This window comes from Microcaecilia unicolor, unplaced genomic scaffold, assembly GCF_901765095.1.
Source record: "Microcaecilia unicolor unplaced genomic scaffold, aMicUni1.1, whole genome shotgun sequence".
NCBI classification, from domain to species: Eukaryota; Metazoa; Chordata; class Amphibia; order Gymnophiona; family Siphonopidae; genus Microcaecilia; species Microcaecilia unicolor.
In genome coordinates this window covers 349,561-421,649 of record NW_021963668.1, presented here as the reverse complement: position 1 = coordinate 421,649, position 72,089 = coordinate 349,561, and the positions used below count along the sequence as shown (strand labels likewise).

At 44.2% G+C, this 72,089-nt stretch overlaps 1 protein-coding gene and 1 long non-coding RNA gene across 2 annotated transcripts; both read left to right on the top strand.

The window, feature by feature from the left end:
• The first annotated feature begins 23,739 nt into the window (after nucleotides 1-23,739).
• Nucleotides 23,740-49,055, top strand: LOC115459554 (insulin-induced gene 2 protein-like). The gene is made up of 5 exons (XM_030189368.1): nucleotides 23,740-24,398; nucleotides 35,043-35,167; nucleotides 36,658-36,824; nucleotides 38,516-38,615; nucleotides 48,296-49,055. Exons 1-5 carry the CDS (start codon nucleotides 24,143-24,145, stop codon nucleotides 48,335-48,337), a joined length of 690 nt encoding a protein of 229 aa, XP_030045228.1. The 5' UTR covers nucleotides 23,740-24,142; the 3' UTR covers nucleotides 48,338-49,055.
• Nucleotides 49,056-49,490: 435 nt separating this feature from the next.
• On the top strand, nucleotides 49,491-70,119 carry LOC115459556. The gene is made up of 3 exons (XR_003940301.1): nucleotides 49,491-49,767; nucleotides 58,124-58,128; nucleotides 70,109-70,119. It is a non-coding gene; the product is annotated as an uncharacterized LOC115459556 (long non-coding RNA).
• Nucleotides 70,120-72,089: the final 1,970 nt, after the last annotated feature.

The window sequence follows — 72,089 nt, the reverse complement described above, 5'->3', positions numbered from 1 at the left end:
GAGGGGGCCTTGGAGCTGCGAGGGAGGGGAGGGACGGAGGGCCTTGGAGCTGGGAGGGGAGGGAATGGGGCCTTGGAGCTAGGGAGGGAGGGAAAGACTGGGGGCCTTGAAGCTGGCAGGGAAGGAGGGAGGATGCTGGACATAGGAGGTCAGAAGTAGGGGGGCCTTGGAGCTGGGAGGGATGTACAGAGGGGGGCCTTGCAGCTGGCTGGGAGGGACGGAGGGGGGGCCCATGGAGCTGGGAGGGAATCGGGCCTTGGAGCTGGGAGGGAGGGAAGGAGGAAGGGCGGGGAGCCGAGGGGAGGGAGGGAGGGAGTTATACATCAAAATAGAGCATACCAATACTTGCCCGTTTTAACGGGCTTAACGGCTAGTTTATAATATACAGTAAAAAGATGACTGTATAAATACTTACCTTAGTGCTTTGTTAGTGTGATTCTGTAATCTAGGTGCCTGCATTCATGCACCTCATGCACACATCATGTACAAAATACTAGCACTTCTGTGCATAAGTGCACATTTATCTGTGAAAGTGCCAGCAGGGTGGCTAAAGGCTATTCTGTAAGAGTGTGTGCAAGTGGCATTGGAAAAGGTGCAGCGAAGGGCGACTAAAATGATAGCGGGGATGGGGCGACTTCCCTATGAAGAAAGACTAAGGAGGCCAGGGCTATACAGCTTGGAGAAGAGACGGTGAGGGGAGACATGATAGAGGTATATAAAATAATGAGTGGAGTGGAACAGCTGGATGTGAAGCGTCTGTTCACGCTTTCCAAAAATACTAGGATTAGGGGGCATGCGATGAAACTACAGTGTAGTAAATTTAAAACAAATCGGAGAAACTTTTTCTTCACCCAACGCGTAATTAAACTCTGAAATTCGTTGCCGGAGAACGTGGTGAAGGCGGTTAGCTTGGCAGAGTTTAAAAAGGGGTTAGACGGTTTCCTAAAGGACAAGTCCATAAATAAACCACTACTAAATGGACTTGGGAAAAATCCACAATTCCAGGAATAACATGTATAGAATGTTTGTACGTTTGGGAAGCTCGCCAGGTGCCCTTGGCCTGGATTGGCCGCTGTCATGGACAGGATGCTGGGCTCGATGGACCCTTGGTCTTTTCCCAGTGTGGCATTACTTATGTACTTATAAATGCAAGGGGATATACAGGGTGAGACAAAAAAAGAAGAGCGACCAAAATGATAAAGGGGATGGACCTCCTCTCATATGAGGAAAGGTTAAAGATGTTAAAGCTAGATGGTCCATTGGTCTGACTCAGTATGGCTATTCTTATGTTCTTAACCTCCTTGGGGTCCTTTTACTAAGGTGCGCCAAGAGGTGGCCTGTGCTGGTGTAGACGCATGTATTGGACACACCTTTAAATCTAGACTGAAAGCCCACCTCTTTAACATTGCTTTTGACTCGTAACCACTTGTAACCACTTGCATCCACCTACCCTCCTCTCTTCCTTCCCGTTCACATTAATTGATTTGATTACTTTATTTATTTTTTGTCTATTAGATTGTAAGCTCTTTGAGCAGGGACTGTCTTTCTTCTATGTTTGTGCAGCGCTGCGTATGCCTTGTAGCGCTATAGAAATGCTAAATAGTAGTAGTAGTAGGTCCATTTTTCAGTGCACCTGCAAAAAAAGTCTTTTTTTTTTGCTGAAAATGGACGTGCGGCAAAATGAAAATTTGCGCACGTCCATTTTGAGCCTGAGACCTTACCGCCACCCATTCACTTAGTGGTAAGGTCTCATGCATTAACTGAGCGTAATCGTCAGCACGCGCACAATGCCGATTACCGCCCGGTTAACGCTGCGTGCCGGAAAATAAAATATATTTTCCAGCGCACATAGTGGGTGCACGTAAACAATGAAAATTACCGCCTAGGCCACGCAGTAGCTGGGCAGTAGTTCCGAGTTGGCGCGCGTTGGGCGCAGGTAGGTGCCCACGCGGCTTAGTAAAAGGGCCCCAAAGTGTTTCAATGTGAAATTTGTCAGCTTTATTTGTTGTTACTATGTGCTGAGTGGAATGAGATTATCTTTAAACACGGCGAAGTTACAGACTTTTTAGCATGACCACCCAGCGATTTTTGCACATACAAAAATGTTTGCACTGTAAAACTACCATTATTTGGAAAACAAAAACCCAGGGTACCAGCTTACTGTTAATGATGTCACAGTGACAGAGGCTGTTGTAAGCAATTTGAGTAATTTGTATTTGATAATATGAAAATGTACAGATAATTCTTTTAAAAGCATTTTGGATCGGAATGACAATCATGGGCAAGGTGTTGGTAGCGGACAAAATGAGAATCCAGACAATGCATGAATAAAGTTTTGGAATAAAGGCAAGAGTGGCTGTGCATCATCTCAACTGGAAGCTTAGTACTGTGAAGAAATTGGTTGGTGTGACTGCACAATTCTGACACATTGTTAATTGTATCATTTGAATGAAGTTATTTTACTGTGTTTTAGCTTGAACATTTTTAACATGCAAAAATCGCTAGGTAGTAAAGCTAAAATGCCAGTAACATCAATGCAGCTTAAGATAAATAAGTACATATTTCTCACTGAAAGTCAAAGCAGGTGCTGAGAAAACTGCAAAACAAAAAGTGTAGGGGGTTCCTTTTTTTGCCTCACCCTGTACACATGGGTGGAGTTCCCAGTTTGCATGTACCTGCAGCATATAGGTTCTCAGTCTTACAACAGATTTATCTATGCCTAGTGTAACTGCAGGCATATAAATGTTAGGAGTACCAGTATATAAGTACATAAGTATTGCCACACTGGGACAGACCAAAGGTCCATCAAGCTCAGCATCCTGTTTCCAACAGTGGCCAATCCAGGTCACAAATACCTGGCAAAATCCCCCCAAAGTACAAAACATTTTATGCTGCTTATCCCAGAAATAAGCAGTGGATTTTCCCCAAGTCCATTTTAATCATGGTCTATGGACTTTTCCTTTAGGAAGCCATCCAGACCCTTTTTAAACCCCGCTAAGCTAACCGCCTTTACCACATTCTCTGGCAATGAATTCCAGAGTTTAATTACACGCTGAATACCAGGTTTATACTCTTATTCTATAATAGAACCTGGGCCCTCAGGTGCTGTCATAGAGCAGGCTCCTATCAGAAGTCCTCAGGGCATAACCCACATATAGAATTACCCCACTATGCAGACCACAAAGAGGACCAAGAATTCATTTCCAAAGAAAACTGGTCTAGGCCGTGCATGGACAAGTGAATCTGAATTCCTTGAATATTTTTCACATAAATCCTCTGGGATGACTTTAGGAAAGTAGACGTAACATATTTTTCTCATGACCATCTATTTTCACATCACAGCAGAATGAACAACATTATCCTTACATGATGGAGTATCTGTTTCCGCTGCTTGGAAATGAGACTCTCTTTAATGCTGTAATGACAGGTGTAAGATTAACTTTGTTAGGTGTCTAGCCATTCATGCAAACTAAATTAAATTAATGGAACAAATTTCTCTCGTAATTAAGATAAAAATTCATGTCAGCTGTAACCTTGCTGTACACTAATTATATACAAATGATTTATCATCTGTTTCGCCCAGAATATTAATCCTCACCTCATTGATAACTGCAGGCAGTGTTAAGAGATGAGGGTTGATTAACTATGACAGATTGGGCAACCACAGTACTAAGTGCCTTAAAAACCAGTGAAACCAATAATGTTCACTAGCATTTCTTGTTTAAAAATGCATTCCTGCAGAAACAGATGCAGGTTTAATGAAGGAGACCAAGCTTGTTTCAATAATGGCTGATACTGGAACAGTGGGCCAATCTAATCAATAATAATTTGCCAGTTCTATTGCTGAAGACATGGTTGTGTGAAAGAGATTCTCATGAGAGAGATTCTCATTGAGAAGCTGCTGTATGTTATATATATATATATTTGCTTTACTTTGCTTTCCTTACTCATGCTATTTCAGTCATGTTGTGAATAATGAATTACTTATGAGGTTCTACCCTCCCAAATGCCTACATCTTGAGAAGATGGGAGAACTTATCCAAAGCCAATGCCATCTTCAAGGTATGTTTAAGATCTATAATCCCCATTTCCATGCAAGAAAATCTAAAACCAAGCTGGACCTATTTGAGCATTTTCACAAGCAGAATATTGAAGTGCAACATAGCTACTTCCGATAAAGTGAAAGTAGCTATTGCAGCTCTCCAAATTCAGGGTGCTATCCAACAAAGCAACTGGTCCTATACTTTATCACACATAAAATGAGAGGGATTGTTTAATTTTACACCAGGTTTGCCCAAGTTCAGCCCTTGACAACCACAAGCAAGCCAGATTTTCAAGATAATCCAGAATGCATATTCATGAAGGAGATTTGAATGCAGTTGAAGTAATCGGCATGCAAATCTATCTCATGCATATGTGCTAGGGATAGCCTGGTTTGTTTCTGGCCCATGAAGACTGAACGTGCACAAGCCTGTTCTTCAGTCACTCATAAATCCAATCTATCTCTAGGAAGGGTTGGGCTGAATTTCACCATATCCCAGTTTTCAGTGAGTCATGATCTACTTCCTGTATACTCTCCAAACAAAATGGACGCATATTTTCAAAGCACTTAGACTTACAAAGTTACATAGAGGTCCTTTTACAAAGGTGCACCAGTGTTTTTAGCATGCACTAAAAATAAGCATGCACTAAATATTAGAGATGCCCATATATTTCTAATCATTAGTGCATGCTAAAAATGCTATCACACCTTTGTAAAAGATAGAGTTACCATATGTCTGGGCGGGTTTTGCCAATCTGCTGGTTTGTCCAGAAATCCGGACAAACGGTCAGATTGCTAGCCTCCCTTCCCCTTAGCTACTACTGCCCTGGTGGTCTAGTGACCTCTTCCGCCTTTGGGGCAGGAAAGAGCCCCCTCTTTCCTGCCCGGAGCGCTGCCCTGCATGCATCCTTCCTGTTGGTGATCTCGGCGCCGATTCAAAATGGCCGCTGAGAGTTGAAGTCTCGCGAGGTCACTTCAACTCTCGGCAGCCATTTTGAATCGGCGCCAAGATCACCAACAGGAAGGATGCATGCAGGGCAGTGCTCCGGGCAGGAAAGAGGGGGCTCTTTCCTGCCCCGAAGAGGTCACTAGACCATCAGGGCAGTAGTAAGGGGAGGGGGTGACGGGGAGGGGGGTGATGGGGTGTGTAACAGGGGGGAGGGGAAAATGTGACAGGGGGCGAGGTGGGTGTGAAAGGGGGCGGGGTGTGTGGCGGGGCGGGGCATGTGTCCTCCTTTTTGGGGGACAAAATATGGTAACCCTAGTAAAAGACCCCCCATAGTGAGCTATGGACCTTTGTAAGTCTAAGTGCTTTGAAAATGAACCCCGTCGTATCAATAACAGACAAAGCTAGATCGTGACCTTCTGGCCAAGACTTCTTCAACTTCCAGGTAAGCTCTAGAGGAGGGCAGGAAGAATTACTGCACATTTACTATCCACTGATTCCCTTTCACGTTTTAGTCTTTCCAAATGCAGGAGTTTCATTTAGGGGCCCTTTTACTAAGCCACATAGGTGCCTACGTGCGCCAATTTGCAGTTACCGCCCAGCTACCGTGTGGCCTACTGTGTGGCCCAGGTGGTAATTTCATTTTTCACGTGCGTGCGCTATGCACACCAAAAAAATTTTTTATTTTGCGGCGCACAGTGGAAACCGGTCGGTAATCATCATTATATGTGTGTAGATGATTACCGCCCGGTTAACGCGCGAGACCTTACCGCTAAGTGAATGGATGGCGGTAAGGTCTCAAACCCAAAATGGACAAATGCTAATCTTGATTTTGTCGCACGTTCATCTTCGGTAAAACTTTTTAAAAAAGGGCTTTTTTTACAGGTGCACTGAAAAATGGATCAGCACGCGCCCAAAACATACGCCTATACTAGAGCAGTCCATTTTTCAGGGCACCTTAGTAATAGGACCCATAGTATAATCTATACTTTGCTTGTGTTAGTTTTAGTGGAGGAGTAGCCTAGTGGTTAGTGCAGTGGACTTTGATCCTGGGGAACTGAGTTCGATTCCCACTGCAGTTCCTTGTGACTCTGGCCAAGTCACTTAACCCTCCATTGCCCCTGGTACAAAATAAGTACCTGAACATATGTAAACCGCTTTGAATGTAGTTGCAAAAACCTCAGAAAGGCAGTATATCAAGTCCCATTTCCCTTTCCCTATTGGAGATTCTACATGGAATGTTGCTACTATTGGAGATTCTAGATGGAATGTTGCTACTATTGAGATTCTACATGGAATGTTGCTATTCCACTAGCAACATTCTATGTAGAAGCCTGCTCTTGCAGATCAGCAACGCGGCCGCGCAGGCTTCTGTTTCTGCGAGTCTGACATCCCGCACATACATGCAGGACGTCAGACTCACAGAAACAGAAGCCTGCGCGGCTGATCTGCAAGGGCAGGCTTCTACGTGGAATGTTGCTAGTGGAGGAGTAGCCTAGTGGTTAGTGCAGTGGAACATGGAATGTTGCTACTATTTGAGATTCTACATGGACTGTTGCTAGTGGAGGAGTAGCCTAGTGGTTAGTGCAGCGGGGAACTGAGTTCAATTCCCACTGCAGCTCCTTGTGACTCTGGGCAAGTCACTTAACCCTCCATTGCCCCTGGTACAAAATAAGTACCTGAACATATGTAAACCGCTTTGAATGTAGTTGCAAAAACCTCAGAAAGGCGGTATATCAAGTCCCATTCCCCCCCCCCCCCTTTACTACTGAACAGTGATCATTAACGTTTGCCACAAATGTGCTTGAAACCCGTTTTAAATGCATTAGTTAACTACACATTCATTTGTTTTGTCTCTTCTACCTAACATTCCCTGTATGTAGGTGGGTACAATATTAAAAATTAAATACAATAATGTAAAATTGTTCATAGTATTACATTCAATAAAATTAAACCTATTTAAAAGTCAAGGGTTTACATTCCAACTAATGCTGTTCCATTTTCGGTTCCAATGGCAATGTATTCCATAGAACGGACCCATAACAAAAGGCAGGCTTCATGGTACCTGGGTGTTTTACCTCAGAAAATGGTGGAAGTTTCAACAAAAATTGTTCAGCAGACCTCAAAAGACTGGACTTCTTCATGTAAATATCTTTATTGAAACGGAGTGTAACACAATCAAGCAAAATGAAAGAACATGGAAGTTTGAATCTTGATAGATAAAAGTCCTCTCCCATCTGTATCATAACTGACCACCCGCAGTCCCCAGCTGTTCGTATTGATAGATATGATGACATACCTGTTGACACAGTGACTGGCAAATCCAAGAAGAGACAGGAGAAGCCTCCACGGAAAGTCAAAGCAAAACAGCAAAAGTAGAGGCTGACAAATGCACAAACATGGTGTTTGCTGATCGGTTGGCTGTTCTTTTGTTCTCTCTGTGGATTAACTTGCATACATAAAGGAATTATTCAAGCCTATCAGCTTCTTCTCAGAGAAAGTTGATTGTGACCCCTGAGGCAGGCGCTTTGGCGCCGAAACACGAACCGTGTCGGGTCCTTGATATGAATATTCTGAATAAACTGGTTTTTGATATTATCTCCCTATTGGTTTGCGCAATTGACACAGTGACTAGCCCATTTGTCATTTAATCAAGGTTCTGTTTATTTGAAAACCCGCTTAAGCAAAAACTGTCAAAGTGGTATATGCAATTACAGTAATAAAAACTAAACACAAAGGGAAATACAAAATTGATAGGAAAGCCAAGGAGTCAAAATCTGCTGTCTGCTGTGTCGTCCATACTGCAGCAACCAATTGCTGCCCAGCAATGCCAGCCTACAGCGCTCTACGCATGAAACCCTTTTTGAAATAAATGTGTTTTCAATAAGACTTTAACCAGTGAGAGTGAGGGCTCCATCTGTAAAACCACAGGAAATGCATTCCATAGGATGGGCCCTACAACACTAAACATAGAGATACAAAAGGGTACTTAAAAGTCCATTTTTAAAAGGAGGAACAGTCAACAAATGTTGTGGAGTGGAACGCAAGGCTTGAGTATGACAGTAGATGCAGAGCCAAAAATTGAGGACAACCCTGTCAGCAGGCCACCACCTTCAGGCCTCCCTGCAGCTATGAACTCAGCTGACCCTGGAAGGGCCCTTCCCTGGACACAGCACTCCCAGAAGCAGATTCCAAAAATATGCTTAAAACCGCTTTATTCCATCAGCAAGGCCAAGACATTTCCTCTTCCAGACACAGTCCTTGGTTACAGCACATATCACCCCTTGTTCCTCCCCCCCCCACCCCCACCCCCACACCGCCGGCCACAGTTTCTGGATACAGTTTCAAGTCATTCACTGCTTCCCCAGCATGGCATGACTTCTGGACACAGTTTAAATCACTCACTGCTTCCCCCGCATGGCACGACTTCTGGACACAGTTTAAATCACTCACTGCTTCCCCCGCATGGCACGACTTCTGGACACAGTTTAAATCACTCACTGCTTCCCCCGCATGGCATGACTTCTGGACACAGTTTTAAATCACTCTCTGCTTCCTCAGCATGGCATGACTTCTGGACACAGTTCAAATCACTCACTGCTTGCCCAGCATGGCATGACTTCTGGACACAGCTTAAATCACTCACTGCCTCCCCAGCATGGCACGACTTCTGGACACAGTTCAAATCACTCACTGCTTGCCCAGCATGGCATGACTTCTGGACACAGCTTAAATCACTCACTGCCTCCCCAGCATGGCACGACTTCTGGACACAGTTCAAATCACTCACTGCTTCCCCAGCATGGCCAGGTTCTGGACACAGTTCAAGTCACTACCTGTTTCTCCAGCCGGGTCTGACTTCTGGCCACAGCTGAAATCATTCACTGCTTTACAGCACGGCACCTCTCTCCCCCTTGAGTGGAACAGCTGCTTAACTTTTCCTCCAAGCTTTCCCCAGCCTTGAAGAAGGTTTGTTATGAAGCCTTTCAACTTCTTCCCTTGTACCTGAGCTAGAGCAGCAATCTCCATGGGCACACTTCCCCAGTCATCTTGGATCTCCTCTCTGACCTCTTTCTCTCCCTCCCATTTTATGGGCTCCGCTCCCTTTATGGTCCCCAGCTGGTCCTCTCCCTCCTGATTATTCCTCCTCAGCCAATCCCCCTCCTCTCCCTTAGGATCCTGGGACTTGTAGTTCCCTTGCTGCTCCCTTTGCTTGCCCCCGGGGCTTTGCAGGGGTTCTTGGGAACTGTAGTCCTTCTCCCTTCTCCGGCTCTTGGGAAACTTATGCATTCATGGGGGCGTGGCTTCCCAGCCCCTGGGATTCTGGGACTTGTAGTTGAAATCCCGGGTATGAAAGCTACCCATCTTGCTCCTCTCCTGGATCCCCTGACCTTCAAGGGTTCCTCACAACCCATACAAAAAATCTTATGGACCAATAATAAAATTTTGTATAATATACGGTATTCTACTGGAAACCAATGTTCGACTTGCAAATGTGGAGTCACATGGTTATATTTCAGAGCTTTAAAAATCAGTTTGACTGCAACATCTGAAACCTCTGATCTCTCTCTCTGACAGATGCTCTTAAAAAGCATATTACAATAGTCCAATCATGTATTTTCAAGAGCATGAATGATGATAGGAACTGCCCTTAGGTCAAATAGATGCTAGATGTAAGAGATGTAAGATGTCCCCCAGAGGTCAGATGTTAGCCTGTGGCTTTGTCTGGTTCTGAGTTTCTTTCCTTGGTCCCGGATTCACTTCTTGTGGGCAGGAGGTTTGTAGCACAATAATATAACAAACACACGTCTGGCTTGGCAAAAGGTATTTTATCTAGAAGTCAGCTTACAGCGCTTAGGGTAGAAAGAGAATGCAGCAGTGCTTCAGTGAGTCTCAGGATCTGCCTGATGCCTTTCAGTGAATGAGAGTCTGTGTGGATGTGGCAGGTGGGAGGGGGAGTCCGTGTGGGGAAATGTGAACTCCTGCCTACTAGCACAGTGGTATATTTCTTTTGTTTTCCTGTGTAGATTCTGGTCTGTTTTATTGCTCGAAAGCACAGGTGTTTGGAGACATCCTATCTTTCACTAACATTCCCAGGGATCAGACTATGATGGGAGGAGGGAATGTCAGAGCCAGAGGTCTTAGGCTGATAGTAGGCCCTGAAGCCTCAGACTACCTCTTAGGGCCTTCTACAGAATAAGGTAATGCTGCCAATGGACAGATCTTATTAGGCGCAATTAAAAAAAAAAAAAAACAAGTGCAGACAAGCAGTGGCGTTCCTAGGTCGGCTGCCATCTGGGGCGGATCGCCGCTGCGCACCCCCCCAGGTGCAGCATGACACCCCCCCCCCCCCCGCAGCATCAACACCCCCCCCCTCACCCGGCGCATCAACAAACCCTGCATCAATACATGCTGCTGGAGGGGTGTTGGGAGCAGCCACACGGCTGTTGACTCCGCTGGCTCCCTCTGCCCCGGAACAGGAAGTAACCTGTTCCGGGCAGAGGGAGCAGGGAACCAGCGGAGCCAACAGGCGCGCGGCTGCTCTCTGCACCCCTCCAGCAGCGTGGACCCGGGGCGGACTGCCCCCACCGCCCCGCCCTTGGTACGCCACTGCAGACAAGAGAGGAAACATGGTCCCGAAAAGAGAGATTTGAGTCAATAAGCACACTCAATATTCTGATTGCATCACTCGCCTGGAATATCACATCACCAAATTTGAGGAATTGCAACAGTGGAGGCAGTGGACCCTTCTGCGGAAGTCTCGTGAGGGCGCCGCTTGAACTCTCGGCAGCCATTTTGAAGCGGTGCCAGGAGCAAGACAGGTCAGCAGCTGCACTGGGCAGGAAAGAGGGGCTCTTTCCCGTCCTGAAGAGGCCACTAGACCATCTTTATTAAAGATAAAGGAGGGGAGGATAGGACACCTTGAGGCACACCTGCCCATCCGCCCGCCAGCCTGCCCATTCCTCCGCAAACCCGGACAAAGAGGCAGGCTGGCAAAATCCACCCAGATGCCCCACAGTGTCCTCAAAAAGAGGACATGTTTGGGTAAAACCGTACATATGGTAACCCTAGGCAATACGCTCTATAAAATACATACACACACACGTTCAGAACCCTCCAAGCAGAGGGTGCTACAGTTCTACTCTGTGAAGTTTGTATTTTCATTTATCTGCATAAGGAGAGCACTACATTTTAAAGAGCTGGACTACATGTTTGACGCTGCCCTCTCCCCAACATTGCAGTATTTAAAATTGGGCATGGGCATTCGTTTGCAATGATAAGGGAAATGTCTATGATATGTCCCATATTATTGCATGTCATTATCAATGAAAACGAGTAGAAAAATATGAACATTTATCATTTGTCAATAATGGCATAAGCTCTTTCGACCAACTGCACCCATTGTGCATGTGCCAAACCATCGCACACGCTCAAACCACTACACATGCATGCATAGTGCACAATCTTTCAAAAGACTGTGCACTCAATATCAGATTTTGAACATTTGCATGAATAGTGTAAGAAAAGATAATCATATGAAGCTCTGAAAATACTATGACTAGAATCTAACATAGTAGATGACGGCAGAAAAAGACCTGCACGGTTCATCCAGTCTGCCCAACAAGATAACTCATATTTGCTACTTTTTGTGTATACCCTACTTTGATTTGTACCTGTGCTCTTCAGGGCACAGACCGTATAAGTCTGCCCAGCACTATCCCCGCCTCCCAACCACCAGCCCCGCCTCCCACCACCAGTTCTGGTACAGACCGTATAAGTCTGCCCAGCACTATCCCCGCCTCCCAACCACCAGTCCCGCCTCCCACCACCGGCTCTGGCACAGACCGTATAAGTCTGCCCAGCACCATCCCCGCCTCCCGCTACCGGCTCTGCCACCCAATCTCTGCTAAGCTCCTTAGGATCCATTCCTTCTGAACAGGATTCCTTTATGTTTATCCATGCATGTTTGAATTCCGTTAGATTTATGTTAAGGACAAATAAAAATAAAATCCCCATTCAAAGGTACAAGTCACTTTGCTGGTGCTATTTTTTTCTAGGAATACGTGTACGTTTTTTCTTGCTAAAGTTGCAGACTGAAATACTTTGGCAAAAGATTCACTATTTTGCAAGGATATGTGCAAGCAAAAAGAAACAAGGACGTTCCATTTTTATTTATTCCCCAAATCTTCCTAATTTTCAGGTGTCTTTTATGGTTTTTTCATACGATTGTTTTAATAAAAAAAACTATAGTGTGTTCCACAAAATTTCTAACATACACTAATTCGTAGGTTAGGGTGCGTTAAGTCAATGTAGTGCGCAAAAGCCGCGCTAGCGATTCCCACACAACAAATGAGAGGAAGCCTATAGGAACTGAACAGACTTCCTCTCATTTACCGCACAGGAATCACTAGCATGCAGGGCCGGTCAAACCCGGTAAGCGGGGTAAGCGCCGCAGGGGGGCGGCACCTGCCTTCAAGGGTGGCGCTGCGCCACCATACCGCTCCAAACTTGCTGCTTTAAATCTTTAATTTACCTCTGTTCCAGCAGCCACATCATTTGAAAGCCCTGCCCCGTCTCTAGCCTTCCCTCCCTTCATGAGTTCGTTCCGCAGTCCCGCCTTCTGACATCATTTCCTCGAGGGCGGGACTGCAGAACAAACTCACGAAGGGAGGGAAGGCTAGAGACGGGGCAGGGCTTTCAAATGACGCGGCTGCTGGAACGGAGGTAAATTAAAGACTTAAAGCACCAATGGCGGCGGGGGATGGGGGTGAAGGAGAATCGCTGGACAGGGGCAGGGTGGGAGAAGAGAGAAAGGAGATGCCGGGGGGGGGGGGGGGGGCGGGGGCACGCGAGTGCCGGAGGGGGGGCGCGGGCACTAACTCATAGTCTGCAGGGGGGCGCCAGAGACCCTAGGACCAGCCCTGCTAGCATGGCTTTGTAAAAGCGGCCCTAAATTTAGATTCTCTAAAGAACCGAATGCACACTAACAAATGCATATCCTCAGTGTTTCAATACTGTACAAGTAAACTAGTCTTACAGGCTTTTCCATATGTAAATCTTGCCCCAGTATTTTAAAACCTAATCGATACTGTTGGAGATCTCGCTCCCATTCTATTTAGGGTTTGCAAGAATAATGTGAAAGGAACGATTATTATATGAGATAAATGCAGTGTGTCACCTGCGAGTGCCGTGCACCAGATCTAACCACCAGCTCGAAGTCTTTCAACCTGTGCGCTTTGGGTCAAAGGTTAATTAAAGACATCCAAAGGTCGTTCTGTGATTATGTGAAAGCATGGGTTTAATAGGGCACCAGCACGATAGACACTGACAGAAGATTTATATGCGAGGCGATGATACCGCTAGGCAGGGAGCTGATAAAAAGAGCTTCAATATTGGAGTGAACAGAATGATGAATGGCAAGTGCGTCTCCTCAAACTCTCATTATAAGCTCTTTCATTCCTGGTGGCACTTAATACCTATTATTTACTGTGACTTGAAGGAGCAGGGCAGCAGCCCGGCATATCCAATGTCATTAGAGGCAGACCTGTGATATAGAAGAAAAAAAAAAAAAAAAAAGGAGATAGCATTAGGCCGCTGAATAATTACAGTGCTTGTCGACAGAGATTGTGGTGCAGAACACTAACATGATATTTCTTTCCCCCGATGCTCCTGCAATGGACTAGCTCAGGAAAAATTGCTCTAAGGGTGAGAGGCTAAGGATGAATAAGTGATAATCATGGGGACAACGACTGGAAAACTCGACTGCTTATTTCTGACTTTTCATGGAAAATGAGATGTACGGAAATGATTGAAAACGTTTTCCCCTTGCCTTGCACTGTCTTTGGTGTTGCTGATCTTCTGATTTTTTGGATATTTATAAAGGAAGGGAGCAGGGGTAAAAAAATAAAGAGCTACCGTATGTAATGTAACTCACCTTGAGCTACCACTGAAAAGGCATGAGCTACATCCTGATCAATAAAGGACCAAAGCTCAAAACTACCTCTGCGATTAATGTGGGTTTGCGCGCTTGTTATACAGCACAGAATATTGAGAGGGCTCGAGCACCAATGTTAACGTGTGTGCTAAAAAGGCCACAAATTGTATTTAAATGATGTTAATGAGGTCAGTAAGAATTCCTTCCCAAAGCACCAATGAAAGCAGAGCAATGCACAGAAGGAAATGATGGATCTGAAGCTGAAAATGTAGGGCCCTGTTTACTAAGCTGCGCTAGAGGCGTGCTAGTGTTTTTAGCATGCGCTAACCGTGTAGATGCCCATAGGAATGGGCGTCTACATGGTTAGCGCGCGTTAAGAATGCTAGCGCACCTTAGTAAACAGGGCCCTTAAAGAAAGGTCAGGGGCAGCATAGAAGGTTTTCAGAAGACGATTTCTTGTCAACTTCTCACGTTAAACCTAATCGATACTGTTGGAGATCTCTCTCCCATTCTATTTAGGAAGCCTGTGCAACAAACGTGTGCGAGTCCAAGCTAAACCAAAAGTGAAAGCAATGGCGTACCGAGGGCGGGGCGGTGGGGGGTGGTCCGCCCCGGGTGCATGCTGCTGGAGGGTGCAGAGAGCAGCCGCGCGCCTGTCGGCTCTGCTGGTTCCCTGCTCCCTCTGCCGCAGAGCAGGTTACTTCCTGTTCCGGGGCAGAGGGAGCCAGTGGAGCCGACAGCCGCGCGGCTGCTCCCAGCAGCTAAGAATGCACCCGGGGGGGGGGGGGGGGGGACTGATGCGCCGGGGGGGTGTCATTGCACCAGGGGGGTGTCATGCTGCACCCTGGGGGGACGGATGCCGCTGCACCCGGGGGGGGGGGGGGAGGAGTGACAGCCGACCTAGATCGCCACTGAGTGAAAGCACATATTGACACCTGTTTTTCTGTGCTTAATTACGAGCTTATCAAAAATTTTAATTGCAAACAATTTTTGAAAGGCTCATATTTAAAAGCACAGAAGAACAGGGCTGATGTTTGCTTGCGAACTTGCATATCCAGGTTTGGCTGTACATATGCACAAGATACTGCAATACTGCACTTATTGGCAGATCTGCACTTATTGCCAGGAATGGTCCTCCCTTTACTTTTCGTTTGCTAGGCCAAATTAAGTGTACATATCATTTGCATATGATTTCTTCTGAGCATCACTTCAGTATGTTTCTGCGCGCTGTTGTTGTGCTATGGAGTTTTGCATTGTGGGCTTTAGCGCCCAGCTTTGAGCATCAGCCCCTAAATAAGGAAGGGATGTTCCAAAAAAATGTAAACAAAAATCCCCAGATCAGCACTAACACAGTAATTTTATAAGGAGTCGTAAAGTTTTAAGTGGCACATAAATGCATATTAACGCCTTATAGAACATCTAATAGTGGAAGAGTGAGCTCCATGTTTTGACGGCATGTACTTTGTCGGTGGACATGTGCATGGGCAGAGGTTGAGCGGAGTGTGCAAATACACATGATAGTATGCCATAATTTATGTGCGTTCTGGCTAACATCTAGATGCAAGCATTCACACCAGTCACAGGGTAGGTGTAAATGATTGCGCCTTACATGTAGGCATGTTTTCTGTCACAAGCAATTGTATTCTAGAAAGAATAGTAAGTGCCTACTTTTCTTTATAAAGTAGACGAGTGCTTACCCTCTTATTTCAAATCTATTTTAAGCACCCTGTTATAGAATTACCCTCCAGATGTCAAAATTTGACCTCTCCATGGGCACATTTTTTTTTATTTTTTATTACATTTGTACCCCGCGCTTTCCCACTCATGGCAGGCTCAATGCGGTGGGCAATGGAGGGTTAAGTGACTTGCCCAGAGTCACAAGGAGCTGCCTGTGCCAGGAATCAAACTCAGTTCCCCAGGAACCAAAGTCCACCACCCTAACCACTAGGCCACTCCTCCACTTCCATTTGTGGGAAGAAGAGTAAGCAAATAATTTTAAATAAACTGATAACTCTCTCCACTATATATATATATATATATACAGTGGTGGAAATAAGTATTTGATCCCTTGCTGATTTTGTAAGTTTGCCCACTGACAAAGACATGAGCAGCCCATAATTGAAGGGTAGGTTATTGGTAACAGTGAGAGATAGCACATCACAAATTAAATCCGGAAAATCACATTGTGGAAAGTATATGAATTTATTTGCATTCTGCAGAGGGAAATAAGTATTTAATCCCTCTGGCAAACAAGACCTAATACTTGGTGGCAAAACCCTTGTTGGCAAGCACAGCGGTCAGACGTCTTCTGTAGTTGATGATGAGGTTTGCACACATGTCAGGAGGAATTTTGGTCCACTCCTCTTTGCAGATCATCTCTAAATCATTAAGAGTTCTGGGCTGTCGCTTGGCAACTCGCAGCTTCAGCTCCCTCCATAAGTTTTCAATGGGATTAAGGTCTGGTGACTGGCTAGGCCACTCCATGACCCTAATGTGCTTCTTCCTGAGCCACTCCTTTGTTGCCTTGGCTGTATGTTTTGGGTCATTGTCGTGCTGGAAGACCCAGCCACGACCCATTTTTAAGGCCCTGGCGGAGGGAAGGAGGTTGTCACTCAGAATTGTACGGTACATGGCCCCATCCATTCTCCCATTGATGCGGTGAAGTAGTCCTGTGCCCTTAGCAGAGAAACACCCCCAAAACATAACATTTCCACCTCCATGCTTGACAGTGGGGACGGTGTTCTTTGGGTCATAGGCAGCATTTCTCTTCCTCCAAACACGGCGAGTTGAGTTCATGCCAAAGAGCTCAATTTTTGTCTCATCTGACCACAGCACCTTCTCCCAATCACTCTCGGCATCATCCAGGTGTTCACTGGCAAACTTCAGACGGGCCGTCACATGTGCCTTCCGGAGCAGGGGGACCTTGCGGGCACTGCAGGATTGCAATCCGTTATGTCGTAATGTGTTACCAATGGTTTTCGTGGTGACAGTGGTCCCAGCTGCCTTGAGATCATTGACAAGTTCCCCCCTTGTAGTTGTAGGCTGATTTCTAACCTTCCTCATGATCAAGGATACCCCACGAGATGAGATTTTGCGTGGAGCCCCAGATCTTTGTCGATTGACAGTCATTTTGTACTTCTTCCATTTTCTTACTATGGCACCAACAGTTGTCTCCTTCTCGCCCAGCGTCTTACTGATGGTTTTGTAGCCCATTCCAGCCTTGTGCAGGTGTATGATCTTGTCCCTGACATCCTTAGACAGCTCCTTGCTCTTGGCCATTTTGTAGAGGTTAGAGTCTGACTGATTCACTGAGTCTGTGGACAGGTGTCTTTCATACAGGTGACCATTGCCGACAGCTGTCTGTCATGCAGGTAACGAGTTGATTTGGAGCATCTACCTGGTCTGTAGGGGCCAGATCTCTTACTGGTTGGTGGGGGATCAAATACTTATTTCCCTCTGCAGAATGCAAATAAATTCATATACTTTCCACAATGTGATTTTCCGGATTTAATTTGTGATGTGCTATCTCTCACTGTTACCAATAACCTACCCTTCAATTATGGGCTGCTCATGTCTTTGTCAGTGGGCAAACTTACAAAATCAGCAAGGGATCAAATACTTATTTCCACCACTGTATATATATATATATAATTAGTATGATGAAACTCATTGGTTGTTTTCTGCTAGGAGAATCCGCCTGAGGCGGAGAACTCGAACGCCCCACAGAAAATCACAGAAGTGTGAAGAGAAAAAGTGGGAGGTTGACCACGGATGCCAAAGACTGGAGAGATGAAACTTCTAATCAACCGTTTATTGATATGTATGTATATTCTTTTTGTAGACTCCTGATGCAGGCCTAGCGGCCGAAACACAACGTTTGTGTCGAGTCTTTTTTATCAATAAATGGTTGAATAGAAGTTTCATCTCTCCAGGCTTTGGTATCTGTGGTCAACCTCCCACTTTTTCTCTTCACACTTCTTGTTTTCTGCTAGGCCATGCTAGGTCGCTGACCCAGAACCTTTTATCACCGTTTGTAATTTGCTCCCTTTTCTACATTACAGCTGGCGTGGAAGCAAAAACCCTCTACTGCCTCCACCCTGCTATCTTTTAATTAATTAATTCATATTGATTGATTGATTGAAAATTGCCATTTATCAAACTACCGGAGTGTAAATTCTATGAATGGATCCTATCAAGTGTGATGCAATACACCAATTATTGCATATAGATAAAGGCCAGAGCGGGGGCTCATGCGGAAGACCAGGGTTCAGTTCCCTACCTACCTTTCAATCCCTGGACCAGCCCTTGGGATGCTACAGAGATTGTGTTCACATCCTCTGTGGGGACAAAATCTCAGCTGTTGTTTAATGGTGACACCTACTGGCCAGACTTATGATGTAAGCAAACTGGACTCTAAAGGAAATTGTGATTGGTGGTTAACAACTGGTGTTGAGATAGTTAGGTCAGGGATGGTAATAAAAATATGAGAAATGCCCCGGCAAGCTGCGAATGAAGGCTTTTGGCACCACTGCTTAATAGTTTCCAGTTCCAATTGAGATGGAAATGCAAAAACAAAAACAAAAAAAGCAGAAAAAAACCCCTTCCAGGTCAAAGATATCCTATATAATAAAACATACCTCCAACATTCTGAAGCTAACTGCATGGCTGCGGCATTCCTGCTCTCTGTATGCATCTCCTGAATTGACATCACGTACTTCCGGGTTCGTTTCTCGGCTTCAGAATGTTGGAGGTGCATTCTATTAAATAGGATTGGTCAGTTCCTTGAAGCACAGCCAGAGCTCAGCGTCCTGCACCGTAATGCTCAGACACCAGAGAGAGGGGGGGGGGGGGGGGGCTTACACCAGAGAGGGAGGGAGGGGGGCCTGACACCAGAGAGGGGGGGGGGGAGTTATCTCTGTCACACACACTCTCTCTCTCACACACTCTCTCTCACAGTCAATGTCTTTCTCTCTCTCACTCTCACACACTGTCTATACACTCTATGTCTCACACTGTATCACATTCACTCTCTATGTGTCACACAGTCACTCACACACTCTCTTGATCTCATACACTCAGTCTCACAGAGAGTCTGTGTCTCACACACACTCTCTCTCTCTCTCACACACGGTATCTGTGTGAAACACACTCTCTCTCTCAAGTTGTGTCTCACATATGCACTTGCACACACTCTCATTCTCACAGACACATTCGCACCCAGACTCACTCTCTCTCACACACACACACTCGCACATTCACTCTCTCTCTCTCACACAGTCACTCTCACATACACTCTCTCAAACATACACACTCTGATGAAAACCTTGCTAGCGCCCGTTTCATTTGTGTCAGAAACGGGCCTTTTTAGTAATAAATATGAAACAGAATGAAGCAGCTGAAAATTATGGAAGGTGATCTGTATAAACGCTGCAACAGATCACTATTCAAGACCAGACCTACCCACCTAAAAATAACAAAATGCATAAATAACCCAGCAATATTAATCACTCACATAACATAAACTATGTCCCTTAATCATTCATATCTCTCAAGAAAATGTTTTCAGCGATCCTCAGAATAACTGGCATACTTATTTGTGCTAGAGTTACCCTTCCTTACTGGTCCCGACTTTTATGTGAAAACTCATCTTTCTTTTGAAAAACTTGAAGTGAAATACAATTGCATAAACATGCTTTCAAATTACTTATCTTGCAACTGTTGATCAAAACGCTGCTCAAAACTGTCAGCAATGAAGCAGGGCAACTCTAGCCCTAAGAAATTTGTGCTTTGAGTATGCCAATTATTCTGAGGATCTCTAAAAAAAAGATTTTCATGAGAGATATGAATGGTTAAGCGACATGGTTTACGTTATATGTCATTAATATTGCTGGGTTATTTATGCGCTTTGAATGAAGAAACCCTGCTGATTGAAGACCTGCCCTGTAGCTTGTGGATCCATCTAAAAATAACTGCACAGCCAGGCAAATCTTGCAGATAAAGTGCTTTTTATTCACTTCCCAAGTGCATTACTTCACAATTGTAGTGTAGCTCACTTTATGTGATTCTAAGGTAATCCGCTCATGCACAACAGGTGCCTACATCCAGGCTGACTCCAAATTCAAGGCCATAAGCCAAACTACATTCTAGGTTGCAAATGGACATGTAGCTAAGCCACTAGCATTGGGTTCTCCAGTCCACCCTTCCTCAGCTGAAGAGGCAGCATTTAAGCTTTCCATGGTCTTGTTCTGACTGGCCTCTTCTTTGGCCTTTTTTTCCTCAAAACTTATGGGTCTTCTGGTCAGACCCCTGCCTCCACGGTAGCCTACTTACAGTCCTCCTTACCCAGATAGTTACCCGGAAACTAGTACTCTATCACTGGTACCCAGATAACTTCTGGATCCGCCTTAACTTTGCCCCCAAATCACCCTGACATTGTCTGGATAATGCCACGGCAGTCTGCCTGGATATTCAATGGCACTATCTGGGTAAGTGCTGCTGAATATTTGGTCACAACTTGGTCAGCGGGACTTATCTAGGTAGGAGCCTCTCCTACCTGGGTAAGTCCTGATGAATATCAGGCCCTACATTTACAGTCAGTATGTCTGTTTGTGCTGAGCAAGTACTTCCCCCTCCCCCCCCCCCCCCCCCATCTCTGTGCTAGATTAGTTACAGTTTTGGCAGCAAGGCCAGAACACAAGGGGATATCTTCTTGTCTGGAGTAGGAAAAATGCTATCAGAGTCCAGCCCAAGTGGTTTATTTATTTATTTAAAAACTTTTATTCTGCTTGATCCATAGTTCTCAGTGGATTACAGTTTCTCCCTTATATGGTGTGTAGCCCTGTCTAGCGCATCCTAGGATACACTGGGCAGGGCTGGGCGCCGCCATTTTGTGGCATCGAAGGAAGAGGGAGGGAGGCAGGCTACCTCCCTCCTCCGACCCACAAGGTAGGGGGGTAGGGAGAGGGGGGTGGGTAGGCAGGGAGAGGGGGGGGCGGATTGATCACTGGACCACCAGGGACCCTTTGCTGGGGGGTTGGGGGGGGGGGCTGGAGACCCACCGGATCTCCAGCCCTCCCTGAACCTAAGGGGGGGAATGGCGGTCCAGCGGACCTCCAGCCCCCCCGTCGCTGGAGGGGGGGGGGGGTTAGTCGCTCACTGGGCCACCAGGGACTGGTGCACATGTTGATGGGAGTTAGGGGGGGCTGGAGACCCACCGGATCTCCAGCCCTCCCTGAACCTGGGGGGGGGGGGATCATCGGGGGGACCAGAGGTCCGCCGGACCTCCAGCCCCCTGTCGCTGGCAGGTTTGCCTTGTTGGGGGGAATGGAGACCTGCCAGCATGCAAATGCATGCTGGACAGGGCTCACCATTCCTCCCCAATGATCTGCAAACCCTTACGCCAGCTCGGAGTTGGCGAAGGGTTTGCTGCGGCCAGCAACCCAGTCTTTGGCGCACTGGTCGCTGGTCATTGGGGATGAATATGTTTAGCCCTGTTTAGCATGCATTTGCTTGCTAGTTGTGTTCAGAGCCCTTGAGCGCGTTGTTTCAAAACTATAACTAGCTAACTTGTCTTGGCAGCTCTGCCCTGGATACTATTCCTCATATTTCAAAGGGGAAATTCCAGTGCATATTTTCTAGTAAAATAGGTCCAGGTACTCCAAACACCAGGGGGGTGCTTTAACTAAGACATGGTAAAAAGTGGCCTGTGGAGCACTGGGTCATTTTTTACTGCATCTAGGAAAAGGGGTCTTTTTTTAAGGGCCAGAAAATGGACGTGCACTCAAATTGAAACCAGCGCACGCCATTTTCGGCTTGAGACCTTACTGTCACTCACTGACCTAGCAGTACGCATGCAGCATGCACCAATTGCTCTTTACTGCTAGGTAAACGGCCCACGGTAGAAAATATAAAAATATTTTCTACCGCAGGATTTGGCGCATGTCATATTCGGAATTACCGCCCGGCTCATGCGCTAGCCGGGAGGTAGTGCCGATTTGGCGCACCCTGTACGTGCGTGGTGCCTTACGCAGCTTAGTAAAAGGGTCCCTTGGCCATTGTTCAAGGATGGAGTAATCACTGAGGGACCTGCACCATGATGATCAGGCCCCCTGCTGCAACTAGCCACAGAAACTATGAGAACTAGTGTAGAGCCCAGTCAATGGAAAAAAAAGGCCTGGGAAATTCAATTCAAACACGACCTCAGCTGACGCTGGATCAGTAACATATGTTTCAAAAGGACAAAACAGGGTTAACTAATGTTTTGGCACAAGTGTGTGTTACTGGAGGAAAAAGCCTTGAGAAAACTCCTATTACATCCACTCTCTATCTCTGTTGATAACACCCTCATCCTCCCCGTCCCGTCCCATCTGCCCGCAACCTTGGAGTCATCTTCGACTCCTCCCTCTCCTTCTCTGCGCATATCCAACAGACTGCCAAGACCTGTTGCTTCTTCCTCTTCAACATCAGCAAAATTCGCCCTTTCCTCTCTGAGCACACCACACGAACCCTCGTCCACGCTCTCATTTCCTCTCGCCTTGATTACTGCAACTTACTCCTCACCGGCCTCTCACTCGGCCATCTATCCCCCCTTCAATCCGTTCAGAACGCTGCTGCACGTCTTATATTCCGCCAGAACCGATATACTCATATCACCCCTCTCCTCAAATCACTTCATTGGCTTCCGATCAGATATCGCATACAATTCAAGCTCCTCCTCCTTACCTACAAATGCACTCAGTCTGCGGCTCCTCACTACCTCTCCACCCTCATCTCCCACTATGTTCCCGCCCGTAACCTCCGCTCACAGGACAAAGCCCTTCTCTCAGTACCCTTCTCCACCACTGCCAACTCCAGGCTCCGCTCATTCTGCCTTGCCTCATCCTATGCCTGGAACAATCTTCCTCAACCCCTACGCCATGCCCCCCTCCCTACCCATCTTCAAATCTCTGCTTAAAACTCACCTCTTCAATGCTGCCTTCGGCGCCTAACCGCTTGAGAAATATAGAGGCATATTTTCAAAGCACTTTGGGAGGCTAAGTTCCATAGGTTTCTATGGAACTTTGGGAGGCTAAGTGCTTTGAAAATGAGCCTAATAGGATGCCCCAATCTATCCACCCTATCAGATTAACTGTTCACTCGTCCTCTAGATTGTTCACTTGTCTTTAGATTGTTCTCTTGTCTTTTAGATTGTAAGCTCTTTCAGCAGGGACTGTCCTTCTACGTTTAAATTGTACAGCGCTGCGTAACCCTAGTAGCGCTTTAGAAATGTTAGTTAGTAGTTAGTTACATGCAAACAAATGCTTTAAACGGAGTTGGACTTCCTCATCATCGGCTGAAAAAACCTCCAGATGTTATAAATAGAACTATAAAGCTTTTCATGTCCATCAACGGTCTTGAAATTCGCATCTAGGCTCCAGGCATTGGCTGTGATCTACGGCGGCCAACGTTTCAAGTCCTATCTGCATCAGGATCACACGCCAAGTTATCTCCGCTCAGTGCAGCCGGCAGTCGCGAAAAAAGACCGTTGATGGACATAAAAAGCTAAGTAGAAAAGCGCCAACTGATAGTCTGCAAGGGGGCACCAGAGACCCTAGGCACGACCCTGCCAATAACACACACTTGTGCCACAACATTAGTTAACCCTGTTTTGTCCTTTTGAATCATTTGAATTTGTACAGTGGTTGAACCCTGAGTTTACTGTTGAATCTTGATTGTCAGTAACATATGTTGCCAGATAACCTCCTTGTACTTCACTAATCATTTGCCCCGCCCCCACGGAGGGGTTACTTACTGTCAGACTTCAGCTCTGCTGGTCCCGTCGTCAGGCATAACTGTAGCAGGAAGGAGCGTCGAGTAAGCCGATCATTGTTTGCTTTTGCTTCAGTGCGTAATCGCGCCTTTGCATAGGCGGTTTACGTGGGCGCCTGCGAGGCTCTAGAGCGAGTACCGGTCGGAGGATGAATCAGTTGCTATTGGTGGCTAAGGCGCGTTGCGTGCTCTCGGCGCTCCGGGCATAGTACTCACGCCTGGCCGGCTCCCAGTAACGCCGTCGCGGCGGACAAGCTCGTCGGTACCGGTGAATTTCCTCGCGTTTGTTTGGACCCGTTTCGCTTCTTTTCCGTGCGCGCGATATACCGCCTCGGAGATGCGGCTGGCCATGCGGAGCTCGGGAGCGCCGGCCGTCTAGTGTCGGTGGGGCTCCCCCAAGCCCCCTCCCCCCATGGCAGAGGAAAGCCGGGCGTCCCCGCCGTGCTCCAGGGTCCTGAGGCCCAGCCTTTCCCTCCTGACTGGCAGCAGCAGCCGCAGACTGAGCCTGGTCATCCGAGGGGTGCTGCTCTTCCTCATCGGGGTCTTCCTGGCCCTGGTCTTGAACCTGCTGCAGATCCAGAGGAACGTGACCCTGTTCCCTCCCGACGTGCTCAGCAGCATCTTCTCTTCGGCGTGGTGGGTACCACCGTGCTGCGGCACAGCTTCAGGTACGGCGCAGTGAATTAATGTTTAAAAGAAATACGTAGGCCGCTGATAACGCTGTTCTTATATAACAGGGATTTTTATTGATTTATTTATTGCATTTGTAGCCCACGTTTTCCCCACCTCTTTGCAGGCTCAATGTGGCTTACAGAGTTTTGTTATGACATTTGTCATTCCAGGATATCACATACAATTAGTAATATACAGAGAAAAAAAGGAAAGTGTTAGGTGGGTAAGTATAGAAGGTGGACTTGTGCAGCCGTCGCTGGACTTTTTTTTTTTTCTTTCTTGTATTAGATTTCCCAGTAAGGAGAACTCGATTTATAATCCGGTCTGATATCTTGGATCGCAACGTCTGCAATATATGAGTTTCCAATGTACGTAGGGGTAATGTCTGGCCTTTCTTTGGTTTTCAGAGCTGCGCTGGATATTCTTGTTTTTTTGCAATCGCCCTGCTTGTTGCTAGAGATTCGGAGGTGGAAAGGAGGCTGTCAGTGCTGCCTGTTCTTAGGAAATGTGTGATGTGACTTTCTCAGCAAAGCTTTTGTGAGACTGTCGCTCACACAGAGGAAGTTTTGTTCAATCCACCGTAGTTCTTCTGTCGTGGGATGTAAGGCTTGCCACTGGAACTTTGTGATTTAATTTATTAAAGGTGCTCTCCTATTCTTAAGAGATGCTTGATGACTTGGATCTGTATATTTTTAAAAAATATTATTTATCTGGTTGTGTGTGCGTTTTCTTTTTCTAGATAATTTGTCCAGTGGACCTTCTTTTAGGGTCCACATTTTTGTACTCTGAATTATCTAAGAGGTAGGTTGGAGACGTGCTATTTTCCCTATGCTTGAATTTAGGGCTGGAAAACCTCCATATGGTAGGTGACCTGGGTGCCCCAGTCTTGAAGTGTGACTCCTGGTGCTTCCCAAATTTGCCAGCTGCCAGGATTTATTTTAAAGAAAAAAAGCACTGGGATGAGAAAGGGGGAGAGTAAGAGAGCACAAAGGTAAAAAGTGAAAAACGGGCAGAAAAGGAATAAACAAAATAGTGTGTACTTTTGGAGGGGGAAGGCAGAGGGGTTTTTTTTTTCCCTGACTCTTAAAAGATTTTGCTGGTGGCAGTGATGTATCTATTCAAGGTGCATGTGTTGTGTATGCACCCTCTGTCAGTCCCTCCTTTCTCCCACTGAATCTCTCCCTTTTTTTCCTGACCCTGCAAGGCTCTTCCCGCTCCCACCCCATCCCTTAAAATCACTTCTAGTCTTTGCCTGGGCAGCAGCAGTGGCACTTATAGGCTGCCTGCACCAGGGATTTCTCTATGAACCATCCCACTCCTTCAGACACAACTTCCTGTTTCTGAAGGGTGGAACGGTTCAGACAGCCCCAGTGCAGGCCACAGGCAGTGTATAAGTGTTGCTGGTGCTGGCCGGGCATAGACTGGAGGTTACATAAGTACATAAGTAGTGCCATACTGGGAAAGACCAAAGGTCCATCTAGCCCAGCATCCTGTCACCGACAGTGGCCAATCCAGGTCAAGGGCACCTGGCACGCTCCCCAAACGTAAAAACATTCCAGACAAGTTATACCTAAAAATGCGGAATTTTTCCAAGTCCATTTAATAGCGGTCTATGGACTTGTCCTTTAGGAATCTATCTAACCCCTTTTTAAACTCCGTCAAGCTAACCGCCCGTACCACGTTCTCCGGCAACGAATTCCAGAGTCTAATTACACGTTGGGTGAAGAAAAATTTTCTCCGATTCGTTTTAAATTTACCACACTGTAGCTTCAACTCATGCCCTCTAGTCCTAGTATTTTTGGATAGCGTGAACAGTCGCTTCACATCCATTAAGGTGCAGGAGGAGGGAGATATGGCATGGGATGCACCCCCCCCCCCCCCCCCCCCCCCATATGTTTAAAATTTCTGGCAGAGTGAAGGTGTGCAGCCTTTTATTTTTATTTTTGTTACATTTGTACCCTGCGCTTTCCCACTCATGGCAGGCTCAATGCGGCAGGTAGTGGAGGGTTAAGTGACTTGCCCAGAGTCACAAGGAGCTGCCTGTGCCGGGAATCGAACTCAGTTCCCCAGGACCAAAGTCCACCACCCTAACCACTAGGCCACTCCTCCTTTTGTTGACTAACCTCCATATTCTGAGTTTACAAGGAGTTTAGGAGAGTCTAGTTTGTTGAAAGAATCATCACTGGCACTGCCCTGTTTGTCATACACAAGTCATATAAAATTAGTCCTTTAGGGAGGAGGCAAAGTCTGGACATGGATAGCACTGATATAAGAGCTAGGAGACTGCTTGAGATACAACTGGTGCCCACTGTTGGGAATAATGGCCGAGCTAGGTGCACACCATTTTCAACTGAACAGGTGAAAAAAAGTAAGATAATCTTGCTAAATAAAAAGTGAAAATACAGATCTATTGGTACTGGTCTCCTATTTTCGTGCACTAAGTCCTTAGTTTTTGCATGCCCCCTCGCTTTAACTAACCATCCACTCTCCGTGGTCTCGACAACCAAAGTTCTGGGCGTCATTTTTGTTGACAGTTTAACCTTCCATCTGCCTATATCTAAGACTCTTTGGGGTCCTTTTACTAAGCTTCGTAGGCACCTACGTGCGCCCAACGTGCGTCAATTCAGAGTTACCGCCTAGCTACCATGTGGCCCAGCCGGTAATTATTTCGTTTTTTATGTGTGACGCACGTCCAATTTAGGCAAAAATTTTAAAAAGGCCTTTTTTTTTTACAGGCGCTGAAAAATGGAGCTGCGCGCACCCAAAACCCGTGCCTACACTAGCGCTGCCCATTTTTCAGTGCACCTTAGTAAAAGGACTCCTTTGTCTTTGTTAGGATGCTATATTCAGTTCGTCATTTCTTTACCCCAGCAGCCCTTCAGGTCCTTCTCCATTCCTTAGTTCTGTCGGGACTTGATTATCGCAGTGCTCTATTACAAGACCTCCAGTGAAAGGACATTCTACTACTACTACTACTATTTAGCATTTCTATAGCGCTACAAAGCATACGCAGCGCTGCACAAACATAGAAGAAAGACAGTCCCTGCTCAAAGAGCTTATAACATTCAGCGCTTACAGGTTGCTCCGAACTCAGCTATACGCTGACTCACTAGTGCTGCACGACACAATCGTATCGCTCCTTTCCTCTGTGAGGAGCATTGGCTGCTGATCTACTACTGCTATTTGCAATACCTTATACCATTCTGCCTCCACAGGACAGTCAGCTTCAAATTCCCTCCCTTTGCGCTATTTACCTCTCCTCTATACACAAATGAATATTTTGCATTATGGGCCCCCAGATGTAGAATGCTGCTTCTTTGGTTCTCCGGTTCGAAACCTCCCTAGATACCTTCAAAGCCCAACGTAAGACGTATTTGTTTGCTTTAGCATTTGACTCTACCCGTACGTTGCGGACCGCTTGTCTTCTCCTGCCTATATTTATCCCTTAGCAATCACCCTAATGCTTCTTACTCTTCTGTTCTGTACCTCATTTCTTTTCTATTTTGTATGGAGTTCCTTTCATCCTTCTTTGTTTCTTCTTGTTAGATGTTGTAAACTGCTCTGATGGTTTGTCCCTAGAACAATATATCAAGCTGTTTAATAAACCTGGAAGCGTGATACCGCCTTGTTCTGGCTTTATCACTTGCCTTTTATACTTCATTTCATTTTTAAAAACTTAGATACCTCCAATTTGACAGTTTACATAATAAAATAACAATTTAACATATTTTCTCACTTTCTGAATGTTTAATATACCTCTGGCATTTTTTTAGGTGTATATCTTTTAGGTATAATCTTAAGAGGCACTTCAGGTAACACTTCATTATGTTAAAAGGCCAGGGCTGGAAAAATCCCAGGAGCACCTAGAATTTGACATCAAACACTATTGAGAAAAGCAAAACATACAAAGTAATGCAAAGCAAAAAAATTAAGATGACAGAAAAAATAATTAAAAAAGCAAAATTGCAATAAAAAAAGAAAGTAAGAAAAACTTCCTTGCCTCCTAACATTTTTGAATGCCTCCTGAGTTTCCACATAGATTTCCATCTTGGCTGACTGTGATCCGTGTGGCTAAATACTGTGTAGAAAGATCTCTAGCAGAGGTGCCTCAAGGGTTCCCTGGCTGGATGAGAAGCTTCCCCCTCCGCACCCCCCCCCCCCCCCCCAAAAAAAAAAAACCTTTCTAAATTTATTTTAAAGAGTTGGGTTCTCTTTATGTAGGTGCAGAATTCCGTATGCCACTGGGAACATTTTGGCCTTTTTAGCCTTTATGAAGTTGAGACCCCACCTCATAATCAGAATAAAGATAACCCTTAAAATTATAATATTTAAATCAGAACATTAACAGAATAAGCGTGTTCCCCCTCTGAATAGTCAGGTATTAGAATCTTTCCCATCCTTCAATTCCTTGGCCACGTTCAAAATTCTGCCGCACGACTTATATTTCGCCAGTGTCGCTATGCTCATATTAGCCCTCTCCTTAAGTCACTTCACTGGCTTTTTATCCGTTTCCGCATACAGTTCAAACTCCTCTTATTGACTTATAAGTGCATTCACTCTGCAGCTCCTCAGTACCTCTCCACTCTCATCTCTCCCAACACTCCTCCCCGGGAACTCCGTTCACAGGGTAAATCTCTCTTATCAGCACCCTTCTCCTCCACCGTTAACTCCAGACTCCGTTCCTTTTATTTTGCTGCACCATATGCCTGGAATGAACTTCCTGAGCCGGTACGTCAAGCTCCATCTCTGTCCGTCTTCAAATCTAGGCTAAAAGCTCACCTTTTTCATGCTGCTTTTAACTCCTAACCCTTACTCACTTGTTCAGTACCCTTATTTTATCATCCCCACCTTAGTAATTCCCTTATCTCTTATTTGTCCTGTTTGTCTGTCCTAATTAGATTGTAAGCTCTGTCGAGCAGGGACTGTCTCTTCATGTTCAAGTGTACAGCGCTGCGTACGTCTAGTAGCACTATAGAAATAAGTAGTAGTAACTCTTCCCATGGGTCCATTGTGTGATTGGGTGTTTGAGCAGCTGCCACTTTTTGATTTTGTTCTCTGAAAGGTCCACAGGTATGTGCATCTGATCAGAGTATTTCTGCAAGGGTTATTTATTAATGATGGTGTGTTTATCTGGTGTGTCCTTGGTAAGGATTCTGTCATCCTTATTAGGTGAGAGTGCCGCCAATGTGTGTTAACTCAGATGGGAAAACTTCAGGGTCAGAAGACATGAAAAGTGTCTGGCTAACTCCAGGTAACACACGTTTATAAAGATAACGGTTTCCATGTTATGACAACCAACCTGGAAGCCAAAATAGATTCTTACCAAGACGTTTAATTATAGCTGAAAATGATTGCTGGTAGGAACAATGCACAAGACTCTCTTTGTGAGACTAAACCAACTTGTTTTTTTTTTATAAAGGATTATATTATTTGAAATATCTACAAGTTCTAGTCACCAAAATCTATGAAGATCAGATGAAAAATTGTTTGCTGAAATTAAAAGACCTTTTCCTTGGAGTCTGCTAGTAGTCTCCTGCTTGCCCAGAAATCTTCTGGTAGTCTTTCCCCTTCTCTGTGGAGCAGGAGGAGGTACCACCAGATCATGAGCAGGCTAAACCTAGTGCTAGCCTTGATCCTAGGGAAGTGAAAGGAAGACATCTCAAGGTAGAAAGGAACAGGCATTTATACCCTAGGTCGTCACTCAAAAACAAAATCATTTGCTTCAAAGGCAGGTAGGCCTTGATCTTTTTATTATTTATTTATTAGGATTTATTTACCGCCTTTTTGAAGGAATTCACTCAAGGCAGTGTACAGTAAGAATAGATCAAACATGAGCAATAGGCAATTAGAGCAGTAAAAATATTATGGTGATAGATAAATGCTAGTGTCCTTTCCTTAGACATGCTGCCCTATTAGTTAACTTTATAAGTGTATCCCCCAGTTGGTTGTGCTTTCTTGAAAGGAATGTTTCTTTTTGTAGATAAGCACTGGCCTTTCTTCTTTCTTTTTGCAAAGAGCCCCCCCCCCCCCCCCCCCCCCCCCCCCCAGCAGTGTACTTGTCCTGCAGGTGGGCTTCTAGATTTCCACAGTTTTTGTGGCCTTTCTGCCTCTTGGTGATGTGGTGATCAGAGTCCTAAGTTACCAGGGAGGCCAGGCCCAAATCTCACTGTGGATCCTTGTGAACTTAGGCAATTAATTTCACCCTCTATTGCCTCAGGTGCAAACATAATGCAAGGCCTCCAGGGACAGGGAAATACCTACTGAACTTGAATGAAACTTACCTTGAGCTAAATCCAATGTCCCTTCCTTAAACCTGGAACTCTTAGTTGGAGAATGAAATAGAAATGCCTGCTATTACAACTAGTTGAATTAGGGGTTGATGCAGAAAGCCATGTGGTAGAGCTACATGCCGATGGCTGAGCACACATCTACAGTGAAATTAGTGAGAAAATAAATCTTGGTGATGCAGTAAGCTAATGAGATGTAAATTCAAAGTGCACAGAACGTGTGCGCATTTGGCCGGCAGGCTTTCCCTGATTAGCACACAAGGTTCTGCGGTAAGGGTGGCTTCACCGCGCAGGTCGAAGAAAACAAGAGTCGGCATACATCTGTGCATGAACTGGAATGACTTCACTAGGCTTGCAAAAATTTCTTGCACAGATGTGTGCTGGCATTTTTGTTCGGACACGCACACAGAGCTGTTATAACCTTCCATTCTGTCTTTTAAAGTTGCAGGCACTTAAATTCTCTTGACTAACCCTTCTACTTTGCCTGTGGAGAGTTAACTCGGGAAGAGAAACTGGAGATAAGATGGTATGCCATGAATACACCTTCTGGCAAGTGGCTGGATAGAGTGTGGGGTGGCAGGAGTGGAAGCACAAGTAGATCAGGTGGACTTTGGAGTCACTTTTACAGGACACTGGGAGGAATAAGCTCCCTAGCAATTGGCTGTATGGAGCATGGGGTGGAAGAAGGAAGCCCTAGTGGATCAGGACAGACCCTGGAGGATGCTGGGAGGAATATGCATATGAGCTGCAAAGCAGAGGAATATGCAGGACTGCATAAGTCCCCAGCACCACTTAACAGATGGCTCTATTTCCTGCCTGATTTCCTATAGTGAAGAGTTGGTTAAGATTTCTCAACAACCCTGCCAGCATGGAGATAAGTGCTGATCCTACTGGCAGGCTACTGTTCCACTAGAATTTGGTGAAGGGTAGGAGTAGATATCATGAAAACCTTCAGGCACAGGGACTGTGCCTTGTAGAAACTGAGAGAGAAATGTTGGCTTAATACTGTCTATATTTTATCAACTTACATGGGCAGAAAATGAGCTGAAAAGTATGTGCAGTGTCCAATGGCATTTTATTTACACTAAGAAGAAGCATTGCAGAGGGTTGGGAAAGAATGTCTACACTGGAGGGAGACAAAGTTTGTCCCTACCCCATCCCTGCAAACTCAGCTCCATCCCCACCCAGTCCCCGCAACAGTATGAAATCTCATTTGTGCAAAAAGCAAACGATTGCCTTTTATTGAAAATGGTGATGAAACTAGTGTGATAGAGTTGTAGTTTGTGGGGATGGGGACATCTTTATGCTTATTTCACTAGGAAAAGTCAGGGTGCAAATGAAACCTTTGCAAGTTTTGGAGCATAAGGTATCAATTTACATTCCCTTTGAAAGCTGGGGAAATAGTACCCATGGTATTGGCTGAGTGGGGACAGTTTGAAATATTCCCCTATAGTAAAATGAATGACTAAAATGATTTTGTTGAGCGTTTTAAATTTCTGTGACTAAAATGATTTTTTGAGCTTTTTTGTTGAACATTTTAAATTTCTGATTTAACTGTCAAACGATGCCCTCTGTGGGAACACTTTTTTTTCTGACTTTTCTGTAGCCCTTCTTTTTGTCCTGTTTTTTTTTTTCCCCCAAAAAGTTAAAGGGCAATTATTGGGGAGTTCAGTGCTGCGTCAGTCCTTGGCCTGTAGTGCTTTAAGGTACCTGAGACAATGAAAGAAGACAAAGCAACTTGCCCGGGTCACAAGGAGTGTCAGAGGAGGAAGATGTGGGACTTGGGTCCTGCTTTCCCTGATTCTTGGCTCATTGCTTTTAACCACTGGGCCATTCCTCCTCACCAAGGTCATTTCTGTCACCATGTGCCAAACAATGTGAAAATAGATATGACCAGTTTTCAAGCTTCAGGTGACCAGATGACTGCCAGAGCATGTTTTTCTGCTCTGCTGCTGAGTGCTATGGTGTGATAGCCAGGTTTCAGCTGGCACAGCCGAAGCTAATGTACAAATCCTGTTGTAATCCTTCAAGTAGGAGCCAAAACAAGCCCAGAGACTGCCAGTTTGGGAGATTTAGCATTCCGTTTAATTGTTTTTCTTTGTGCTTGAGTTATTTGCCATTGTTCCTCTCCAGTTCCCTTTCACCAGAACCCCCTGGAGTCAGTTTCTTTACTGACAATGAGGCCATCATGGCGGCACAGCTGTTTCTGGGGGGGAAGAATGTCTCTCTATGAGTCAGTAATCAGGGGTGGAGAGTTGAGATCTAGCTTGACAACAGGAAAAGCAAGATTTCTGTTCCAAACAACTGATTCCTGGAGTTTTGCTCTGGGCTGGGTGCAGGCCCTTCCCTTATAAGAGGTAAAGAACTGGAGATAGTAAGCGGCAAAGGTCTTCAAAGGCACATAGGTGTGGTCACTACTGTCTCTGGCATTACATTGAATGAGTGGTTCGGAAGTTAAGCTCCCTATTCTCCCTTTCCACCTTCCAAACACGTCTGTTCAGAAATACCTGGACCTCAGTGAGACCTTGATATAAGTCGGTAACGGAATTCAAACATGCGTGGGATATGCATAAAGGAATCCTGTGCAGTAGGAATGGATCCTCAGAAGCTTAGCCGAAATTGGGTGGTGGAGCAGGTGGGGGAAGAGAGGTTGGTGGTTGGGAGGCGAGGATAGTGGAGGGCAGACTTATACGGTCTGTGCCAGAGCCGGTGATGGGAGGCGGGACTGGTGGTTGGGAGGCGGGAAATACTGCTGGGCAGACTTGTACGGTCTGTGCCCTGAAAAAGGCAGGTACAAATCAAGGTAAGGTATACACATATGAGTTTATCTTGTTGGGCAGACTGGATGGACCATGCAGGTCTTTTTCTGCCGTCATCTACTATGTTACTATGTTGATATAAGTCTTGCTGAATGCCTGTTGTTTGATAAGAAGTTCTGATTTTAGAAAAACCATCCAAAATCATGAATATTGTACCCTCCTCCCCCCCCCCCCCCCCCAACCTTCAGTTGTGATTTTAATATCTTTTACTCCTTTTGTAAATAAGAGCCTTGGGGGGGTTAGGTGACAAAAGCATCTGCCTTCATATCTAAGCGTGCTAAATGGACATTAGCAACACAGAACTATTTTTGTGTTTTTAAGAAGGTTCCTTGTGTTACGTCTGTGCTCACCTCGCCCTCTGGTGGCCAGAACTGGTGGCTGCTATGGACTATCACCCGTTCCAGACTTTAGCCCAGTCCAGTCTGGATCTTCCAGGCTGCCGGATTTGTCTGTCCTGTTTGACCCTGCACAGCTTCCGTAGTGGCCTGGTGATTGCTGCAGCTGAGCCTCAGTTGCTGCTGGGCTTATTAGCCATTTGGAATCTCTCTGCCTTTGCATCGTCTAAGGCCCTGGTATGTTGGTGCTTGTTGCACTTCAGCCTGAGTTTGTTTCCTTGTTCTAGTTGCTTGCCTGAAGTTCTTGCCTGTTTCTAGTTAGTCTATGTTTAGTTTAGGGTTTGCTTGTTTCTTAGTCTTGCTCCTTGTTTGTAGTTCTTTGTGTAGTGCTTAGGTTTCTGTGTTGTCTGTCTTCAGTGGCTGCTTGCAGCTTTTAGTTCTTTCCCCTGTTTGTCAGTGTTTGTTTCCTGCTTTTGTGGCTGCTTGCAGCTTCCAGTTTCTGTCCCCTTGCCCTGCTGTCCCTGTATGTTCCTTTCCTCTCTGACCCTCAGTCCTGGTTCAGCCTAGTGGGTATCCAGTCCTGCCTTGCCCAGTAAGTCCTGCCGGCCACCTGCAGCCAGGAGCTCAACTCCTGGTGAAAAATGGCCAAGTGCAGGTGAAGTTTAAGGGTACCTGCTTTGCTTAAGTCCTGCCTGTTTGCCTCTGCTGCAACTCCAGTCCGGAGTTCCAGTCCTGTTCTGCCTAGTCTCCGGTGTGGGGTGGTTTTGCCTGACACTGCCGCTCCTCGGCAGTGGCCCAAGGGCTCACAAACCCAGTTCCAGCTTTGAGAACGTGACACCTTGTTAATTGAACTTTTAAATTCTTTGTTCTTGAATCTGCTGTTTAGAGAGACACCTACCACAAAGTTGCTTATTTTTTGGTATATACCTGCTGAGGTAGATTGCTAATAGCAGTTGACATTGTAGGTTCAGCTGTAAAATATATTTTTCGTATCTCTTCCACCATTTTAGACACCTGGAAAATGGCAAATTTGAGCTACCCCTCTGCTTGGTCATTTTCACACATCCTTGTGGAAGAGGATTTTAAAACATTTTGAAGCAGAACCATCAGATTGTTTTTTGGATAATTCAGGTGGCAGTTCAGATGACATTCTTCCAGTCCCTGGTTTTTATTTTTCTCCTGTGTTTGTGTCTCCACAGCTGTGATCGGCTTGTTGTACCCTTGTATCGACAAACATCTCGGAGAGCCGCACCGCTTCAAGCGAGAGTGGTCCAGTGTAATGCGCTGCGTAGCCGTCTTCGTCGGCATAAATCACGCAAGTGCTGTATCCTTTGTCTGCTGATTCTGCCAAACTGATGGGGTGCGGGTTGCTCTTCCCACAGCATGAAGAAATGCCTCTGTGATGCAGATGAAATAATTGGGTTGTCATCACTCTGATTATTCACAGAAATAAGCGCATAGTGCACACAGCTTTAATGTGGAGAAACAATAGGGGACCTTGTTAAAAGAACAGTTGGAAAATGGGTGCCAGGGAGGCCTTATCAGTGCCAATTTTCCACTTCAGCTTTTATTGTTCACAGTGTTCTTTTGTTGTACTTTGTTGAGTCTGTACTGTGAATAACTGTTTCTTTTTAAAGGAAACTTAAAATATTTCAACCCGGCTCTTCAAAAGTCACCAAGTGTGAGATGCACACTAATTTTATAGACTGCGCATGTGTGCAAAGGGAGTGTGTATTTTTGGAAAACCACAGGAAGGCATTCCTTGGATGTATTTTGAGTGGATTGTAAGGAGCTTTAGATTGTAAGCTCCTTCGAGCAGGGACTGTCCTTCTTTGTTAAACTGTACAGCGCTGCGTAACCCTTGTAGCGCTCTAGAAATGTTTAGTAGTAGTAGTAGAACAGTTAGAATTTTGATGTACGTGCATAGTTCATAAAGGATACCGGTATATGCACAGATTTACCCCATCTTCGGAGCAGGTGTAAATTTAGTGTGGCTATTTGTTCACTGCTGGGCTGGTTGAATTTTATAAAGGTCCATAAGTGCTTTTTTTTTAAATTAACTTTCCACTTTAGATGTTTTGTTATAAAATTATCTCATGTGTGTCAGTGAAATAAAGCCGTCAAAAATGCAGAGTAATTTGTACGAGTGCTTTTTAAGTTTTGGACTAGATCTCTAAACAAGCTTGTAGTTTGGTTTGTAGCCTACACTTATCTGGAAAATGTGGTTACTGTAGGTTGAATGAAGATAAGATATCTACAGACAAAGCAAATACACAAGTCATTTTTAAAGGAAAATGATAAGATATTTTTAGGAGAAGGTGTGGTCTGGTGTTTAGCACTTTAGAATAATTCTGAAGAAGCCATGGAAATGAGTTACACACTTTTCATCTTGGGCAGCCATCACAGATACTTTGTTCTATTGATCCCATGGGAGTATATTCAGAGGCCCCTTGGGGGAGGAGTTAAATGCTACCATCTTGGTGACACCATCCAATCAAGAGGGTAAGAGAGATTAACCATGATGGGATCAACATCCCTTGATTAAAGGTGGATTTACCTTAATTCTATAAAGATTGTATCTTCTCTGACTAAGGGGAAATAGATTTTACCACCTTCAGATGAGGCGGATCTTCACTTGAAAGTAATGAAACTGAATGCGTTGTCAGTCCAGCCTTCCATTTTTATTCCTGCTACCTTATTTTGAGTGTCAGGAAGAGCAGAGAAACCTTTAAATTAGGTGTTGGGTAAAAAACTAGAAATGCTATCTCTCGAGTCCATTAACAATTGGGAAATAATCCTGAACCTCTGTCGCAGAAGGTGGATTTTGCCAACAATGTCCAGCTGTCCCTGACACTAGCTGCACTGTCTATCGGACTGTGGTGGACCTTTGACCGTTCAAGGAGTGGCTTGGGCCTTGGAATAGGGATTGCTTTTCTGGCCACCGTGGTCACTCAGCTGTTAGTCTACAATGGAGTCTATCAGTGAGTATGCACTCTTTTTCAGTTCGTTGTCAAGCACATAAATAACACTAGACATTATTTTTTTTTCTTTTAGCTGGTTGTTTCTTCCTTCTCCTGCTGCTCATAGGCGCCGGGTATAAGAGGCTTGGAGAGGCTAAGCCTCCCCCCTGCTGCAGCAGAATGGATCAGCTGTGGAGTCCAGCTGCTCTGAGGGGATTAAATTGTTGATTTACCTCCATCCTCACAGCAGGAGCTGCAGTGAAAGCCCTCTAGCAGTTGTAGAAATTGGTTTATGGTTTGTTTACCTTACTGCTGGGAAAGCAGGGGGGGTTGGCTGGAGGTGTCCTGGGTTGCTAGGGAGATATTTAACGAGGATGACTTCCTGACCTGCTCTGAGGACAGATAGCAGCAGAAGGGATACTGGGCCAGCATGATCAGAAAAAGTCACCAGACAACAAAGGTAGAAAAGATCATTTTATTTTCATTATAGTGTTTGGAATATGTCCACTTTGAGAATCAGGTGCTCAACATTAAAAAGTTTATTTTTATTTACTTATTTATGGCATTTTATCCCACATTAAACATGAATTAGGGTGTTTTGTGGCTCTACATGAGAATTGTGATGATATGATCCCTTGTTTCATATTGTTGACGGTCTGCATTTTCCGTATGGGTGGTATATTGGTGTATTAGATTCTGCCCAGTGTAATATTTATGGTACAGTAAGGTTCTGAGTGTGTTTTTGCACAAAGTTGTGCATAGTGTTTTGCAGTTGAGCGATTGTGGTTAGAATATGCTTTGAGCAACCAGTTTATTCTTTGGCGTATGATACATATCTAATATCTAAATTTAATAAAAGGTATTAATTGTGACTTTTTATTTATTTTTTCTGCGTGTTATCAGACAATTATGGATTTAAGCTCCACCCCTGGCCCCACCCCTAACCCCACCCCCTTTAGCCTCCCCAAACAGTTGGGCCACCGACCGCCTATGCTGCTGCTTTTTCTTTGGGCTTCCAGCTGCATCAGAAATAGGCTAGAATTATTCTCCCCTGTTCTTATATCTCCTCCAAACTTAACTTTAGCCCTATCATTGCAGTGCAGTTCTCGATCTGGAATCATTCACCAGGGCTCTTTCTGGAATCATCCAATAATGGATCCTCAGTCATTAGGTGTCGCCATCACAGATTGGCCGACTCTCTCCTCCCCAAGGACTGCAAACTTTCCCTCTACAGTTCTGTCAGTCCAGGGAGTGGAAAACATGGAATGTAACCCAGGTCGTTCCACACTCGCCCATCGGTCTGGTTTTTCTATAAGTATACATATTGATTGAACTGCTGTGGTTTTAATTTTGCTCTCCCTCACATGGAACACATAATTCAAGCGAGTAAAAAGTTAAATGCATAAACTAGGCTTTTGTTTGTTTGCTTAAAACTTGCTATACCACTTAGCTTTGCAGGTCACGAAAGTTTATGTAACAAAATAATTTAAGAAAATATAAAAAGAAAAGGAACGCCACTTAAGATAGGACAGTCCTGTATACTCAGTGCACAAGCATTTAAACATTCAATACATTTGAAGCAAAATCATAGTTTTACTTGTGCCCATGGTGTAAATCTTTGTCCATACAAACTGTACTTTACAAGTAAAAATCATTATTTATCTTCCTTAACGCACAAATTTGAAAAATCCTTTGACTTCTTCTTTTTCTAGGTACACATCTCCAGATTTCCTCTATGTTCGCTCATGGATACCCTGTATATTTTTTGCTGGAGGAATAACAATGGGAAACATTGGTCGACAGCTGGCCATGGTAAGAATTTACTGTGGGCCATACCACTGCTTCTGCGTTAGACTTGAAAAATAGTGCTTTAAGGAGTGTCTCAGGATACAGAGGGTTGTTCGGGTATATAAGTGAATAAAGTAACAAAACTTAGACTTTTCCCAACACCTATTCATTCGTGTGACAAATCCTGTTGGAGCGCAGTAACTGCAGGCAAGGGATTCACCTACAGATGTGTGTTCTTTGATTACTGCTTAACTTGTGTGCGGGTATAAAGCGTGTGCATTATTCGATCACGTCCCAGGGGCGGGAAAGAGGTGAGGTATTGAACAACATACCACTTTTGTATCATAAAACTATATGTGTTGTTTCCAATGGGAAAATGATATGTAGAGAAAGCAAGCACAGAATCTGTGCCCACCACATGAGTGAAAGTACCCATGAAATTTGCACCAACACAACTAATTTTGATTAGTGCCTCAGATGGCACTGCCCATTTTTTAATTTCAAAGAGCTGTTAGTTGACATTGAACTGTGTTTTATTAGCACTGTCTAATGTTTTGCAGAGGGGGGGATGCTTGGAAACAGGTTCCAGTTATATCAGAGATGCAGAAATAGTAGAGCAATGTCTGCTGTGTGTGTTTAGTTTATTACAAAGCAGACCTGTACCACACCCCAAAGACAGTGTCTGATCTTTACTGATGTCAGAAGTTACTACACGAATGGGAAGACGCACCAAAGACAGTTCCACAATCAGCTAACTCGATTAACTGACCACCAGGCCCACCTTACCTTTTCAGGCCTTGATAGAGTTTTCAGTAGGAGGAGTGGTAAATGCCTGTGCGGGTAGTGGAGGAGCAGCTCTATCGGAGGATTATAGGATTATCGGCTAACAACAAAACTACAATGAAAAGGAAATAAACCAAATACAGTTAAAAAAAAAAAATATATATATATATATAGTATGTTTCCAGCTTTCCAGCAAGAAAAGGAGGTCCTCTTTTCTTCACAATGGGTCTGCAATAATTTTGGAAGGCGCTTGTGAAGCCAGTGTGTGTTGTATTAATTTCTGCTGACTGCTCCCAAGGTCCTGATTCTGGGCCGCCTTCCCACTCAGGGTGAACAAATTCAGTATCTAATTGTCACCAAGGCACTGTAAGATTACTTTGTAAAGTCCAGAAGATAAGTTCCAACCCCTGGATTCCTTTCCTAACAATTTATAATCCAGGAATTTTAACTGTCCACAAGTCTTATGCAAATCAGGTCTGAAAAAAATCCAGTACCGCCTTTAGTCTCTTTTCTGGGGGACCTCTGCCAGCTCCTTCCCTTGGGATAGTTTTCTTACAACAGGCACTATCCCTGCCCCGTAGCTGTCAACCAGAAAGCAGTAAGTTGGAGCAGGCAACTGGGAATCCCCTTTTCTCACTCATATCTCCATACTTTGGGGTTCTATTCAATTGGCTTCATTGAAGCAATCCATAAACTCCACTTCTGACATTCGATCCTACTACTACTACTACTACTTAACATTTCTAGAGCGCTAATAGGGTTACGCAGCGCTGTACAATTTAACAAAGAGAGACAGTCCCTGCTCAAAGAGCTTACAATCTAATAGACAAGTGAACGGTCGGTCCGATAGGGGCAGTCAAATTGGGGCAGTCTGGATTCCTCCCCTTTTATCACAGTCCCCTCCACCTACATAGAAGTAGGCTTCTCTAGCCTTTGGGGTCTTGTTCAGAACTCCACCCTCTTGAACCTGCTTGGAGCCATTACAATACTGGTTACGGATCCAGGCAGGCTCATCTTCCTCACTGCTTCTGTCTTCACTAACCCTATCCCTGCAAAGTTTTCTGGGCATCTGTAACCTCTCTTCCCCTCCAGCTCAGGAATTGCTTGTCCTTTGGTGCACTCACTGTTTCAAGAACCCCTGCCCTTTGTGGAAAAGCAAGCTTGGGGACAGCTTCATGGGCATCCTCCTGAATATGACAATATATATCACAGATTGTGTGAAGGCCACTACAGAAGGGACATAGAATATGGACAGATAGCGTGCTTGTTTACCAGTGTTAAAGGGGAAAAAAACAATATAAAGGATATAAGGATAGGAAGGAGGCAATTTACTAATATGCAGGAATTCCACCAGCTTGTATCACCTTTGGTGACCCAAAACCCACTCTAATTAGAAATCATGCTAGGGCACCATCCAGCTTATTTTCGAAAGAGAAATATACCTATATTTCGACCCAAATCGGGAGATGGGTGTCTTCCTCCCGTGGGTGGGCATCCAAATCGGTATAATCGAAAGCTGATTTTGGGCGTCTTCAACTGCAATCTGTTGCAGAAACGGCCAAAGTTGACGGGGGCGTGTCGGAGGCATGGTGAAAGCGGGACTGGGGCGTTTATCGGCCGAGGAGAGATGGGCGTCCTCAGCCGATAATAGAAAAAAGAAAGGCGTTTTTAGCGTGAATTTCGGACCCTTTTTTTTTTCACGAACAAGTTCCAAAAAAGGGCCCTAAATGACCAGATGATCACCGGAGGGAATCGGGGATGACCACCCCTGACTCCCCCAGTGGTCACTAACCCCCTCCCACCCAAAAAAAAACAACTTTAAAACCTTTTTTTTTCCAGCCTGTATGCCAGCCTCAAATGTCATACCCAGCTCCATCACAGCAGTATGCAGGTCCCTGGAGCAGTTGTTAGTGGGTGCAGTGGACTTCAGGCAGGTGGACCCATGCCCATCCCCCTCCCACCTGTCACACTTGTGGTGGTAAATGGGAGCACGCCAAACCACCCCCAAAACCCACTGTACCCACATCTAGCCGTAAGTGCTATGGTAATGGTGTAGAGTTGTGGGCAGTGGGTTTTGGGGAGGATTTGGGGGGGGGCTCAGCACCCAAGGGAAGGGAGCTATGGACTTCAGAGGTAGTTAACTTTTTTTTTTTTTTTTTAATTGTTACAAGTGCCTCCTAGGGTGCCTGGTTGGTGTCCTGGCATGTGAGGGGGACCAGTGCACGACGAATCCTGGCCCCTCCCATGACCCAATGCCTTGGATTTGGTCGTTTTTGAGCTGGGCGCCTTTGGTTTCCATTATCGCTGAAAAACGATACCGCCCAGCTCAAATCCCCACAAATCCGATGCATTTGGCTGGCACAAACCGTATTATCGGAAAAAAGATAAACGCCCATTTTTTTTTTTCGAACATACGGTTTGTCCCGCCCCTTCATGTACCCGTTCTCGGAGATAGACGCCCATGGAGATGGGCGTTTGCGTTCGATTATGCCCCTCCATGATTATCAAGAAACCTTTCTGTCAAAGATAGGACCCGAAGTGGTGAACTGGATTAGGAACTGGTTGACGGACAGACGCCAGAGGGTGGTGGTGAATGGAGTTCGCTCGGAGGAGGGAAAGGTGAGTAGTGGAGTGCCTCAGGGATCTGTGCTGGGGCCCATTCTGTTCAATATATTTGTGAGTGACATTGCCGAAGGGTTACAAGGTAAAGTTTGCCTATTTGCGGATGACACCAAGATTTCCAACAGAGTGGACACTCCGGAGAGAGTGGAAAACATGAAAAAAGATCTGAAGAAGCTAGAAGAATGGTCTAAAGTTTGGCAATTAAAATTTAATGCAAAGTGATGCACTTAGGGAGTAGAAATCCAAGGGAGACGTATGTGTTAGGCGGGGAGAGTCTGATAGGCACGGACGGGGAGAGGGATCTTGGGGTGATAGTATCTGAGGACCTGAAGGCGACGAAACAGTGCGACAAGGCGGTGGCCGTAGCTAGAAGATTGCTAGGCTGTATAGAGAGAGGAGTGACCAGCAGAAGAAAGGAGGTTTTAATGCCCCTGTATAAGACGTTGGTGAGGCCCCACCTGGAGTATTGTGTTCAGTTTTGGAGGCCGTATCTTGCGAAGGATGTTAAAAAAATGGAAGCGGTGCAAAGAAAAGCTACGAGGATGGTATGGAATTTGCATTCCAAGATGTATGAAGAGAGGCTTGCTGACCTGAACATGTACACCCTGGAGGAAAGGAGGAACAGGGGTGATATGATACAGACGTTCAAATATTTGAAAGGTATTAATCCGCAAACAAATCTTTTCCGGAGATGGGAAGGCGGTAGAACGAGAGGACATGAAATGAGTTTGAAGGAGGGCAGACTCAGGAAAGATGTCAAGAAGTATTTTTTCACGGAGAGGGTGGTGGACGCTTGGAATGCCCTCCCACGGGAGGTGGTGGAGATGAAAACGGTAACGGAGTTCAAACATGCGTGGGATATGCATAGAGGAATCCTGTGCAGAAGGAATGGATCCTCAGAAGCTTAGCTGAAATTGGGTGGCGGAGCAGGTGGGGGGAAGAGGGGGTGGTGGTTGGGAGGCGAGGATAGGGGAGGGCAGACTTGTACGGTCTGTACCAGAGCCGGTGATGGGAGGCGGGACTGGTGGTTGGGAGGCGGGAAATACTGCTGGGCAGACTTATATGGTCTGTGCCCTGAAAAGGACAGGTACAAATTCAAGGTAAGGTATACACATATGAGTTTGTCTTGGGCAGACTGGATGGACCATGCAGGTCTTTTTCTGCCGTCATCTACTATGTTACTATGTAAAAGGGATTGTGGAAAGTAGGTACATTTTTGACAAATAAAATTCTTTGTACCACAATAGATCAGTAAAACTGGTCTTTTATTAGAACTGCATAATATCTAAGCAAATATGCTAAAAGTCTTAAAGTATAAGGGCATAGTACAATGGAAAAAGCCTATTACATAGTATGTCTCAACTAGATTTAATAATATTCTCTTTCAGGTCTTGTTTTTATTACTGAAACATGGATGCAAGATTTTAATTCACCTTATATTTTAAATATCCACAAGCTTTTAAAGCTATAAATTGTCCTAGACAGCGAAAGAAAGGAGGAGGCCTTGCTCTGATTTATAGGGATTTCTTTTCTATAAAATTAATAGACAGTCTATGTGATAAAAATTTGGAGTTAATGGTGTGCCAATATATGATGATTTTAATATATAGGCCCCCTAGCAATTGGAATCTAATTACTACTACTGCTACTATTATCACTTATCATTCTATAGCTCTACTAGACGTAAGCAGCGCTGTACACTTGAACATGAAGAGACAGTCCCTGCTCGACAGAGCTTACAATCTAATTAGGACAAACAGGACAAATAAGGGATAAGGGCAAAGAGTAGCAAGATTCCAAAATCCCAAACAATAGCAAGATTCCGTGCAGAATCCCAAAGAGTAGCAAGATTCCGGAATCCCAAACAATAGCAAGATTCCGTGCAGAATCCCAAAGAGTAGCAAGATTCCGGAATCCCAAAGACTACTACTACTACTACTACTTATCATTTCTAAAGCGCTACTAGACGTAAGCAGCGCAGTACACTTGAACATGAAGAGACAGTTCCTGCTCGACAGAGCTTACAATCTAATTAGGACAAACAGGACAAATAAGGGATAAGGGCAAAGAGTAGCAAGATTCCAAAATCCCAAACAATAGCAAGATTCCGTGCAGAATCCCAAAGAGTAGCAAGATTCCGGAATCCCAAACAATAGCAAGATTCCGTGCAGAATCCCAAAGAGTAGCAAGATTCCGGAATCCCAAAGACTACTACTACTACTACTACTTATCATTTCTAAAGCGCTACTAGACGTACGTAGCGCTGTACACTTGAACATGAAGAGACAGTCCCTGCTCGACAGAGCTTGCAATCTAATCAGGACAAACAGAACAAATAAGGGAATTACTAAGGTGGGAATTATAAAGCAGACATTGGTACTGAACAAGTGAATAGGGTTTAGGAGTTAAAAGCAGCATCAAAAAGGTGGGCTTTTAGCCTTTGAAGATAGCCAGAGATGGAACTTGACGTACTGGTTCAGGAAGTCTATTTCGGGCATATGGTGCAGCAAGATAAAAGAAACGGAGTCTGGAGTTAGCAGTGAAGGTGAAGGGTACAGATGAGAGAGATTTACCCAATGAACGGAGTTCCCGGGGGGGGGGGGGGGGGGGGAGGGCGTGTAGGGAGAGGTACTGAGGAGCTGCAGAGTGAATGCACTTGTAAGTCAATAAGAGTCGTCTGAACTGTATGCGGAAACAGAACCAGTGAAGTGACTTAAGTAGAGGGCTAAGATGAGCATAGCGACACTGGCGGAATATAAGCCGTGCAGCAGAATTTTGAACAGATTGAAGGAGAGAGAGAGAACTTAGTAGGAGACCTGTGAGAAGCAATAATCTAAGCAAGAGGTGATAAGAGCGTGGATAAGGGTTTTAGTAGTGTACTCAAGGAAAGGACAAAGTTTGGTGATGTTATAGAGAGAGAAACAGGTTTTAGCAATCTGTTGAATTTGTGCAGAGAAAGAGAGAGGAGTCAAAGATGACCCAGGTTACGAGCTGATGAGACGGGGAAGATGAGAGTGTTATCCACAGAGATAGATAATGGGGGAAGAGGAGAGGTTGGTTTAATCACTTAACCCTCCATTGCCCTCCTGGGACAGAGAAATATCCAGAGTACCTGAATGTAACTCACCTTGAGCTACTACTGAAAAAGGTGTGAGCAAAATCTAAATAAATAAATAAAAATAGGGGGAAAGATGATAAGCTTGGTCTTGGTCATGTTTAGTTTCAGATGGCGGTGAGACATCCAAGCAGCAATGTCAGACAGGCAGGCTGATACTTGGGACTGGATTCCTACTTGAACGTTTTGGTGCGAAGAGGTAGATCTGGGAGTCATCAGCATAAAGGTGGTACTGAAAATCATGGGATGAGATCAGTTTTACAAAACTGTGAATATACTTCTTTGAAATATTATATTTAACTTATGATTAGACAGATAAACATGTCTTAAATTTAAACAACCCCCCCCCCCCCCCCCCCACAAACATTATGGTTTGGGGACTTTGAAAATATTCTGAAAAAAAGAGATTATATTGTCTTCTGGTGAGAATTTTAAAATAGAGGACTATTCTAAAGACTCCTTTACGAAGTGGCGGTACTGATTAGCGTTGTTTTGAATGCAAAGAAACTCATTCAATTCCCATGGGCTTCTTCACATTCAGCACACGTTAATCAGTAGTGCCGCTTTGTAAATGGACCGTTAAAGTTCTTGAGATCATTTTAGCCTCTGATTTGCCCTTTGAGAGACTAATTATTGCATTAAAAAAAAAAAAGTCAGACTAAGACAGCTTCGAGCTGTACGATCTTCACTAAATTTACAAAGCTTTAGAATTATAACTCAGGAAATTCTCCTTCCACAACTAGATTACTGCAATTCATTATATTGCAATATTTCGACTAAAGTTCAGAAAAAATTGCAGTTGGTACAGAATATCGCTGCCAGATTAATATTTCATAAGTGCAAGTTTGACAGCGCTGCTCCGCTTTTGACAGGCCTATATTGATTAGCTGTTAAACGTGTTAGGTTTAAATTGGCCTATTTAGTTTTAAAATCAATTTATGGCCAAAATTCAGGGGGAGCTACTGAATTATTTGTTGTTGCTCCTTATAGACGTATATCTTGTTTTTTTGTGAATTTTACAAATAGGATACCCTTCACTTAGAAATGTCCGATTAAAGTCTGTTTATGATCATTCATTCCCATTTCAAGGTGCAAGAATCTGAAATGCTTTGCTGTGTGAGCTAAGACAAATTCCATCCTGCCTACGTTTTAGAAAGACCTTGAAAACATATTTGTTTGAAAACTAATGTGATTATTTATGAATCTTTGTTGATTGTACATCCCTCAGCTGTTGAGGTCGTCTTCTGATTGTTACCACTATGAATCCTATTTGGAATGTGGGCGGTATACTGTTTTTAATTAGGGTTGGATGGACCCATGAGGACCCTCTGTGGTAGGATGGCAAACTAGCCATCTACCAGAGAGGTTCCTCTGAAGGTTTTCATCTATGAGGTGTCTGCGCTTATCTGACTTCCACCCAGTATATGTGTGATCAGGTATTATTTTACTCACCATTTTTACCCCAAGAGTTTAACTAAGTTTCTAAATGTTCTATAGGAAAGAGTGAGGGAACAGGTTGCAAAAATAATCAGCTTTATTATAGCTTACCACAATACTACAGCAGGATCAGGTATACAAGCAGATGGGTGGACAGACGGGCAGCATCTCATCTAGCACTTCGAAAGGTCTTCTGGCACGCCCAAAATCCCCTGTCTTTTATACTTTCCTATTCCCATTCAAAGTAACGGGACCCATTTACTTCTATGTTAGACTTGTTTATTCCAAACTAGCTGACCACCAGTGTTGCCAGGTGGGCGGTTTTCCGCGACCCGCCACAGGAAATTTTTGCCCACGGCGGGTTGCGGTTTTTTGGGCTTGTTTTGGGGTCTTTCGGCGGTTTTTTTTAGCGGTTTTTTGGGCCGCGGGGGGCAGGGCTAGTAGCGTTTTGGGCGGAGTTAGTGACGTTCTGGGTGGGGCCGATGATGGGGAGGCGGGGCCGGTGACGGCGGGGGCAGGGTTGATGACGGTGGGGGTGTCAGGGGCGGGGTTTGACTTTGGGCGGGTTTTGGGCTGGTTTGGGTGGGGAAAAAATTTTCCACCTGGCAACCCTGCTGACTACAAACTTGCTCACTGGAAAGTTGCCACCCCTTATTTCTCAACTATTTCCTCGCACCTGCAGATACTTCAGAAAAACAAGTCTTTTCTAACTCAAATGGGGAAATTGGGGAAAATCCACTTTGTAACTGACACTTTAGTTTCCATTTTGTTTTCTGATCTTCCATTTTGTTTTATGTTTCTCTAGCCAACATTTCTAATTTAGATCATTTAGGCCTCAATCCGGGCTAAAACCTAGGCCATGCTTTTCCAGCAAGTTCCTGGTCATACAAGCCATAACATTGTTGAGTTTACCAAGGTTTCTATATGGCCTAAGCTTTAAAGTTCAGCCCCCTTCAGCCCTCCACCATTCCAGTGGGGGTCTCTGGCTGTATTATATCTTATCAATACAAAACATACATAGAATAGACATTGGAAAAGCTACCCCCCCCCCCTTTGTAAAAAGGGGGATAAATGTGTGAAATACAAAAAAGCATAATGGTGTATGTTTGTGTTTTATGACCAGAACCCCGCCCCCCTCCAGCAGACAGGTTCTTGCTAGTTTGTGTAATGTACCCACCATTGGAGTTTATTTTAACAGGTTTTATTGAACAAATAAAGATACATTCGAGTTGTTCAATAATTTTAGTTTCATTCCCTTCTTGAGTATATTTTTAATGGGACTGTCTGATATCCTTGCTGGGTAGGCCTCAGCTTTCTGGTGTATAAACTTGAATGAATAAGAGTTTACGTGAGGATTTGAAGAGGACGATAGCCACCCTATTTTCAGAGTGTGACTCATAAAGGAAACAAGTCAAGAGATTTGATTTCTCATGTGACACACTACTGCCTTGCCAACCTTAGCCACATAAAAGGGTGAATATCATTTATTCAGCCCAGATGTGGCAGCTTTTAATCCTACTTGAATGTGAAAGTCAGTGTCTATAGTCCGGATTATGTCTGTTAAAGAGATTTACCTGTAAATGGATCCAGAGTGCCCGGTAGAGTCCCTCTAATAAATTAACATCAACGGATGCCCTACATTCAGTGAGACGTAAAGAGTTCTTGTTCAGTTTAAATAAGTTAATTTTTCTCTTAACCCTCCTACTGTCTTGATTTTTTTTAAAAATATTTTGTTTTTCTCTTGCAGTATGAGTGCAAAGTCCTTGGAGAGAAATCCCATCAAGATTAAAGCGAATGCACTGTTAACAGGTCACCTCCTGGACGAAGCAATGATGAGGATGCCAAAAAGGGCATTGCTAAGTTTGAAAACAGAATGATAGATATGTATAGAAGAGAAAATTGCAGTTCTGCAGTTTTGCCCAGAAATGTTCCCTGTTTATGCAATCTGTGATTGCTGCATCTATAAATAATTCCTTAAAGCTTCTGCCTCTCTAAAAAGTTGTAAATAATACTGGTATGCAATACAAGTTAAATGAGATTCCTTTGGTTTTTTTTTTTTTAATATATACGATTTCTCATTTGTCTTGCTTCCCACAGTGTTGTAGTGCCAAACTTGCATTCTGCTGCTGTGCTGTTGACTAAAACAATTTGATTTGTTTCGTGACTAGAACAGGCAGTCTTTGCTGGGGGGTGTTTTTGGTTTTTTTTTGTTTTTTAGTTAACCTGTGTCAAGTAGGTTCTAGTAACTTTCCAACTCAGCTACAAGCAGTCGGATCTTCAGCAGATTACGAAGGGTGTGGTATCGAGTGGAGCAATTCATGTCTCATTTTAACTGAGGTTCTTCGTAGCTCGTTCCAGTTTTGAGCACTGCACCAGCTCCAAAATACAATCAACAGCTAATGAGACTGATGCAGCATTTCAGCATAGCCAATCACAAAGCAATTCTGCTGATGTATGTAGCTACATGCAGGGCTGTCTTGGGTAGGGCTAAGAAAATTGGGGTAGGCCGGCCCGGCAGGGGCGTATCTGAGGTTCGGCGGTAGGGGGGGCAGGGGCTAGAGTGAGGGGGCACATTATAAGCCCCCCCTACCGCCGTCAACCCCCCCCCCCACCCCCCACCGCCGTTAACACTCTCTCCCTCCCCCGCCTACCGCCGTCACCTACCCCGAGGTCCGCTTCCTCCGGCTTTTTAAAATATTGCTTCAGCTGGCGGGGGACCCCAACCCCCTGCCAGCCCAGCCGCGATCTTTAACTTTTTCATCCTCGTCATGCAGTGCGCCGTGAACACTGCATGCATCTTTAGTTCCAGTTGGATGGAGTCTGACGTCGCAGCACGTTGACGTTACAACGGCGGTAGGCGGGGGAGGGAGGGTTAACGGCGGTAGGGGGGTCCGGGGCAAAATCTGCGGGGGCCCAGGCCCCTGTGGCCCCACGCAGATACGCCCCGGGCCCTGTGCATCAGCAAATTCAGCACGGGCTGATGATCTGTGAGCCAGCCTGTGAGAGCTGTTCCATGCCCTGAGATGGTAGCAGCCAATTCACCCTCCTTCCCAGTGAGCAGAAGGGATGCATCACTTCTTGCCTTGGTTTGCTGTCTTTAATCTGAGGTCTGAATCAAATGGGGCCTGTAATCTCAAAGAGTTGCCATTCCTGTGAATTCAGAGAGGAGGAAGCAGATGAGAGTAATAAACACTGCTGCTCTCCTGCAGGAGGAACAAAGTGGGGAAGTGACACAGAGAGACTGATTATGCCCATCTTAGAGTGAGCCCTGGATATTATGTGTAGTGGAGAGAGAGCTTGTCTCTACAAGATGCATCTTCTAATGAAGTTGATTACTGGCCACTGAATTATCCATCCGTTTCTGTGGTAGGGCCTAACCAGGCCAGAAAAGACATCTCAGAGCTTACTGCCTTGAAAATAGAGACGAAATTAAAATACCTCTTCCTATGTAATAAGCATAGCTCTCTCTATATATGTGTGTGTTCAAAGGCTATGGCTCAGCATTTCTATATTTTGTTACACTTTGTTTTCCATGTAGTGCTAACAGGTACGTGCTGCGTAATGTAGGGTTCACAATCAAGGGATAGAGTGAATGGCCTGCTCAGCACAGGTATAGGAATAGAATTCCAGGCTGCAAAGAGCATATAGTCTGAGCTGGGAGGAAAGGGAGCCCTGCAGGAGATACAAGGATCAGATTAGTTGCAGGATCTGCCCAGAGAAGAAGTGATGACATTCATCATAGTAAGAATCACAGACGGTCAAGGGGGGGGGTGTTCCTGATGTAACCCAGTGTGTTGAAATGTTGCCTTAATGTTTGAAGTTGCAGAAAGGTGCTTGCTTGGTTTCATTCAACCTGAGTGTTTTGTAGATTTTCTGACCGAACCTAAGAGCCAAACTTGTCATACACAAATGTGTTTATGTATTATTTAAAATACAACTGTAGGATATGTTCAGTCTGGGATTTTTCCACTTCATTTGTCCTTTGTGCTGTTCTTTAAATAAAATTCTTCTTTTTTTTTTTTTTTTTTAAATAAAAGCCTTGTTTTATATGAGTAGTGTTTATATTTTGTAGTCATAATAAGCTTGTAGACTTTATTCTTGTCTGAACAGGACCAGGCTGTTATGTAAATCTATAAAAGGCACATTAATCCTCAGGTTCTTCCCATCTGTGTCCTACGTATTTGCCAGCAGATGTCAGGAGGTCCAGACAGCCTGTCATCTGTCTTCTGAAGTTACAAGTAGGCATATGGCCTAATTCTGCCAAGTTGAGGCTTTGTGGGACTGTGGTTGAAGGTTACCGGGGGAATTTGAAAACTTTTATATTAATATTTCTAGGTACAGTATATGATATTAACTGACAGCAGCTTTCAGGGTGTCAAAATCACTTGTTATAACCGGATTTAAAAAAAGCTGAACAGTGAAATACGAAGATCTTATTTATTTACTAGTAAAAAAAAAGGCCCGTTTCTGGAGCCAATGAAACGGGTGCTAGCAAGGCTTTCCTGGCCCCCCCCCCCCCCCCCACCGAACGCACCTTGGTTGTTAGTGAGGGCATTGCGCCGCCGTGGCCGCCATCGATGTGTGACTGTGGGCCCCCCACCCAACACACCTTCGTCGTCAGTGGGTGGCCCATTGCAGCGCTCTGGCCATCGTCGATGTGAGTGAATTGCTCCGCCTCCGCCCTCAACGTCATAACGTTTGACGTGAGGGCGGGGCCCCGAGACTGTGATTTTGTTGACTTCAGAGCTTCAAACTTATGAACCTTGGCTTCAGTGACGTCATCAGACAATAGAACGTTGAGGGTGAGTTTTATATATATAGATGGTGCTCTATATTACAGAGGTGATCACTAGTTACTGTTATTGTCATCCTTGCCACACAAGTCCAGATGAGTGGATTATCTCCCTCCCCACTAGCAGGTGAAGATGGAGCCGACTTGTTTTCGTTTCTCTGCATAGCCTGGTGCAGCTGGGAAGTCTATCTTTATTTCTATGTCTGCAGCAAATGGACAGACATATGGAGTTCGTGCAGCAACGGAGAATAACTCCTGTTGCAGATGATCTGGTGGGTTTATTTCCACAGTGGGAGCCAAGGGTCAGGACTATGGGTGAAGAATGCATGACAGTCAGATTGTGGTTAATCTCCTTGCTCGGGTAACCGGCCTTTGTGGCTTGCATATCTCCCTGCTACATTGAGATCCCCTCTACTCCATGGAACCCAGAGACTTGGGGAGTTTCAGCTGCAGCGCATAAGAACAGCAGAGGCAGCTGCCAAAGTAGAAATGCAGCAGGGTGCCAGGACTTCCTGGCCACGTGTGGTAGGTGCAGTGGCAGGATCCTGGAAATGGCAGGTCCAGTTGAGCTCCAGCACCCGGCAAAAAAGGTATGAGGGGTACAGTGGCAGGTCTGGCTGAGCTTTGGTGCATAGCAAAGGGTAAGGCAGGTGTGACAGCAGAACTCTGAAGTAACAAGTTCATCCATACTCTGGCTCAATGAGGAAAGGTGGGCACAATATCAGATGAGATAAGAGTTTATTTGTTTGTTTGTTGCATTTGTATCCCACATTTTCCCAGGCTCAATGTGGCTTACAGTACATCATGAATAATGGAAAGATGTAAGAAAATAGACAATTAGTATTGCAAAAGAATCTTGGGTAACATGATAATGATAAAACATGATAGTACAATAACAAGCAACATTGTAGGACGGTACTGAATATATGTGGAGGAGTTAACGTGTTGATCTTTGTGGTATGTCTTGTTGAAGAGATGGGTTTTCAGTAGTTTGTGGAAGTTAGTTCATAAATCGTTTTTAAGTTGCGCGGCAGCACGTTCCAGAATTGTGTGCTCAAGTAGGAAAAGGTTGACGCATGCATTAGTTTGTATTTTAGACCTTTACAGTTGGGGAACTGAAGATTAAGGAATGTGCAGGAGTTTGAATCCTAGGTCCCTCCGTATCAATGCTTGGGACATGGATCGCCCTGTCATATTAAATTAGGCTTATTGCAGGAATGGAGGCAGTATGACTGCCTGATGATGGGCAGAGCTTGACCTTGTATTCAGCATGGCCCATGTGTTAAATTCTAAGGAGGAAAAAAAAAGGGGGGGGGGGGGGTATTTCTGAAACCTTACACAGCTAGGGCCTTTCTTCACCCGGGTAGGCTCCTTGACCTGATGCTAGCAAGAGGGAGGTAGGAGTCTAGGACAGAGGAGAAGGTTCAGATTTGTAGCTCCTCGGGGAGGGGATAGCCTTAGCTGTTCAATTCTGACTATCCACTATTACATAGTGGATAGAAAGAGAGCCTGCAGGTTTCATTCCCAGCAGCAACTGTTAGTGTGAGTCCAAAAGAGTAATTGTTAGAAATGCTGCTTTATTAAATTTGGAAAACAGAAAGGTTCTTATCTTTTGGCCTGCTGCATTGACTGGAGAATGCTACAAGGCAGTAGGACTGTAGAAGCTAGATAACGTCTGAACCTGGATGGGAATCGGGGACTGCTGGAACAGCTTTGCCAAATAGGAGGGGGGGGGGGGGAAGGGAACAGAAAAGCATTGCCTTTCAGATCAGAATGTTCCTTCTTCCCTGGCTGGCCTAAATGGGATAGTTATTCTAACTGAGCAGATCCTTAACATAGAAACCAGGTGCCTAATTAGTTCCACCTGTGCACTACCAATTCAGAGTCCAGCGGATTAACAGCTATCTGAAGTCCTAACACTTCAGCAGAAAGCTAGACAACTGCTAGCAAGCTATCCAGTCTAACGGAAGACCAATCCTGGATTTTGGGGTGTGTTGATGTATCCTACAGACGTTGATGGGTTTAGGAATAAGGCAGGGAGTGTGGTTTACACATGGATCTATAAGCTGTGGTTCCAGCTCCTTATTGTACAGCGCTGCGTAACCCGGACAGCGCTTTAGAAATGTTAAGTAGTAGTAGTAGACTGATTAGGTCGTGCTTCTCTCGACATTTAACACAAAATCAAAGTCAGACTTAGCCATCATATTGAAAATGCCCCCATATGTAACTTTATGTCTAACTCCCTTGTTTACTAAAGCTTAGCTCGAGTTATCTGCAGCAGGGCCCACTTTATTTCTATAAATAAAATTTAGTAAACAATCCCCTAAGTTGGCTTTAAATAAAAAAAAAATGTCTTCACTCTTCATCCTCCCTGTGCTGGCCTAATGTGAGTACAAGCTTCTGTCATTAAACCTCCATGGTGCTGAATAGCAGTGGTACCTGGATAACTGCCAGCTCGGCCTAATGCTGTGTCCCCAAACTTGGCTAGTGTCGCTGCAGTCTGTACAGGTATTCAGTGGCACTCAATATCTACCCAAGTCCCACTCGGTGTGAGTTTACCAGGTAGGAGCTAGAAGCTACACCTACCCAGTTAATGAATGATCTCCTTCCTGACATTTGTTCTGAACAGTCTTATCTGAAATTTAAGATCCTTTTGAAAGCTTCCCTTTTCAGAAGGTGATGATGGTTGAGGTTTACGGTTTGTCCCACAGCCTGCTTCACAGAAACATGACATAGTTGTGTCTGATATCTTTTATGTCTGCTTCTTTCCTTTTATGAAATGGTGTTCCTTTCTTTTAACTACTTTTAATTAAAACTGTAAACTGCTTGGAGCTGTTCACCAGAACAGGCGGTATATCACGTGAACAATAAACAATCATTCACTCTAAATACTGATCCCATCATTTATAGGGCCCTGTTTACTAAGCAGCGCTATAAATGCGTTAACGTTTTTAATGCACGTTAACCATGTACATGCCTACAACATCTCTATAGGTGCCTACATGATTAGCGCACACGCTAAAAACACACACCTTAGTAAAGAGGGCCTTTATAGTGCTACTGGATGTATGTAGTGCTGTACATAGGAGATAGGTATTCAGTGGAGGAGTGGCCTACTGCTAGAGCACCAGTCTTGCAATCCAGAGATGGCCAGTTCAAATCCCACTGCTGCTCCTCGTGATCTTGGGCAAGTCACTTAACCCTCCGTTGTCTCAGATACAAACTTAGATTGTGAGCCCTCCTGGGACAGAGAAATATCCAGAGTACCTGAATGTGACTCACCTTGAGCAAAATCTAAATAAATAAATATGCATCAGAGAAGCACATACATTTCTCCAAAGGAAATAGTTCATGGGTGGTAGATGAATAGAATGGACTACCAGTGGTGGCAAGGACAGTAAAAGAGTTCTAGAAAGCATTAGGGATGTGCATTTGGTTTGTTAATCTAATGTGCGCTAAATCAGTTTAACACATAATAATTTATGAATTAATGCATGTCAACTTGATTAGTGTGCATTAACAAATTTTAGGGTGCATTTTTTTTAATAAAAATTAGTGTGTGAAATAAACTGGAATCCCCTCCCTCTTTAAAAGTGGAGAAAAAAAAGCCAAACATACCAAAAATAAACTTAAAAGTTTTGACCTGAGTATATCCCTAGAAAGCATGGGATAAACACGGAGGAACCTTAGCTGTGAAGTAGCAAGGGGAAAGCCAGAAATCAACTGGTGTCTACAGCATTGCAGAAGAATGAAATGGGACAGACTAGATGAACCTAATGGTCCTTATCGCTTATCATATTCTCTGTTTCTCCTCATTTTTCTCCTTCCATCCTCTTCGCAAAGTGTTGGACACAGCTGCTATTGTTGCTTGTCATATATTGGTGGGTTTCTTGCAGTGTTTACTGTACTGAAAATAATCTAATCTAATCTTCTGCATAAAAAGAAAGGAAGTGTCTGCGTTTCATATGGCAGGCATCAAGGCAAAGGAAGTAGGTTGTGGACTTGATGTATGAAGATTTTTCTCTCGTTCTGGGGCTGATGCAATAAAATGCACTGTGCTTTGTGCACATCAGCTCTGGCTTTTCAGCGCAATTTTGCCCCTTACATTGAGGAGTGTGGTAGCCGTGTTAGTCCACTGTTAAGGTTATCAATAGAAATCAAACAAAATAAAACATGGAAAAGAAAATAAGATGATACCTTTTTTATTGGACATAACAATACATTTCTTGATTAGCTTTCGAAGGTTGCCCTTCTTCGTCAGATCGGAAATAAGCAAATGTGCTAGCTGACAGTGTATATAAGTGAGAAACATTCAAGCATTGCTATGACAGTCTGACAGGGTGGGAGGATGGGGGTGGGTAGGAAGTATGCATGGGGACATCAAAGTATACCATTGGTATTCTAACAGGGTGGGTGTGGACAGGTGAGGGGAGGGTGATCAACAGAGACATACAGCTTTATGGTTTATAATGGGCTAGGAACCCCAGGTCCTTGTTAAGTCCTTTCTGTTGGGTGTTAAAATATTCAATCATTCTGACTTCAAAGGTCTTACGTTCTTTTATGGTTTTAAAGTTACCTTTGAGGATTCTCACTGTGAAGTCACTGGTGCAGTGTCCTGGTCTTGTAAAATGTTGCCCAACAGGCGTGGGAACCCTGCTGGCACCAGCTACAACCCCAAAATAATCTCCAAGAAAATTGCCTCCTCCCTCAAAACACCCAGGGAGAATCTGCTACAGTACAAAAAGAAAAAATCCACAGACAGAATCCCGCTTGTAGTGACATACAATCCAGAGCTGGAAAAACTGAGGAAAATCATAAGAGATCTACAACCTATACTCCAGGAGGATGAATTACTGAAAGAGATATTCCCATCCCCACCAGTACTGGCCATCCGACAGCCACCCAATTTAAAACACAAGCTAATCAGAAGTAAACTTCCTTCACAGACTGAAAAGGAACAGAAGGGCACACTTCCCTGTAATTTATCCAGTTGCAAACTATGCCAAAATATTTCACAGGACCCCAAAGTCATCCACAAAGGAAAGACATTCAACATAAAGGGATCTTTCACTTGCTCATCTTCCAATGTGGTATATATCATTCAGTGTAAAAAATGTAATGAAGGATGCTATATTGGAGAAACAGGCCAGATGCTTAAGACAAGATTCAATTTACATAGACATCATATAAACAATGCTGGTGCCAGCAGGGTTCCCACGCCTGTTGGGCAACATTTTACAAGACCAGGACACTGCACCAGTGACTTCACAGTGAGAATCCTCAAAGGTAACTTTAAAACCATACAAGAACGTAAGACCTTTGAAGTCAGAATGATTGAATATTTTAACACCCAACAGAAAGGACTTAACAAGGACCTGGGGTTCCTAGCCCATTATAAACCATAAAGCTGTATGTCTCTGTTGATCACCCTCCCCTCACCTGTCCACACCCACCCTGTTAGAATACCAATGGTATACTTTGATGTCCCCATGCATACTTCCTACCCACCCCCATCCTCCCACCCTGTCAGACTGTCATAGCAATGCTTGAATGTTTCTCACTTATATACACTGTCAGCTAGCACATTTGCTTATTTCTGATCTGACGAAGAAGGGCAACCTTCGAAAGCTAATCAAGAAATGTATTAAGTTATGTCCAATAAAAAAGGTATCATCTTATTTTCTTTTCCATGTTTTATTTTGTTTGATTTCTATTGATTGCCCCTTACGTTAAAACAAGTGTTGCCTATGAGCTTACTGTAAGCAAAGACTCACACTGACATCGGCACCAGCTCATTTAAACGGCAATGAAGGCATTAGCTGCTAAGCAGCTCGCTTATTCTTTCAGATTTTATATGCTTTTACTTCTGAATTATTGATTTAATATGGTGTCTGTTGCATTGTTTAGATTTTCATCTCATTTATGTAGCCCTTCTTTAAGAAATGTGTGATTCACTAGGGGGTTCTTTTACTAAGCCGCATAAGCGCTTAAGCGAGCCCAATGCACATCAATTCTGAGTTACCACCCGGCTACCGCGTGGCCCGGGTGGTAATTTCATTTTTGATGTGCGTCCGATACGCACATCAGAAAATATTGTTATTTTCTGGCGCAGGTGGTAATCATCATTTTGACACGCGTTGACCGTTACCGCCTGGTTAATGCATGAGACTTTACCGCTAAGTCAATGGCCGGCGGTAAGGTCTCAGACCCAAAATGGACGTGCGCCAATTTTCATTTCGCGGCACGTCCATTTCCCCCCCCCCCCCCCCAATAAAGGCAATTTTTACAGGTGCATTGAAAAATGATTCTGCGTGTGGCCAAAACCCATGCCTACAGTACCACAGGCCATTTTTCAGCGCACCTTAGTAAAAGGACCCCTAGAATTGCTAATACTGTATTTTCAGTCACTGGGGTGGCTCTCTGGAACTTTCCTTCCCCTCTGTATCAGACTAAGCAAAATTATTTGTTATTTCAGAGGAAGGTAAAAGCTTTCTTGTTTCTTCAGTAATGTCCCTATACATACGTATGGTTGATGTAAGATGTTTGCCGTAATTATAGTAACGAGTTTCATTAATGTCTTGTAATTTTTTACTTTGCTGTAACTTTTATACTATTTGTAATAGTTTGATGAAGATTTGTAATTTTGTACACATCACTGATCCCTCTAAGGGGAATTAGCGGTTAATAAGAATTATATTGATATTGATATATACTAAAGGCAGATGCAGAGAACAGTGCAGAAAACCCAAAGGTTGAGCATAGGGCTTTAACACAAGGTCTGAGGAGGAGTAAAAGGTTAGTGTGTTGTTCTGCAGTCAGTGTTAGTGAGAATTTCATGACTGTTTCTCCTCTTTACTGCCAGAATTCAGGACCCAGAATATATTTCTAGTTTCTTTAAGGGGAATAGGACAAAAAAAGAAAGAAAGAAAGAAAGAAATAGCGAGGATTAGGAGCTGTGGGTAGATGTGCTGGAACTCAGTAAAGTGCTGGATTGTTGAGAAATGAGCAGAATAATATTAATGCTTATTTACAAAACAGAATTCAGCACATAACCATAATGTATGTGTGTATACAGTAACTCCCATGCAGGGCTGGTATTAGACATTTTAGGGCCCCAATCCCCTCTTCCTCCCTGCCCCCTCCCCTGATCTCCCCACCCGCCATTACTACCACACATAAAACAAATTTAAATGACTTCTTCATACACAAAATACAGACAGATATTCACCATATACAGAGCAAGTGATGACAAATTGGTAATAGAAATATGAAAGCCAACACAGAACTGGGAACCCCAAGAAATTAAACTTGGGAAGTACTGCAACACTGGAGAAATAAAAACAGAAATGCATTTCTTTTTGTACTGAACATAATACAAAGACATCTGCGATGCACATATCCAAAAACTAACATATTCCAGTTAATACATTCAAAATAAAACACTTTATTCTAGCTTTTTTGTCTGGACATTTTATTTTTCTATCAGTTTGGCTCCAAGTTTCTTCTGCTTTCTTGTCTCTTCTGTTAATTCTCTCTCCAATGACTGCTGACCATTTGTCTTTTCTCCTCTCTCTTGTCTTGTCCCATTCCTTCACTACACCTGTCTCTGATATATTGATCTTTCCCTTTCAGCTTTCCTCCCTTTTTTTTCTCTTCTGCCTCTCTGACCTCTCCCATTTCACCCTTTCTCACCCTCCTTTTTACTTTTCAACTACCTATCAATTTTCCCTCTTCTTCACTCATGCCCTGGCTCTCCTATTTCCAATCTTATTCTTTCCCCAGTCTCCTACTCCCTTTCATCTACCCTCCATCATCACATTTCTACCTGTGTACTCACTTGGATGAGAAGGGAGTAATTATTTGCAGATAAACAAACTTGCACAGCTGGCAGTGAGGGTAGACAATCTTAGGTGGGCAGCGTGGACGGACCATTTTGGCCTTCATTTGCTGTCTTTACTATATTATCGTGTTAACAGTGTTGCTACATCAGTGCCTTGTTGTTTATGAGGAGAGGCTTGCTGACCTGAACATGTATACCCTGGAGGAAAGGAGAAACGGGTGATATGATACAGACGTTCAAATATTTGACAGGTATTAATCCGCAAACAAATCTTTTCCTTAGATGGGAAGGCGGTAGAACTAGAGGACATGAAATGAGATTGAAGGGGTGCAGACTCAAGAAAAATGTCAGGAAGTATTTTTTCACGGAGAGAGTGGTGGATACCTGGAATGGCCTCCCGCGGGAGGTGGTGGAGATGAAAAAGGTAACGGAGTTCAAAAATGCGTGGGATAAACATAAAGGAATCCTGTTCAGAAGGAATGGATCCTCAGAAGCTTAGCTGAGATTGGGTGGCAGAGCTGGTGCTGGGAGGCGGGGCTAGTGGTTGGGAGGCGGGGCTAGTGCTGGGCAGACTTCTATGGTCTGTGCCCTGAAAATGGCAGTTGCAAATCAAGGTCAGGTATACACATAAAGTAGCACATATGAGTTTATCTTGTTGGGCAGACTGGATGGACCGTACAGGTCTTTCTCTGCCGTCATCTAATAGTGAAACCATGCATAGATATGTCTTGTCAGAACTGGTTTCATGGTTTAGGTGCATGCAGTGACATTTTTCTACAATAAGTCACACCAACTGCAACATCTGTTAACTTTGATAACACCCTAAAGCTCTAGGAAGAACTGCTGGAGCATGCTTATTCAAAACCAAAGATGCTCTAAAACCGAGAGGCCTTTATCATCTATAATATCCCAGGCAACAGCTTCCTTCTATAGCAGAAGCCTCTGTTGGGTAATTTGCTTTGTGTTGTCACTGCAGATTTGCACCACATGAGAACTCACAGCAAGTTTCAAAAATGTGTCAGGCTGAGCTCCACAAAAGAAATATTCTAAGGACTTCATGTCAGCCTGTAACAAGAGGAGACAGCAGTTACAGCTCACTGTGTTCTCTGATCACAACAGTAAAAAGGAAAAGGAGAAAGAAAAACACCTCATAGTTTTGAATGCTGATTTAAAAACACAATCAACCACGGTGAGGGGACCGTGTGATCACAGAGGTTTCTGAGGTGAGAAAGCTATGTGATGTAGGGGCTCATTTTCAAAAGAGAAAAACGTCCAGAAAGGTGGCATATATCTGCATTTGGACATTTTTTTCACAAAAAAATGTCCAAATTGGTATTTTCGAAACCAATTTTTAGATGTTTTTCTATGAAGTCCATCAGAAGCATGTTCAGATTACAAGGGGGCGTGTCAGGGAGCATGTTAAGGGTGGGATCTGGGCGTTCCTAACACTTGGACGTTTTTCAGCAGTAATGGAACAAAACGAAACCGTCCTGGACTAAAACTGAGATGTTTTGAGTTAGACCTGTTTTTATAACGAATAAGGTACAAAAAAGGGGGGGGGGGATTAATGCCCCTTGCGGTTTTTGATATATATGAATGTTTTTATTAATTGTATATTTTTAGCTTTGATGGTTTGCTGTGCTTTTCTATCACATATGGATTTCCAATTTGTGTATTTTAATTGTTTTAATGTTATATTTGATTGTAATCCGTTTTGATTTATTCTGTAATAAGAAACAGTCTAGTAAATAAATAAACGATAAATAACCACTGGAGGGAATCAGGGATGACCTCCCCTTATTCCCCCAGTGGTCACTGACCCCCTCAAAATGTGATTTAAAACATTTCTTATCAGCCTCAGATGCAATACTCAGGTCCATTAAAGCAGTATGCAGGTCCCTGAAGTGTACTGCAGACAGGTGGACTCAGGCCAGTGTACCCTGGAATCGAAAGTGAGGTTGGGAAACGGGTGGGGCCTGTTCTCTCAGGATGATGCCAGGGTAAAAAGCCTGCTGTTGCCTGAAAAAGGGGAGACAGAGAAGGAGTGGACAGGACAAAGAGACACCTGCCTGAGGGGAGGTTTGCCTTCCTCACAGAGAACTGGCTGCAAGGGTAAATAGGTTACCCAACCCCAGGGAGGAGGAGGACCCCAAAACTATGGCAGTGCCAGGAAGTGGGGGAAGGGGAAGGAACTGAGCCAAGTCCTCACTGGGGAAATGCTGTCATGAGACAGGGAGGACTGACCTGCCTGGAGAGAGAAAGGGGGTCAGAGGGCAATTGCCTGAATGAATGGAGTTTGTTCTGGAAGAGGGGAACAGTTGCTAGTGGAGGAGAATATGGGAATGTCTCCTATATAACCCATGTCCTCAGTTGCAGCCATGTGGAGGTGCAGAGACTGTTCCTGGGCAGTCCTTGCCTGGGGCTGTGATCAGATTGGGAAATTAGGTGGTCCGTGAGAGGTTCACTAACAGCACAGCTGTATGTTGTGTTTTGGACACGCTGGTTCAAACCTACGAGAAACTGCCATGATGAACTCAAACTGCAAGTGTGGTTATGGAAGAAAAGTTAAATCCTTCTTGTGCTGTTTTGCATAAAACCTTTTGGCAAAGCTGAGGGAAGCAATGAGTGAACTGCATAGTAATGCACTTGCTGTGTGAACTGTTTTGGTTTGTTTTTCCTTTTGAGTCCTGAGCCCACATGTTATAAGGACTTGTGCTGTGTTTTGAGACTTAACTCTGCTTATTGAATTTGACTGTTTTTGCTGAATAACAGCCTTCAATGTTTTGGAACCTGGTTGCGCTGAGCTGTAGAGTTGGAAATCCTGGACCGCAGTTTGATCTGGATTTGTGGATTTTTCCTGGTTTCTTCAAAGGAAAGTTTAAGAGTACATGGACCTGGTGACGCAGACCGTGCCACGCCCTGGTGCAACACTACAAGAAACATAGAAACATGACAGCAGATAAAGGCCATATGACCCATCCAGTCTGCCCATCCTCTGTAACCCCTAATTCTTCCTGTTCCTAAGTGATCCCACATGCTTATCCCATGTCTTTTTAAATTCTGGAACAGTCCTTGACTCCACCACCTCCACCGGGAGGCCTTTACACGCCTCCACCACCCTTTCTGTGAAATAATACTTCCTTAGGTTACTTCTAAGCATATTCCCTCTTAACTTTGTCATATGACCCCTCATTCCAGAGCTCTCCTTCATTTGAAAAAGGCTCTCTTCCTGTACATAAATGCCCTTCAGCTATTTAAACGTTTCTATCATGTCTCCTCTCTCTCGCCTCTCTCCCAGCGTATACATGTTGAGGTTCATAAGCCTGTCCCTATAATTTTTGCATTCAAGACCGCTTACTAATTTCGTAGCCGCCCTTTGGACCGACTCCATCCTGTTTATATCTTTCCATAGGCGTGGTCTCCAAAACTGCACGCAGTACTCCAAATGAGGCCTCACCAGAGACTTATACAACGGCACTGTCACCTCCTTTTTCCTGCTGGTTAAGCCTCTCTTTATGCACCCAAGCATCCTTCTGGCTTTGGCCGTCGCTTTTTCTACCTGTTTGAAAGCTTTAAGGTCGTCAGACACAATCACCCCCAAGTCTCGCTCTTCCTTCGCACACTGAAGCACTACACCCCCTATACTGTACCGTTCCCTCGGATTTTTGCGACCCAAGTGCATGACCCTGCACAAGACATTGCGTTACAAAGAGAAGAATGTCAAGTATCTTGCAACACTGTTATAAAAGAAAGAGTAGCCTGTTGTGGAATGTGGCATAGGTTTGATCATAAATTAGTAATCTTTGAAAGGAAATAAATTGAAAAATCATTGGCTGTGAGATTGAGTCTGTCAGAGACTTTAAAACTGTAACACATCACCACTTTACCTTATATTCTGAACTAATTTCTGCCTATATCTATTTGCTTAATTCTATTATGTCATCCATGTTCTCTATGCAACACCAATTGTTATCTTCTACTCTGGAATGGCGAATGCCATAACGGAACATTGTAAGCCACATTGAGCCTGCAAATAGGTGGGAAAATGTGGGATACAAATGCAACAAAATAAATATATATTTTACCTGAATTAGGAGCACATGCAATCTGTACTGAGTAATAATTAAGTACAGCATCTTGAACAGCAGTCTTACAAGAAAAGTCCATAGCATTATGGGATCCTTTTACTAAGGTGCGCTGAAAAATGGCCAGCGCTGTTGTAGGCCTGTGTATTAAATGCACACAGGTCCATTGTTCAGTGCGTCTGCAAAAAAGGCCCTTTTTTTTGGCTGAAAATGTATGTGTGGCAAAATAAAAATTGGCGCACATCCATTTTGGGCCTGAGACCTTATCTCTACCCATTGACTTAGCAGTAAGGACTCACGCATTAACTGGGCAGCAATTGTCAGCGTGCATACACTGCTAATTCCCGCCCAGTTAGCGCCACACGGTAGAAAACAAAAAATATTTTTCTGCCCCGCCTATCAGACGCGGGTAAAAAATTGAATTGCCACCCGGGGCACGAGACATCGGACGGTAGTTCCAAATTGATGCATTGGACGCACGTAGGTGCCTACACACCTTAGTAAAAGTCAAACTCTCCTGGGATTGATGTTTCTTCCAGTGTCTCTCAATTTGCATAAGCTATTGTTTGAGAAGTCAAAGATGGTCATTGTACCAGGGCTCTCTTTTAGATAAGTTGGCCAAAATATTTACATGATGAAGAGGTGCTAATGATAGTTTGAAGCTTTTGATCCTACAGTTTAGCCTGTGCCTTAAGGGAAAGAGTAGGGAAGACTTCAGGTGAAAGAGCGAATATAGCAAAGAAAGATGCTTCTGTTAGACTCTCTAAATTACGGCGAGTACTACTTCTTGTAGCACAAGATTTTTTGAGAGTTGGTATTGAAAAATCACAAAGGATAAACAAATGATCTGTCCAAGGGATGAGTAAAAGGCATTGCATTGCAACTGTTGGAATGGCAGAGGAGTGAATGAGTCCTACCGTGTTTCCCCGAAAATAAGACACTGTCTTATATTAATTTTTGCCCCTCAAAATGCGCTAGGTCTTATTTTCAGGGGCTGTCTTATTTTTTGGGGAAACATCGGGGTTGGATCGGGGTTGGCCCACCCGCCCTCCGTCGCTCCCGGAACTAACCTTAAACGCCTCCTTTCACCTTCGCAGCAAGCAGCAGCAGGGCAGGCCACTCTTTCCTTCTGTGTCCCGCCCTCGCCTGACGTAACGTCCGCGAGGGTGGGGCACGGAAGGAAGGAGAGGTCTGCCCTGCTGCTGCTTGCTGCGAAGGTGAAAGGAGGCATTTAAGGTTAGTTCCGGGAGCGATGGAGGGTGGGTGGATGGGGGGCCCGGCGAACTCGGGTGGGGGGGGGCGGCCCGGGGGCGGCCTTGTCCGGCTCTCGTCGGCCCTGCTTTCAAACAAAAATTTGCTAGGTCTTACTTTCGGGGGGGGGGGGGGGCTTATATCTACCAATTCAGGAAAACCTCTACTAGGTCTTATTTTCGGGGGATGTCTTACTTTCGGGGAAACAGGGTAAGTCTAGAATGTGACCAGTAATATGGGTGGGCCCAGTCAGAGGCCTAGCTAGGTGGGTTGCCAGGGGAGCGGCCACTCCCCCAAACGGACTTCCGATGGCGACGGTGCCTATTTTTGACGTGATCTGTCGCGTTTAATTTAAGCGCTGGCAGCAGTCTGCTGTCTGCTCCCCCCGTGCCTTCAACCTGTCTAAGCTTCTGGGCCCTGTAATATGTTGAATGAGAGCTAGTCTATCAATGAGGAAAAGGAAACCTGAGGTGTATGGAGCCTGTCATCTACACGGAGGTTGAAGTCTCCTAAAATAATAGGCTAGAAAAACTGTAAACTATGATCACCAATTAGTGATTGGAGCTGATAAAATGATTGCGATGTTAACGGAAGAGAAGCATTTATAAGTAAAAACTCCAGAGGACGTGGTATGTTCAATCTAAAGTGCAAACTTTCAATGGGTAGTATGTTAGATTTAGACATTTGGTATCAAGGTAGTTTAGAGTAATAAAAAACAACTATTACTCCACCTCATATATCTTTCCTATTAGCATATATATAGGAAAATCTGGGGGACGTTGCTTGGTTCAGATATGCTATATCACTGTCTGTGAGCCAAGATTCAGAGAATTATCAATTGAATGCTGAGTCTTTAATAGCCATCATGTTTACCTCATAAATAACAGGTATTGAGCACAGCAAGCTTCACACATGTAGTAGCTGGAGCAGTGAGGTATTCCTTACCAGAAAATGTAATGGTTTGGAGACAATTTACCTGAGATGTATGTGCCAAAGCATAACGATCTGGACGACACGGACAGTACCCCCAGTGTACATGGATAGGGAGACTAAAGTCCATGTATAGTGAAGTAAATTTAAAGAAATTATACATCAACAAGATTATTGCAGAGTAATTGATCTTGCATGCACTCATGCACACACAAAGGAGTGTGCCCCCCTCCTTGTGCGTACGCCTTAGGTGCATGCCTGCGGCCTGCTGCGACGCAGTTCTAAGTCTAATTTACAAGGCGGTGCTACTGACGTCACTACCGGAGGTGAGGTGGGTGTGGCTGTCCTCACCGTGTTCGCAGTAGGTGGCTGAGTTGGAATAGTCAACAGAGCTTACCCATCTTCAAATCTCTGCTTAAAACTCACCTCTTCAATGCTGCCTCCGGCACCTAACCGCTTGAGAAATATAGAATGCCCCACTCTATCCACCCTATCAGATTAACTGTTCACTCGTCCTCTAGATTGTACACTTGTCTTTAGATTGTTCTCTTGTCTTTTAGATTGTAAGCTCTTTGAGCAGGGACTGTCCTTCTATGTTTAAATTGTACAGCGCTGCGTAACCCTAGTAGCGCTTTAGAAACGTTAGTAGTAGTAGTAGTAGCTTCAGGATCGGCATAAAATAATACAGGAGAGCAGAGATCAACACAGGTAGCAGGCATGCAAAGAGATGCATCAGTTGGTAATACTCATTGTAAGCAACACATTTCTACTGCAGGGCTATATTTTCTAAATTTATTGAGCAGCGCCCTGGCAGTTTAAGAACATAAAAACTGCAATAGTGGGTAAGACAAAAGCTTATCAAGGCCAGTATTGTGTTTCCAACAGTGGCCAAATCAGGTTATAGGTATTTGGCAGGGTCCCAAAATGTAGAGTCCATGCTACTTATTCCAGGGATAAGCCAATATTTTTCTTCTTGTCTTCTTTACTAATAACAGTTTAAGAACTTTTTTTTCCAGGAACTTGCCTAAACCTTTTTTAAACCCAGCAATGCTAACTAATTGTACCATATCCTCTGGTAATAAATTCCAGAGCTTAATTGTGTATTAAATCGAATACTTAAGTGAAAAAATATTTTCTTTGATTTGTTTTAAATGTGCAAATCTTTGTAATTTTTTGAAAAGGTAAACAACCTATTTGGGATTACCTATACCACTCTACAGGGACATGGGATTGTCTATTTTTGACTCAGACCCACCCAGCAGTAGTGCAATGTTGGTGCAGCTGGCAGAAATCCCCCAAGCCCTACCAACTAAAGACACTGGTAGATCACCATAACTACCCTTGCAGCGGTCAGTGGCAACATTCTCAGTGTTCTGACGCAATTTGCTGTGGGTGGGATGCATGTGCTCTGAGTACATCCATTGGAAGTTCACCTGAGTACCACTCAAACTGTGCTGTGAACTGTTCATGCACAAGAACTGAGCATGTACAGGATGCCAGCAATGGCAGCTGGGAATGCTGCGCTGATTGCAGCAAGAGAAGTTATAGAGCGCTGCCAGTGTCTTCAGCTGGCAAGTTAAGTTGACTGAGAGGGTAGGGTGGGGTGGGGGTGGGGGTGGGGGGGGGGGGTTGCAGAGTGAGAGGAGCAGGGTGTGAGGGGGTGCAGAGAAAAAAATGCATCATACCCACCCAATTTTCCCATGGTTTTATAGACCTCTGTCGTATCTCCTTGTCTCTTTTCCAAGCTGAAGAGCCCAAACTTCTTTAACCTTTCCTCATATCAGAGTCATTCCATCCTCTTTTGATCACCCTTCTCTACCCTTTCTAATTCCACGTTATCTTTTCGAGATACAGTGAGCAGAATTGCAAATAAAGCGACACAGAGGCATTATGATATTCGCCGTTTTATACTCCGTTCCTTTCCTAATAATTTCTAACATTATTTGCTTTTTTATTTTTATTTTTTTTTATTTTTGGGTTGTTATGGTCACACTGAGGTGAGGATTTCAACATATTATCCACAGTGACACTAAGATTCTTCTCCTGGATGCTGATTCCTAATGTGGATACGACCATTGTGCAGCTGCAACTTGGGCTATTTCCCTATCGGCCTCATGTTGTACTTGCCTCATTAAGGAGCCCTTTTATAAGCTGCAGTAAGTATTCGTGCATGCATACCACAACAAAAAATGGGTTAGGTGTCCCACGGTAATTTGGGAATGTGTGCGCCCTACCCGTGCACTAGAGCTGTGTTAGGTCTGGGGAGGAGAGTGGACGTGCCCTGCACCAATCTGTTAGCACATGGGCAATGCTGCATGTTAATCAATTAGCACAGGTTTAGCGTGTGACTCCCTACCACCTACAAAATAGGTGGCCACACACTAATGAGGAAATTAGTACCTGACCATTAATATGAAAAATATAAAAAAAAAATTGGTCATTTTACCCCATTGGTTAAAATGACAGCGCATGGGAATGACCTGTGTAAGAGAAATGGGACTTGAGAGACCGCCTTTCTGTGGTTTTTGCAACTACATTCAAAGTGGTTTACATATATTCAGGTACTTATTTTTTTGTACCGGGTCAATGGAGGGTTAAGTGACTTGCCCAGAGTCACAAGGAGTTGCAGTGGGAATTGAACTCAGTTCCCAGGGATCAAAGTCTGCTGCACTAACCACTAAGCTACTCCTCCACTAGCAACATTCTATGTAGAAGCCTGCCCTTGCAGATCAGCAATGTGGCCGCGCAGGCTTCTGTTTCTGTGAGTCTGACGTCCTGCACAGAAACAGAAGCCTGCACAGCCATGTTGCTGATCTGCAAGGGCAGGCTTCTACATGGAATGTTGCTAGTGGAATAGCAACATTCCATGTAGAACCTCAAATGGTAACAACAGAATCTCAATAGTAGCCACATTCCATGTAGAATCTCATAGAGGGAAAGGGAAATGGGACTTGATATACCACCTTTCTGAGGTTTTTGCAACTACATTCAAAGTGGTTTACATATATTCAGGTACTTATTTTGTACCAGGGGCAATGGAGGGTTAAGTGACTTGCCCAGAGTCACAAGGAGCTGCAGTGGGACTTGAACCCAGTTCCCCAGGATCAAAGTCCACTGCACTAACCACTAGGCTACTCCTCCACTCGCTAAGGACACTTTTTACCGCTGTTTTATAAAAAGGCCCCTAAATTTCACCTGCTGGTCCCCCAGTGTCTTAAGCTCCTTCTGCAGTACCTCATAATTGGCTCATGATTTTAGCTTTGAACAATGTTGGGTCATCTGCAAATTCGATCATCTCACTTATTTCCTTTTTCAGGTAGTTTATAAGTATGTTACAAAGCACTGGTCCCAGTACAGATCCCTGAGGTCCTCCACTTGTTACCTTTCTCCATTGATTCGACCATTTCGTTGTAATCTTTGTTTTCTACATAAAATAAAATTAAGAAGAATGGTGCTTTAAGGAATTCATCATAATTCATCACATAGGAAAAATTATAAATTTATTATGAGAAAAAAAAAAATACAATAAAATATTATTAGTAAGACCTCATAATATGGAGAGAAAAAAGACATAGTAAATATACACTGCTATCAATATATATCAATATATAATTCATGGAGCAGATAAACTGAAAATCTGCATCTGCAAATGAATACTACAGATCAGCCAATCAAGCACACAATGTAGCATTAATAAACATAGAGCCCTGTTTACTAAGGTGTGCTAGTGTTTTTAGTGCATGCTAATGCTAGAAAAACCCACATATTCCTATGGGTGCCTCTAGCATTAGCGCATGCTAAAAAATGCTAGCATGCCTATAGTGCGGCTTAGTAAACAGGGCCCATAATAATTGCTAAATTAACCTTTGACCATCCCTACTTTTATTTATTTATTTATTGCATTTGTATCCCACATTTTCCCACCTCTTTGCAGGCTCAATGTGGCTTACAATACATCATGAATGGTGGACATAAATTAGAAAATAGACATTTAGTGATACAGAAGGATCTTGGGTAACATTATAATGATAGAAACATGATAGTAGTATAACAAGCAGATATTATAAGACAATTCTGAATATAAGTGGAGAAGTTGTGTATATTCACATTGGTTGATCTTTGTGGTAAGCTTTGTTAAAGAGATGGGTCTTCAGTAGTTTGCGGAAGTTCGTTAGTTCGTAAATCGTTTTTATGTTGCGCGGCAATGCATTCCATACCTGTGTGCTCAGGTAGGTAAAGTTTGACGCGTGCATTAGTTTGTATTTTAGACCTTTGCAGTTAGGGAAGTGTAGATTCAGGATGATCTTTTGACATCCCTGGGTGGTAGGTCTATCAGGTGTGACAAGTAGACTGGTGCATCTCCGTGTATGATTTTGTGAACTAGGGAGCATATCTTGAACATGATGCGTTCCTTAAGTGGGAGCCAGTGTAGTTTCTCTCGTAGAGGTCTAGCACTTTCATATTTTGTTTTACCGAATATGAGTCTGGCTGCAGTATTCTGGGCTGTTTGAAGTTTCTTGATTATTTGCTCTTTGCAGCCGGCGTAGTGTACGTTGCAGTAGTCTAGATGACTGAGCACCATTGATTGTACCAGGTTACGGAAAACAGTCCTTGGGAAGAAAGGTCTTACTCTTTTTAATTTCCACATTGAAACTGCTTTAGTTGCTCTCAGTCACAGAAAATTTATCTATGAGATTTGTTATCTAATTATATATAAACAAAGAAAGCGCAACACAAAACAAGCACCTTCAGAAAAAAGCCCACCTGAAAACCAGGAAGGCTTTATGCCTTTCCTAAGAAGGTCTTGAAATGTATGGAAAAATTGAAATAGTAAGCGGTTCCTGAAGAAAACCTTTTGAGTCCAAATCTTATCTGGTTCAACAGCATGGGCAACTAATAGTGTTCCATGACAAACAGTTCCAAGAAGAGAATCCTTCAATAGTGCTGCATCATCTAAACCATCTGCCTTAATGGCTTCTGAACTTGGACCACTCCTGTCTTTCTCTGGCCTCCCACACGAAGCTGAAGGAATACAGAACACCTTCGTAATTGGTGGGATAGATCCAGTGGGGACCTTGAGCACTTTCTTGAAATACGCCACAACATCTCCAGAGGAGAAACAAGATCACTTTTAGGGAAATTCAGAAATCTCAAATTTCAATGCTTGGTAAAGTTCTCAATGAATTCCTTTTTCCTTTTGGAGACCAGATTGATCTTTAATCATGGTAGAATTAACCATTTTAAGCTCGAACCGGAAGTTCCAAAGCAGCTACCCTAGAATCAATTTCACCACTCTTTTGTTCTCCTGTCCTCAGCCGCTCAGACAGAGAAACAGATTGGTCTTAAGACTCCCAAACCAATCAATACAGGAAGCCAAAGAGACCTCCATTTTCACCAAGGTGGCCCAAATAACATCAAAAGTCACTAGATCTGGTTTAACCTGAACCACACTCTGATTATAATGATATAATATCCCCTATTACAGTTTCACTGTACCAGCCATCAAGTCCTCCAATGAAGATGGTAAAGGAGGGTCTTGTCCACTTCACTCCTTCTGAATTCATTCAGGGCTCCTTGGACAGGTGGAAATATATTCACTTGGGAGCCAATACACTGTTCCTCTGGGTCTGTCCTGCCTGCATCAGCACCTGTACTCTGTACAGCTTCTGGGTCTGGCTGCCACAGTAACAAGCCTCTGCAGGGGAGTGCACTGCATGGGGCCGAGCGAAATTTCTCTGCTTACAAGAGTCACCTTCCAGCTTTCCATCTAGCTCTGGGGTCTTCATTTTTCCAGTATTAATGCTGGTGGTAGCTACCACATAGGGAGCTGTGCTCACCTGAATCAGGTGAGACCCCTTCGGAGGGCAGAGGCTGAAAGCTTTCACTTGGCTTTCCCCATAACTACAGAGAGCACATCAGGAGCTCTCCACAAGCGTGTCTGCTCCGTCACCTTCTTTCATTTTTATTTATTTATTTTACAAACTTCTATACTGCAAAATCTACCATTCTTAGCGGTGTAGAAAATAACATACAAATTCTTTACATAAAAACACATTGATTATCACATAATAGGCATCTCGACTCCTGTTCATAATCCTTTAGGTTTCAAGATAACCAACCACAATAAAATAGTTATTCCTTCTTGATCCCATCTGTTTTCTACTTTTTAACCAGTTATCTCCTATGCTATAACTGTTTTTTTGATTAGCTTTCGAAGGTAACCCGTCTTCTTCAGATCAGAAATGAGCAAATGTTGACAAATTTCAGAACATATAAGTGAAACACAAAAGCATTCCAATGATAGGACCTGAGGCAACATGATTTCACTAGAGGCAATGATTAATTTCTTTGACTGAGTGACCGGAGAATTGGATCGAGGGAGACCGCTAAATGTGGTGTATTTGGATTCTAGCAAAGCCTTTGACACAGTTCCGCATAGATGACTAATAAATAAACTGAGTGCCCTCTGTATGGGCCTTAAAGTGACTGAGGGTTAGGAACTGATTGAGTGGAAGGCGACAGACAGTAGTGGTAAATGGAACTCATTCTGAGGAAAAGGATATTATCAGTGTTGTGCCAAAAGGTTCAGTTCTTATGTACATATGTACATAAGTAATGCCATACTGGGAAAAGACCAAAGGCC

What these genes read in the sequence shown, in the direction of transcription:
- LOC115459554 (XM_030189368.1), top strand. Translation starts at nt 24,143, where the DNA reads ATGGCAGAGGAAAGCCGGGCGTCCCCGCCGTGCTCCAGGGTCCTGAGG. An exon ending in GCATAAATCACGCAAGTGCT is followed by an intron (nt 35,168 to 36,657) that starts GTATCCTTTGTC and finishes CCTCTGTCGCAG; the next exon opens with AAGGTGGATTTTGCCAACAA. An exon ending in GTCTACAATGGAGTCTATCA is followed by an intron (nt 36,825 to 38,515) that starts GTGAGTATGCAC and finishes TTCTTTTTCTAG; the next exon opens with GTACACATCTCCAGATTTCC.